This window comes from Hemiscyllium ocellatum, chromosome 4 (genome assembly GCF_020745735.1).
Source record: "Hemiscyllium ocellatum isolate sHemOce1 chromosome 4, sHemOce1.pat.X.cur, whole genome shotgun sequence".
NCBI classification, from domain to species: domain Eukaryota; kingdom Metazoa; phylum Chordata; class Chondrichthyes; order Orectolobiformes; family Hemiscylliidae; genus Hemiscyllium; species Hemiscyllium ocellatum.
The window spans coordinates 88,009,606-88,081,694 of record NC_083404.1 but is presented as its reverse complement, the minus strand read 5'-3'; the positions used below and the strand labels follow the sequence as shown (position 1 = coordinate 88,081,694).

Below are 72,089 nucleotides of genomic sequence, written 5' to 3'. Positions count from 1 at the left end.
TTTAAGCAGATTGTCCATATCTCCCAATACCTCATCATGTAATAAATGATAAATAGTGCTGACCGAAGGTACCCCTATTGGCCATAGCACTCTACGTTCTCTGTCTGATTTATAAAGACTATCTAATAGCATAGTCTTCTCTTGAATTTGGAAGTATCGAAAGAGGTCTCCATTAGGTAATCCGAATTTCTGACATAGCTGTTCAAAAGACATCAGGACCCTTTCCTTAAATAGGTTCCCTAAACAGGAGATACCCCTGGATCTACAGAGTTTGAAAGTGGCATCTGTAAATCCCAGTTGAAATCCCCATGCTCCCACTATCAGAGCATAGGGAGATGTTTTATGTGAGTTGCCCTCATTTTGCCACGTTATATTCCAAGCTTTAATTGTATTTAGTATTATTGGATTTTTACAGTGGTCTGTAATGATTTTCCTCTTGTCTGAAAATAAAAGGTTAATAGGTGGGCATTTTACTTGAGAAGCCTCGATGTCCTGCCAGATTGATTGTGGGTCTGACAAGACCCAATCAGCTATGTAACTTAATAGGGAACTTAACTGATATTTCCTAAAATCTGGGAAATCCAGTCCTCCCCTTGCCTGTGGAAGCTGTAGCTTCTTCAGCTTAATGATTCCAGATAAAGGAACCCAATCAGCCATATAATTTACGTAGTGTCAGCCTTGGCAGCATCACCGGGAGCATTCTCATAGGGTATAGGAGATGGGGCAGCACATTCATTTTAATTTGTGCTATTCTGCCTAACCAGGAAATTGGAAGGTCTCCCCGTCACTGGAGGTCCTGCCTTATCCTTTCCAGTAAATGCACAAAGTTAGCCTTGTATAACTGACCAAATACTGGGGTAATAAAAATGCCTAAATATAAAAAACCCTCCAGAGACCACCGAAAGGGAAAGTGGGATCCATCCGATAGGTGAGATATACTAGCCAGGCCACCCATTGGCATAGCCTCCGATTTTGAGAAATCAATTTTATAGCCTGAAAATACATTAAATATATTAATAACTTGGATTAAGCGAGGCACGGACATCAGGGGATTACTGAGAAATGGAAGAACATAATCTGCGTAAAGGGTAATGTTATGTTTACCTGTACCAATCCTCAGGGCTGTTATATTAAGGTCAGCCCATATAGCTTCTGCTAGTGGCTTAATTATTAGCGTAAATAGCAATGATGAAAGAGGACATCCCTGACGGCAGCCCCTATCCACACTGAAGCTATCCGAGCCTATTCCATTGGTAATCACAACTGCTTTGGGATCACTATACAGTGTTGAGACCCTTTTGGTAAACACCTTTCCACCGCCAAACCTTTCTAATGTGTAAAGCAAATATGACCATTCAACCCTTTCGAATGCCTTTTCTGCGTCTAATGAGACTACTACTCCTGGTATCTTTCCCTGATGGCAGGCTTGAATCACATTCAAAACCCTTCTAACATTATTAGATGATCTATGGCCCTCAATAAACCCCGTCTGATCCTCCTTTATAATATGTGGCAATACCCTTTCTAGCCTCAATGCTAACGTCTTAGAGAGGATTTTAAAAATCTACATTTAGCAACGATATTGCTCTGTATGATGCACAATCTTCTGGGTCATTTCCTTTTTTAAGGATAAGAGAGATATTCGCCTCTGTCAGCGAAGGTGGGAGACAGCCCTGACTGTATGAATAGTTATACATGTCCATAAGTGGACCAGCCAATATTTCTGTAAAGTCTTTATAGAATTCAGCTTGAAAGCCTTCTGGGCCCGGTGCCTTACCACCCTGAAGTTGCCTGATTGCGTCAAGTATTTCTTGGATTGTTAGGGGAACATTCAGGACCGATACCTGTTCCGGAGTTAGGTCCGGAAAGGTCAGGTTTTTAAAAAATGACTGCATCCTCCTAGCTCTATCTTCACAATCCTGCGATTTATATAAATCAGAATAATTTTTTCCAAAGATTGCGTTAATCCTTTTTTGATCATGAGTCAAAATACCCGTACTTTCCTTGATAGACGTGATAGTTTGAGGGTCCTTCTTTTCCTTTGCGAGAAATGCTAATTATCTACCAGGTTTATCGCTAAATTCATATAACCTTTGTTTTGCAAGTAATATTTCCCTCTTAGCCGTTTGGGTAAGCGTAGTGTTTAAGGCTGTCCTAAGGGCTGTAATCCTTTGCAATTTGATAATAGAAGGTCTATCAGCATATGCTGTTTCAGCCGCTTTTAAGCAAGTTTCGAGCAGACGCTGTTGTTCTCCCTTTAATTTTTTTCTGGGTCGCTGAGTATGAAATGATCAAACCTCGCGCGTAAGCTTTGATGGTCTCCCACATCATTGATGGGTTGCTAGCCGTAGCTGAATTAATTTCTAAAAAAGTTTTAAATTCTTGAGAGAAGTACTTTACAAATTTACTATCTTTCATCAAGAAATGGTCCATACGCCAATGCCGGGGGGATGTCTCATTGTTCCTCGCCTTGATTTCCATATGAACAGCTGCATGATCGGAAATTGCTATATACCTATTTTACAGGATCGAAATGCCCTTCCTGAAGAAGGACTCATGCCCGAAATGTCGACTCACCTGCTCCTTGGATGCTGCCTGACCTGCTGTGCTTTTCCAGCAACACATTTTCATCTCTGATCTCCAGCATCTGCAGTCCTCACTTTCTCCTATTTTACAGGATCATATGGAATTTTAAAAAATCGAGGGGGCAAAAAACATATTGATTCTGGTGTGACATTTATGTGGATTGAAGTAAAAAGAAAAATCTCTGCCCTGTGGATGAAGACATCTCCATACATCTACTAGTCCTAATTCTTTGTTCAAATGCTCCAATTGTCTGGGTCTGGGAGGTACTCCTGCTCTCTTGGGAATCCTATCTATTTCCGGATTCATAATACAGTTAAAGTCTCCCCCTATAATTGAGCACAGAGAGCCATCAATTTTGAGAAGGCTTCCGTTATAAATTTGAAAGAATGTGCCAGGGGGCAATACAAATTTAAAATCCCATATTCCTCTCCATTTATTATAAGGGTTTTAGTCACAATATATCATCCAGATTTGTCTTTTATCTGATTTAGGATTTTGAAAGGGAGATTCTTCCAAATAAGAATAACAACTCCCCTGCTTTTTGAGCTAAAAGAAGAAAAACAGGCCTGATCAAATCCACCCTATCGTAATTTCAAGTGTTCTTTATCCAATAAGTGTGTCTCCTGGAGGAGAGCTGTATCAACCCTTTCCTTCTTGAGGTTTGACAATATTTTTTTCCTTTTGACTGGTGAATTACTCCCCTTGACATTGCAGGTACACCACTTAACTGACTGATCAAGATTAATCGTCCAGGCAAATCCGAGACCCCTCGGGAGGGGAATCCCTATCCAGAACATCCTGAGCATAGAGCATATAAAATTCACAAAAATAACAGCTCTCTAATACACTCACAACAGTATAATAAAAAACGATTTCTAAATAAAAAAAAATAAAACAAATTTAAATAGAGATTCCCCCCCTTGTTCCCTGGGGTATCACTTCCTTTCCTAAAGTCCATCGTATCGTCTCCCAACCAATGCCCCACCCTTGACTCAGGAGCTCCTCAATAGGATAAAGAAAATTCAAATATACTATAGAGCTAGAATTAACAGTGAGCACCCTACCCCCCAATCCCCCCACTTCCCACACCCACACCAACACCTGGATATGTTTGTTAATGTTAAAACCATGTATAAACATATATAACTATAAAAATACAGCCTCAACAAGTAATAATTAAATATAATAACACAAAATAACAAGGGAAAACAACCCCGCTCCTAGAGACAGAGATAAAATAGGGTAAGGTAACCACCTCCCCCCACCAACATTAACTAGACTCCCCGGCCTATATATATACATATATATATAATAAAAAAAAGGGGAGAAAATCGTTAAGTAGAGAACAAATAAGTAAATCCTCCTCCCCAACCCCCAAGATAATATTAAACAGTAAGGTAAAAAAAAGGGGATTAATATATAAAAAAGGGGGAATGTAAACCGGGGTGGGGGAAAGCAAACCAGTATCAATTAACTCTTACAATTTATCTAAGAGAGTCCAAAAATTCCTTTGCCTTTTCCGGTGATCCGAAGTTATACACAGATCCTTCATGGTTAAAGCGTAGCGTCGCTGGGTAGCGCAGGGAGTACTGAATATTTAAGTCCCTTAAACACTTCTTCGCCTCATCAAACGCCTTCCTCTTTTGGACCAGAGCTGGGGAAAAGTCCTGGAATAGCCTCTCCTTGTAGCTCTGCACCTGGAACAAGGCAGGGCGGGGGCGCTGGTTTGAGCCGGGCCCGCGTATTGCTACCCAGTAGGCCCATTCCACCCTTACCTGGCCTGATCCAGCCTCCAGATTTAAAAGCTGTGGAAGCCACTGCTCGTAGAACACTGTAAGCTGGCCTTCCTCTTCCCGTTCGGGAAGGCCCAGCAAACGGATATTTTTTCGACGACCTCGATTCTCGCTGTTTGAGAGTCCGGACCCGATCCATGGCTGATTCTGCTGTAGTCTCGGAGGTTGCAGCCTTTAGCTCCACCCCCTCCGACTCGGCGCTCGATTTCCTTGATGTCTCGGTCGTGCTTTTGCAGCACGCCCGAGAGTGAGTCCCAACGGCTTCGGGATTCTTCAATAAAAGCGTCGATCTTCGCATTGAGTTTGGAGATTATTTCCACAAGGCTCGCCACCATAGGTAAGTCTCCCGGGGCAGCTGCGGATGCCTCTGCTGCATCTGGAGAGGGTGGGAGAGGGGTTCCTGCTTGCTGAGAGCTATGGGCTCCCTTCCCTTTAGTCATTTTTACTGGAGATTAAATTGTTTAAATTCAATACTAAACAACTAATTACATTAAGTAAAATCTATTTTAAATGATTTGGTGAGTGTGGTGGGGGCGGGTGATCCACTTTTCCCAAGTCTTGGGAGGAGCACTGTAGACTCAGACTTGCTGGCTTGCCGCCATCTTGGATCTTCTCCAACCTCCAGTTTCTATTGTCTCCAGTTTTGCTGGAGCTCCATGATGCCACACTCAGTCAGATGTGGTTTTGAAGTAAAGGACTGTCACTCTCACCTCATGTCTGGAATTCTGATCTGTTCTTCCATGTTTGAAGGAGGTTGTAATGAGGTCAGGAGCTGAGCAGCCCTGGCAGAATGCAAACTCGCCGTCAGTAAGCAAGTTTTAGTTGGAAAGTGCTGCTTGATAGCACCCTTGACGACCTCTTTCATCAATTTATTGATAATTAACAGTAGACAGATTTGGCAGTAATTTTTCAGGTAGAATTGTCATGCTTTTTGTGTACAGGAAACACCTGAGTAATTTGTCACATTGTCAAGTGAATACCAAAGCTATCACTGGACTGGAGCAGGCTTTGTTGACAGCATGGTTAACTCAGGAGTACAAGTATTCAGTACTATTGCCAGAATGTTATCAGAATGTTGCACGTCGATTTTCCTGGTCCGCGGATGCTGCCTGACCTGCTATGCTTTTCCAGCACTACTCTAATCTTGGCCCAGAATGTTATCAGGGCCCATTTCCTTTGCAGTAACCAATGCTTTCAGCTGCTTCTGAATGACAATGAAGTGAATTGACTTGGGTGAGGACTAATCTTTGATGCTGTGAACCACAGGAAGAGGTTGAGTTGGATTTTCTAATTGCACTTCTGGCTGAAGATGGTTGCAACCAAATCAAAACTGTCTTTTGCAATGTTGGGCTCCCTCATCATTGAGGATGGGAATATTTGTGAAGACCCCTCCTCTACTTAATTGTGCAATACCATTCTTGACTGGTTTTTGTGAACTGCATAGTCATTGGATGTGGGATTTTCTTCAGGATCCAGGGCAATGAGCCATTGTATTTGTTGCTGGTTTGCAAACTTAAGGCAACGGAAGAGTCTCATCAGACCTAAATTTGAGCAAGAGAACACACAGGCCCAAATTAAGCAACAGACTTGGACATAGTCCTTAGATGTTTCACCCAAGTAAGCACACTTGGGCTACTGTGTCAACAAGACTTGGTTATACCCATTGGAAGATAAAGTGAGGGTGATCAAAGGTGTCCTGGCTCCCATGTCTTTGCTGGAGCTTAGGTCTCTCCTTGGGCTAGTAAATTATTACAGAAAGTTTATACATGACTTGACCTCCATTTTGGTACCTTTCATCAACTCCTAAAGGAGGGTCCACCTTGGAAAAAGTCATGTAGTCAAGCCATAAGGCTTTCAGGGAAGTGAAGAAGTAGCTATCATCCTCTAAGCTGCTGGCGCACCATGGTCCTAAGTGAGACCTGGTATTGATATGCAATCAAAGTAGTATGAGCTCATAGGCAGCCAGATGGAAAGGAACACCCAATAGCTTATGCATCCAGGACTTTGGCTAATGCTAATAAATACACAAGATAGAGAAGGAAGGATTGGCGGTCATATTTAGAGTCAGGAAGTTTCACCTAAACCTTTATGGACCTAAATTGGTAATAATAATGAAGCACAAACCTTTGCTGGGTCTACATAAAGAGGACAAGGCAGAGCCGCCCATAGCTTCAGGCAGAATTCAGTGGTGGGTTTTGGATATGGGATTGCTTAGCTCTGAATACTTCATGTTCCTTTTACCCTGTGCTGTAGTTACACCAGGTTGGCACCTCATATTTAGGTACGTCTGGTGCTTCTCCTGGCATGCCCTCTTGCACTCTCCATTGAACCAGGATTGATCTCTTGGCTCACTGGTCGTGGTAGAAAGGGGGATATGCCAGGGTCTGAGGTTATAGATTGTAGAAGAATAAAATTTTGCTGCCCCTAATGGTCTTCAGCACCTCATGGTTAGCCAGATTTGAGTTTCTAATCTGTTATAAATTAATCCCATTAAGGCCAGTGCCACTGCCACACTGGTATCCTCAGTATGAAAATACACTTTTCTGCTATTCACTGCTATAAATCCTGTCAGTACAAATGCTTCTGCAACTGACAGATTGGTGAATATTCAGTCAATAATGCCAGAAGGAAAATCCAGTAAAACTTGTGAATGACACACATTGGTCCGACCTGTCTTGTATAATTCAGAACAATTCTCCAGTATGACCAGTATATTCATTTCCAAGTACTACTTTTTTTAAAGCTGTGTCCTTTCTCTCTGTTCCCTTTTGCTTTCTCTTTCACAACTTCTTTCCAAACTTGCATGCCATGTAACATGTGCAACAACGCATCATTTCATCATTGTCTCATGGTTTGTGAGGACCTCTGGTGAAATGTAGTGTTATTGCAGCTTAAATGTAATGTAGAGTACATAAGTGGTTAAAAAAAAGATGCCCAGATTATTTCGAAAACATTCTATATCTCTTAAAACAATAGCTGTTAAGTCTCATTACTATAATTTTTTTTCTGCTAATGTAACACTTTCCAAAGTAACTGGAATAATATGAACTACAATATTTGTCAAGTCTTCCCCAGTAATGGGTTCTCATAATATTTGAGTGTGTTTTGATTTTTTAAGGTAGGTATTCAGAACAGCAAAATGTTAACTCTGGGCTACATATAGTATTAGGACTATAAATGTATAAAAATTACTCTAAATGCTATCACAGATCATTCCAGTACAGCTTACAGTACAGTAGTACAGATTATAGAGAGGATCAAAGAACTTTAAATGCAGTAAAGTATGCTATTACATATATTTGTCAAGATAAGAATTCTAAAAGTATCTGACTAAAGTATGTTAGTAATGTGGTTGATACTGTAATTACCTCACAAAAATGTGACCGTGTTCAGAAGAATGGAGATAAATAGATGGAATTTTCATGGAGACACTCATTATCGCTTGATAGAATTTTGACTGATGATCAGGGAATCCTCTTTGAAATTCCAAGCTGAAAAAGAAAGAAATCTGTACGCACTGGAGACCTGAAACCAAAACAAAATGCTAGAAACGTAAAGCAAATCATTCAAAATCTGAAATCAAGTCAACATTTTGATTAGGGACTGGAATTTTGAGCTGCTGGGTGGTGCACCTCCTGGAAAGTACTTTGATGTATCTCTCAATCTTGTAGCTCTGTAAGCTGGATCTGCAGTCCTTCAAATTGCTGACACTTCCTACACATGGGTTTGCTCACACTAACGTCATCCGCTAAGTCAGAATTGCAACCTCAGCTCAGGGAGAGCACCAGACTATCTGTGATCAAGACAAACCAATTTTGATTTCAGAAAATGCAGCCCTAATTCTCCACTTCACCTATAGTTCCACATTTTGCCATCCCTCTAATATATACTGCCAGTGGCTGTGATGATAACCATGGCTATGAATCTTTGCATCAAGCTCCATGCAGGCTTGAGCTGGAAATAATTGCTACATTGTCCAGTTTGCTGTCTAATACTGAGTCACTGAAGATTTGCACCCTAAGATACATACCAGATAAATGATTTAGAATCCCTGCAGAATCCCTACAAAGTGGAAGCTGGCCATTCAGCCCATGGATACACACCAACCATCCAAAAAGCATCTAACCCAAATGCACCCCCTACCCTATTCCTATACCCCATGACCAACGCACCTAATCTTCACATAGAGTCATAGTAATCTACACCACAGAAACAGACCATTTGGTCCAAATTGTTCATGCTGACCAGATATCCTAAATTAATCTACACCCATTTGCAGGCACTTGACTCATATCCTTCTAAACCCTTCCCATTCATATTCCCATCCAGATGCATTTTAAATGTTGTAGTTGTACCAACCTCCACCACTTCCTCTGGCAGCTTTTTCCATACACACAACACCCTCTGTGTGAAAATGTTGCCCCTTAGATCCCTTTCAAATTTTTCCCCTCTCACTCTAAACCTATGCCCTCTAGTGCTGGACTCCCCCCACCCCAGAGAAAAGAGCTTGTCGATTTGCCTTATCTATGCCCATCATTCTTTTATAAACCTCTATAAGGTCACACCTCATCTTTGAATAGTTGAGGAAACTGGATGCTCAGAAGAAACCCATGCAGACGTGGGGAGAATGTACAAACTCCATATAGACAGTTACCCCAGGGTAGAGTTGAACCCAGGTGCCGAGCAGTGTGAGCAACATATGGCTCTCCAAGATATCTTCTCCTAGTGCAGCTGTGATATTCTCCCTAACTAGCAATGCAACTCCCCCCACCCCTTTTACATACATCTTTATCGTGCCTGAGACATTTAAACCTCGAAAGTTGAGCAGTCAGTCCTGTTCTTCTCTGAACCATGTTTCTGAAATGGCAACCACATTGTTGTGTCATGTATTTATCCAGGCTCCACACTCATCTGCTTTAACTCTGGTACGCCTTGTATTAAAAAAAGTACACTTCAGACCGCTAGTCTCTCCACGTTCATTAGCCTGGCCCTGACTGTTCTTCCTATTAGATCTACTAAACAAATTATTTGGCAAAAGTGAGACTCAATCCAAGTAAACAAAATGGGTGTAATTACATAGGAGTTAATAGCTAGTTACATTACATCTGAGTTATGTGGGAGCCCTTTGTAGGATCTCGGGATCTGTTAGCTACACAGACTTTGTACTTAACTGGACTGAACTGGGATATTGGTTATCTTCTCCTAGGAACAGTCCTTTATATTCTGTTGAGAGAGTTTATCTCATGATGTCAGTTAACATTTTCAGAAATGAATTACGTTATAAAACTTTAAAAAGACAGCACTGACCAGGTTGTCCAGAGTTGATTCATTTAGCTGCAATTCACCAACAATCTCATACTTCCTGGTGCTCTGTTTCTGACCATCACAGTATCCGCTTGACCATAATGTTAAAGTTCAAACAGCTGAGGATCTAAGATGGCGGCGATCTGAGAAGGTCACACTGCAGAGCTTCGCATCGTACCACAAGCAGGATGTTCCTTTAAACTGCACAACCCAGGTCATCGTGATTTCTTGGGACTCCAGAAAGATTGTGGAGTCCCAAGAAACTTCTAAAAATTAACTTATCTGTGTTTTCAGCTGTCCAGAGATGCCTAAAAAGCGAGGAGGAGCATCCGAGGCCGGGTCTGAACTTCAGCCTGCAGCAGCCTCAGAGCCAATTACTCTCCAGGACCTGGTGAACCAGCTCTTGAAATCTCGCAAGATGTTGGGGAAACAGATTGAAGAGAAGCTGGCTCCAGTCTCTCTCATGCTGCAGAAGCATGAGCAGCAGCTGGGAGACCTGGAGAAGAGGACGGATGAGGTGGAGCACAGAGTCACAGTGGTGGAAGCTGATGCCAGTTCATTCAAGGATAGGGTCCAAGCTCTGGAGACACAGGTCTGTAATTTGCGTGACCAAGTGGATGGTTTTGAGAACAGGGGCAGGAGAAAAAACATTCAGATCATCGGTCTGCCTGAGGGTAAGGAAGGTGAGCGGCCTGCGGAATTTGTTGAGGATTAGCTTCTGAAATTCCTTGACTTGGAGGCTGGCATGAGAGGATTGAAGATAGAGAGGGCTCATCGGGTCACAGCGCGGAGATCAGGTCTGGGTCAATGTCCTCATCCTCTCAAGGTGCGATTCCATCATTACCAGGATAAGGAGAGAGTTATGGAGGCTTCCAGAGTCTAGGGGAAGGATCCAAAGGCCCGAATTTACAAGGGCTTTATGATCATGCTTTTTCAGGACTTCTCAGGGCGGTGATCCAGAAACGAAAATTGTATGATGGTGTCAAGAGAAGACTGAGGGAGCTTGGGATTCAGTACTCCCTGAGATATCCGGCAGTGCTTTGGATCACCTTAGATGGATCCATATATCTCTTTGACACATCGGAGAAGGCAAGAGATTTTGTGGACACACTAACCTAATTTGAACAATTTTAGTATGTATAAATAGTGTTGTTTGGGTGTGTGCTTATCATTCTGTAAAAGAAATAGAGGAAATCCGGTTGGAGCTTTATTTTTTTTTTGTCTTCTATTGATAATAATGTGGTTTAAACTATGTCTGGCGGTGGTTGAGATGTACATTTTCAATTTCTAAGTTACAATTTACCGAAGGATAGGTGGGGAATTTATTTCTCCCTTTTTATATATGAAGGAATGTTTTTTATTCATATTGATATTCTATGGGGTGTTTATTCTTTTCAGCTTGTGTTTGTGATGCGGCTTTAGCTGGGAGAAGTGAAGGTGGTTGGGATGGTTTGATACCTACCTATGGGCAGTTAGGGATGGGCAGTTGCCCCCTCTAGGCAGGGTGTGAGTTCCCCTACTCAGCGCTGTTGATGCTTTATAAGTTGCTTTGTTTTTTGGTTTTTTGTTGTTTTTTTATTCTCAATAGTTTTGCGGGTTTGTTAAATGTAGTGGTTTTAGTTTATGTAGTTTTTATATTTGGTGGATCATGTGACACTAAGGCTCAGCAGTTTGTGGTTCGGGTTCCTCCTTTCTGGAATTTAAACATTATTGCAGAAGATTATGGCTAATGATTTGATTAACTGGTGTACCTGGAATATCAAGAGAAGTCACTCACCAATTAAGAGGAAGAAGGTACTCTTGAGTCTTAGAAAGGAGAAGGTGGATATTGATTTGTTACAGGAGACACATTTGGATGACAAGGAGCATCTGAAATAACAGCAGAATGGCTTTGACCGAGTTTATTTTTTATCATTTAATACCAGAAGTAGGGGAATGGGTGTCGTGGTTGGGAAAATCTCCCATTTAAATTGTTGGAATGTGTTAAGGACACACATGGAAGGTTTGTAATTCTTAAAGCCTTGATAAATGAGGAATAATATAGTGTTTTAAATGTTATTGTATCCTAGCTCATCCCCTTAAATTTTTGGTAGATGATTTTTCTAAACTGATAAGTACCCCTACGGTAACCCTGGATCTGGTGGCATCTTGTACAATTGGTAATATTACCATCTCTGATCATACTCTAGTGTACCTTATGATTAAAATTAAGGACGTTACAGTGGGTTCGAGGTACTGGTGAATGGATCCCTTTATCCTCATGGATAGTAAGTTTGTGGGGTATTTCTCTAGGGAATTTCAAGTATTCCTAGACATCAACATAGGCTCGGTTGATAGTTGATAGCTCATCCGTTCTCTGAGAAACTGCCAAAGCCTATGCTGGGGCTTAGTTACTTCATATTCCACCAGTAGGAAGCAGCAGAAGGGTGAGCAGAAACGTTTCCTTGAAGCACGGTTGAAGGCAGCCGAGAAGGCTTGCTTTGACAGACTCTTGTTGGTCAAACTACAGAGGGTTACGGCGCTGCAGTCTGCACTAAATATCGTGCTCACGCAGATGACCAAGAAGGAGCTGGCTTTTGCGAGGCAAAGATTACACAAGCATGGTGACAAGCCAGGCAAATACTTCGTGTATCTTGTCAGAAAGAGGAGTGTGCTTCGTACGGACCCATCTCGCTCTTAAATGTTGACTTTAAAATCCTCGCTAAGACTCTTGTGTTAAGGCTGGAGACTGTGCTACCTTCTAGTATTAAAGAGGATCAACGGGCTTTATAAAGGGTCGCAGATCCTCCAATAATGTTAGGAGGCTGCTTATTGTAATTCAAGCATGCCAGCAGCAGTCAATACAGGGATTGGTGATTTCTTCAGATGCAGAAAAGGCATCTATAATTCCCTGGCTTGTCTTTACCACCCTTCTTAAACAGTGGCACCACGTTAGGCAACCTCCAGTCTTCCGGCACCTCACCTGTGACTATCAATGATACAAATATCTCAGCAAGAGGCCCAGCAATCACTTCTCTAGCTTCCCACAGAGTTCTTGGGTACACCTGATCAGGTCCTGGGGATTTATCCATCTTTAACCATTTCAAGACATCCACCACTTCCTTCTCTGTAATCTGGACATTTTGCAAGATGTCACCATCTATTTTCCTACAATCCACATCTTCCATATCCTTTTCCACAGTAAATACTGATGCAAAATATTCATTTAGTATCTCCTCCATTTTCTGTGGCTCCACACAAAGGCCGCACTGCTGATCTTTGAGAGGACCTATTCTCTCCCTAGTTACCCTTTTGTCCTTAATATATTTGTAAAAAAACCCTTTGGATTCTCCTTAATTCTATTTGCCAAAGCTATCTCATGTCCCCTTTTTGCCCTCCTGATTTCCCTTTTAAGTATACTCCCACTTTCTTTATCCTCTTCTTAGGATTCACTCGATCTATCCTGTCTATACCTGACATATGCTTCCTTCTTTTTCTTAACCAAACCCTTAATTTCTTTAGTCATCCAGCATTCTCAATACCTACCAGCCTTCCCTTTCACCCTGACAGGAATATACTTTCTCTGGATTCTTGTTATCTCATTTCTGAAGGCTTCCCATTTTCCAGCCGTCCCTTTACCTGCGAACATCTGCCTCCAATCAGCTTTCGAAAGTTCTTGCCTAATACCCGTCAAAATTGGCCTTTCTCCAATTTAGAACTTCAACTTTTAGATCTGGTCTATCCTTTTCCATCACTATTTTAAAACGAATAGAATTATGGTCGCTGGCAAGCAATTTTAATATTTTTAGGGGCAACCAGCAGGGCTGTCCCCTTTCACCATTGCTTCTTACGTTGGTGATTGAATCATTGGCAGAGGCCCTTCATGGGGATCCCAATATATCAGCTCCAGAAATGGGGTCAAAATTACATAAGATTTCGTTGTATGCAGACGATGTCCTAATTTTTTTGACAAATCCAATGCCTCGTCTGATACAATACATTCGCATGTTTAGCATTTTTTTGGGGTGTAAGATTAATTTTGCTAAATCAGAGGCTATGCCTATGGGTGGTCTTACGAAAGAGTTAGCTCTTGAGGGCAACTATAGATTCCCATTTAGGTGGTCAGACGGGGGATTTTGTGTATTTGGGCATATTCATTACTCCAGTTCTGGTTTGGCTGTTTAAAGCCAATTTTACTCAATTATTTGGAAAATTAAACAAGAACTTCCAATCTCGTGGTTGGGTTGGATAGCACTTATTATGATGAATATTCTCCCTCGTTTGCTATACCCTATACGGATGCTTCCCCTGATTTTCAATAATCAAACACTCAGGAGACTGAACGGCTGGTTCAGCTCCTTTATTTGGCATCATAAGCGGCCCCTCATTAAATTAGCCAAATTACAGTTGCCTCACAGATTGGGGGGAGTGGACCTTCCAGACATTAAAAATTACCAATTAAGCTCGCTTTTGACCTACGTGAGTGATTGGGTTTGTGAAGATCCTCTTTCAATGTGGCTAGCTATCGAAGTCTCCCAGGCAAGGTGCCTCCTTAGCAGTTTGCTGTTTCTGGACAAGATGAGGACAGTTAGGGAATATTGCCATTCCCCAATAGTCATCAATACTGTTAAAGCATGGAGGGCAATTCGGCAGAGGGAAGGCAATATTGACAAAATATCTTTGTTTACACCTTTAGTGGGTATGCTGGGTTTTCAACCGGGTATGATAGATTCAGGATTTAAACATTGGGCAGCTAGGGGTATGTTTTGCATGGACAATTTATTTGAGGGAGACGTGATGATGTCCTTTGATCAGTTAGTACAGAAGTATGACTTATCTAATAGAGACTTCTTTCGTTTTTTCAAGTTAGGGATTTTATTCAAAAAAAGACCACGCTTTTGAGTGATCCCTGCAAATCTGACACAGAGAGGTGGGTGCTAAGTGCTAAGAGGACACTCTCTGTCAGTACTTTATATCACCAATTGGGGGGTGCCACTCAGATGAGTTTGATCGACTTTGCAGAATGTGGGAGAGAGAGCTGGGTGTTGAAGTTTCCTCAGAGGCGTGGGAGGATATTTGGGAGAATGCAAGGAAGATCTCAATTTGCAATAGGAGCCATGCTTTACAGTTGAAGATTCTCCACAGGGTCCACTTGGCTCCAGACCGTTTGTCAAAATTTAAACCAGGGGTATCTTCAGCAAGTCCCAAGTGCAAGGTCTGCACGGGCACTTTTACCCTTTATCTTTGGTCTTGTGACAGGCTGCAAACATATTGGAGCGCTGTGATGGGCACAGTGGAGAGGATTTTAGGTGTAGGGGTGGAGAAGGACCCGATTTCTCTCCTTTTGGGCCTACCCTCTGTATTTCCTGCAGACACGCATTAGAAAAAAATGTTTAAATATTCTCACGTTCTGTGCAAGAAAGAATATCTTGCTAGGTTGGATATCCAAAAAAACCCCAGGCCTGATGGGTTGGCGGAAGATTGGAGCATATTCCCCTGGATTTTCTCACAAACACGGTACACCACAAAACTGAGAATTTTTACAAGACATGGCAGCCCTTTTTGGAATACCTTGACACAGATTTATCTGCCACACTAACATGGGCTTTTATATAGCCGTAATGATTGTGTTTTATGAGTCCAATATCCAGGAAGGAGGAACTGTGAATGTATGAGCACTTTGTTTGGCTGAGCTGAGTTATTACAATTTTTGTGTTTGTTCTTGGTTATTTAGTTAAATAGCCAGTTTGTTTTTTTTAATTCTATATTTTTCTGTATATGTTTATACATTTGTACATGAGGGTGGGTTGGGTTTTTTTTATTATTTGGGTTTTTTTGTGCTGTTTTGAATTGCATTGTTTTGTACTTGTTGTAATATTTAAAAATCTATTTTTTCAATAGAAATATATTATATAAAGAAAGTTCAAACAGCTATAAAAATAAAGATTTGACACCAAATAAAATTATTAAACCTTGCCACACTACATTCTATTGCCAACTAATCACCTTAATGCATTTTCTAACGCTTTTTTGTTTCAATGTGTCCCTGCCTGTCTAGTACCTTCAGTGCATCTGATGGATGACTGCTGACCTTCAATTGGTGGAGACAGCAGATGGTCTTGCAGGATTGCCTCGAGCAGTGCTGGGAAGTGTGGCACAGTGCGAGATTGGCTGCAGCAAAGCTGAGAGTATGAATGATGAAAATTGTGAATGAGTTGTGATAGACAGAGATTTTGGTTGGTGAATAATGGATATGTGCGACACTGAACAATGTGTGAGATGCATAGTTGGCAGGGTATGCCATTTCAAGATACATTCACCAACCTTGAACACTTAGAATCATAGAGTCATAAAGATGTACAGCACGGAAACAGAACGTTTGGTCTAACTCGTCCATGCTGACCAGATATCCCAACCCAATCTAGTCCCACCTGCCAGCACCCAACCCATATCCCTCCAAACCTTTCCTATTAATATACCCATCCAGATGCCTTTTAAATGTTGCAATTGTGCTAACCTCCACCACTTCCTCTGGCAGCTTATTCCATACATGCCCCACTCTCTACATGAAAAAGTTGCCCCTTAGGTCTCTTTTATATCTTTCCCCTCTCACCCTAAACATTTGCCCTCTAGTTCTGGACTCCCCCACCTCAGGGAGAAGACATTGTCTATTTACCCTATCCATGTTCTTCATGATTTTATAAGGTCACCCCTCAGCCTCTGACGCTCCAGGGAAAACAGTCCTAGCCTATTCAATCTCGCCCTATAGCTCAAATCCTTCAAGCCTGGCAACATCCTTGTAAATCTTTTCTGAACGCTTTCAAGTTTCACAACATCCTTCCGATAGGAAGGAGACCAGAATTGCACGCAATATTTCAAAATTGGCCTAACCAATGTTCTGTACAGCCACAACATGAGCTCCCAACTCCTGTACTCAATACTCTGACCAAAAAGTGAAAACATACCAAATGCCTTCTTCACTACCCTATCTTCCCGCAACTCTACTTTCAAGGAGCTATGAATATGCACGCTAAGGTCTCTTTGTTCAGCAACATTCCCAAGGAACTTACCATTAAGTGTATAAGTCTTGCTAAGATTTACTTTCCCAAAATGCAATACCTCGCATTTAAGTAAATTAAACTCCATCTGCCACTCCTCAGTCCATTGGCGCATCCGATCAAGATCCCGTTGTAATCTGAGGTAACCTTCTTTGCTGTCCTGCTTTATGAAGATTTTCTGCTGCACTACCTCCACATCCTCAGATGGAAACCCCTGGTATTGAACAGCAGGGCTATTTGGACCAACTGCCTTTGTACCTTTGTTTGGAAAGTCTCCAAGATAAATTTCTTCTTTGCTTTCACCTCCTGCACCACAGCTTGTGTGCTGCTTGGATCAGAAGTAGGACATGGGATAATCTTTGATTATGATGCCTGCCACCATTTTGTGTTCTTCTCAATTTCCAATACAAACGTTTTCCATTGTCAACGAAATTTTTCAAGTTACTCAGCACCAGTTGGAAAGTGAACAGTATGGTGCAGACAAATCCCTGGCAAGATAAAAGTTTTTTTTTGTGTCTTGCAGTCATCTGGTTTTTGCTCTTTACCTCAATCCCAATCGTTAGATACAGCTAGCTGAAGCTTTGTTATCTGCCATGGACCTTTACTTTGAGACTCAGCCATGTTTATTGCCTAGTCCATTGAATTCAAGAGTTTTGGACAAATGGATCACACTGGATTCATTATAACACAAGGGAGTTATTTCCGGGGCCATCATTCATGAAATGTAGATTAGTGAAAATAGTTTTTCTTATATACTTTATAAAAGGCTGTTCACAATCTTGAGTAGCTCTGGTAGAACTCCTCATAACTTACTATGTTATTTTAATTACTATGTAATTTCGATTTAATTACCAAAGCTGCTTATGCTTGGAATTAATACTACAGATGTTTTTAATACTGTTTGGAAAGGGAGCTATAGGTCTGAGATTTGGACAAAGGATTATGGTTGATTTCATGAAACAGTATCTGGATTTGTATCATGAAACTTTCAATAACATGTAATGCATTTTAATACAATATTGGAATAATCCTTATTTGGCATACTTTGTAGAAATTCACCCTGTGGCCACTTAATCGAGCCATTAATATCTTGTTTCCATTCAAACAAGCGTCTCCCCACTAGACAATGCTGGCCCGAGGAACTGAATCTGATGAGGCATACTGTACAACTAACATTAACAAAAGTGGGAATTAATTTATTTTGTGGAGAAGTGGAAAGTGAGGTCTGCAGATGTTGGAGATCAGAGCTGAAAATGTATTGCTGGAAAAACGCAGCAGGTCAGGCAGCATCCAAGGAACAGGAAATTCGACATTACGGGCATAAGCCCTTCATGATGAAGGGCTTATGCCCGAAACGTCGAATTTCCTGTTCCTTGGATGCTGCCTGACCTGCTGCGCTTTTCCAGCAACACATTTTCAGCTTTGTGGAGAAGTGATACTGTTAGCTGAATTCATCAGCAATGTTTAATATGTAGGAAGTGAACTATTTCCCCTTGATTATTTTTTAATCTCAATTTCTATCCTCCCATTTCATTCTCAATGCACTCATTCGTTGCTGATGTGTAGTTTTGCTAGAGTGATCTTTCATCATGTGTGAACATTAAGCAATAAATGAGGGGGTTGGAGACGCAAACTGGTCAAATGAATGTGTCCATGGCTATGGCTGACATCCTCGGCCATGCGCATTCCAATAAGGGTTGCAAAACAGCAATCATTAGTGAGCAGTAGACACGTTCTCTCCTTTAAGCCATTCTAACGAACCTAGTCTACAGTAGTGACCAAAACTTGACATCATGACAGTCTGTGTATGCTAGTGACCTGGTGGATTAACTCATCTGAGCTGGTGAGAAGATGATACTGTTGGAGATTATGTTATCTAAGTATTTTAACTCATAAAGAGTGTGAACGTACAAAATAATCAGAACATCTGGGTCAACAAGTTTTATCCAGATATAGTAAATTCAACACGCACCATCACTTCCACATGATATATTCCTGCAACAATCATTTCATCTCCCAACAAGGAAATTGTTTTGAGAAAGAAACTACTGACCCATAATTTATAATAACAATATACACGCTGTCATTGAACTATCTGCCAATACTGCTATAGCATTAGTCATTCTCCCTTGGCATTGCCGTTGGTCAGTCAAAGTAGTGTAGTATACATATTGAAATGTGTACAAAGAACACAAAATAATTAAGCTAATCTGTGTGGACCCAATTCGATAAACATTTTAGTCATGTAGTCTATTCTTTTTTTCACTATTTGTTCTCAGAACATGTGGCCCACCCGCAAGTTCACTAAGTAGTAGTGGGTTTTCTTTTGAAGTGCTGCAGACTTTGAATGGATATTGTTCCTAAAATGGTGTTTAGGCCAAAAATGGAATTTAATTTAGTAACATTGTAAGACTATTAAGGGATGCCAAAGTCCGAAGTATAAGAACTTGAGAAGGCCATTTGAGGCCTCAATCACTGTTCCTCATTTAATTAGATTATGTGTGTGTGAGTGTGTATGTGTGTATAAAAGAGAGCGTGAGACGAAGGTTTTTGCAAGGTGTTCCCAAGACAACACTGTTTTTGTTTTAATGAAGGAAGTTGATGGCCTGGGTGATGCTGTATAAGTAAATGTGATGAGCTGCTGCAGTACTTCCTGTAGTTCAGGCTCACTCAGTGCAAACTGGTATGAAGGGGTTCAATATCCTTGTCCCTTGGTATATGGGAAGAAGGGCAGGTTCCTGACATAAGACATGTAGAGGAGGAAGTCTTTACAATTCAAATTCAAATATGACTGCAGAAACCTGTTCACAGATTTGTATGCAAGAAAATTTAATTTTGTCAGAACTTCACTGTTATTTCTTTGGCCTGGATCGCACAGGAATGGCATGTTCATCACGGGCCGGTGTTATCATTAGTCATTATACTGATCCAAGATTGGTCTGCACAAGGACTACGCAGTGATTACACTCTCCAAGACAGATATATATGTGACAAGTAGATTGGCAAGGATGGGGTCAAGTGGGATGAGGTCAAGTAAGAGGATTGACCTGTTAGCCTTGGGCTCTGGATTGCTTTTTCAATGACTCCCAAGTCCCCAATACCACCAGAACCACTCAATTTCCATTTTAACAAGTGTTCCACAGACCACCCAGTGTCTCACATAAACTTATCAGTACTCGCTTGTTCATATACACTAATCTTCAACATGTAAAACCAAACAATACTACCATGGCACTATTAATCTGCCATTGTAGGAAGTCCTGTATTTGCACTCTAAATGTTTTATGTTAGTATGTGTTAACATTATGCTTCTTAAACAAGCTGTTTAATTATTACACACACATAGAGGGCAAAATTGTGCCCAACACTAATCACTCCAATCCTCCTCCATTCCAAGCACACTGCTCATTTTTTGCTCACTTTGTCAATATTTAGTCATGCTGCTCCATTCCATCTTATAATAAATAGGAATATAGGCACAGGAATAAGTCATTTTGATCCTGTTCTGTCATTCAATGACAAAGCTGAAACTGTGCTGAAGAGCTTTTAGCAAAATCAGTTGGGACAAAGGAAGAAAAGGGAATGTAGTGAAAATTCATCAGCTCACTTTCCTTGACAAGATTAGGAAAATTTGGCAGTTCCTACAATGAAATTCTCCAATTTCCACATGTGCATAAATGATTAGAATTTAGATTGCATCATTATCCTTACATGCATCACAGCTTCAACATAGTTTAAGATGTGAAAGTCAAAACTCATTGATATGATTGATGTGAAATTGGGTTACTACCCATTCATTTGACTTCTAGGTTTCACTCTCACACACACCCTACTGCCACTAGGTTCATCTGGGTAATGCTGTGTTAATTATGACAAAGGATCACTGAAACTGGTGCCAGTGTCAGGAGTCAGAGCAGGCACAAAAATCCAGAAGTTGCTGTCACTGATGCTATGCTCTCTCTGAGGGTATGTTTTTGAGGTCAACCTTTAAAGTGTCATTACCAGAACTTGCTTTTTCTCATTCTTATAAATTTGAAGATGTGTACTGTACCTTTAAAGGCAACAGAATGCTTTTCTGAACTGAGAGATTACAAGCACCTGTGTATACAACTGCATAGCAGTTGCAGAGTGTAATGGAAAATTAACATTTATTGTGAAATCTATAAAAGCATGGTTGAAACAAAGAAGTAAGGGCCTGACTTTGCAAAGCATTGCAGACAGACAGAAAAATTGTAAAGTTAAACCAACAGTAAGGGATTACAAGGGCAGTAAAATATCATATCAACAGTCAAGGAATGAGAAAAACAACTCTATATGTGGAAAGGAACTCGAATGTTCCAGGCTCCTGGCCTTGAGATGTTGATAAGGAGAAGTGAAGTATAGTATAAAGGGAATATGTGAAAGCTGTCAGGTGTCCCTTACATGAGGCGTCTTGCCAATGTATCTGGTTGACTCTGCAGAGTCCAAAAATAAACTTTTCTTTGCTCTTGCTAGCATTTGAGTCAAGTCAATTTTATTTCAATGACAGTAAACTTGGGGGCTTGCCCGGGACCCCATGACTAGGGAAGATTCTGAAGATTCCCAGGAGGCGTTGGCACCAGCGCCTAGATGGACTTTCACTTCATCTCGAAAGCTAAATTGGCCCCTTTGCACGAGAGGGCTAGGAATCAGTGAATCGCCCCAGCACAGGTTCCAAATCGAATAGGATCAGGGTAAGAGTCGTGGCTTAAGTAATCCTACATAGATACTCGTTTTAAGATATAAATGAATCAGGAAGACAGTCCAGTGAACTCTTGCGCGGTATTCGAGTAAAACTCAAGGGAAGGGATTGTTGTCTTTAGAGTGTTTAAGAGCAGCAAGTTTAAGGGAGATTTTAGACTTGAAGCCACCACTGGCTGAGTTGGACTCACCAAAGACATACCAGGTATGTGGTTTCTTGGTTTACGAAACCAAGGCATTGAGGCGGATACGCCCAATGAGAGGGGACCTCCAGAGGTAAAAGCAAGTCATATTGGGGGAAAAAAAACCGATAACGGTACTGCGAGAGAGAGAGAGAGAGAGAGAGAGAGAGAGAGAGCGCTGAACACTTTCCCAATAACGCTGAAAATGGGCTCCGGCAAGAGCAAACAAAAAGAGGGTCCACAGACGACTTGGAATGGTCAACCAAAAATATAATATGTGCTAAATAATTACAGCCCAGAGTCTGTCAAGCAGTTAGAATTGTGGATCAAGGAATGTGATTTTCTGGAGGGAGAAAGTTTTAGTAAAAGACAGTTGGAAATACTGAGGTCACAGTTGGAGGAGAGAGAGAAGGAGAAACGGAAGGGAAAAATAGAACCTGTGAATTGGACTGCTTATAACATGTGGAAGGCTGAGGCTGATATCAGGGAAAAGAACTCTCATGTAAAAGATAGATCAAATATACATACAAATACCAGCGCACATGCAGATGTGTGCGGAAAACAACCTAATGAAGCTGTGCAGTGTCTTAAGTCTGTTTCAGACCCTGACCTTGATGGCTGCCCTCCGAGACCTACAGCACCCCCCCCCCCACGAGATCTGCCTGGCGAAGATTCCGTGTCAGCAGGCACCACCTCAGGGTCTGCTGAATCACTGGTTCCATCTCGTAACCACAACAGATCAAAGCAAGAAGCCCAAAAGAAAGATGGCCACTCCAAGATGGAAAGGCATCCAGGGCCTGTCTGTGATCACTCCACGATGGACGATGAGTCAGACAGCGAGAGTACTGATGTACGATCACCCAACCAGATGGTTCTGCAGGCACCAATGGTTGAAGTTGAAGGTCCAGAAGGGTACCCAATGTTGGTCCTCCGGCCATGGACCATGAAGGATTTGGAAAGTGCCTATGGGCAGTTGCCTGACCCACACGAGGTTGGAGGTAAAAAGTTCGCCAAAGAAGTGACAAAGTTGTGTACTGAGTTCCATCCCACGTCACATGAGATGAGATGTCTCCTGGGATAAAAACTGGGTGCCGATGTCACCAAAATCAGGTATAACTGGCCAGCCACAAACATCCATGCCAGAGCAGCAGACCTGCAATCGGAGGAGAACAGAGACTTTGATGCTTTTGTTGCAGCACTGGCAACTGCCTGTAGGGAGACATTCCCAGTACAAATGGACATGACCAAAATTGTAATGTGTAAACAACAAGGTGAGATAGCGTCCCAGCACCTTACGCGCCTCACTGAAATCCATAACACCCATTGTGAACTGATAACACCTGAGGACATAACGATGGCAGAGATCACACTGTCTGAGGCATACCTGAGGAACAGCTTTATCAATGGAATGAAGACAAAATAGTAAAAAAGGTGAAAGACACAGGTATTACTTGGGACACGGGAAAGCTGAATTTGATAGAACAACTTGTGATACATGCAGAAAAATTGCTGAATCAAAAGAAGGATAAGCAGAAACTAAAGATGGAACAGCAAGCGCATAAAGCTCAGCTTACTCTGATGCCCAGCCATCGGAGGTAAGTGCTGCAGGAAAAGACAGGCAGAGGTGGAGGTCATGGAAGAGGAAGAGGAAGAAGTCACGGAAGAGGGACTGGCAGAGAAAGATCTGGCAGGTGCTTTGTTTGCGGAGCAATGGACCACTGGGTGAGACAGTGCCCGTACAGACAGCCTCAGTCAGTCCTGGAAGCTGGACAGCAGGGTGACTGACAGGGGAAGGCTAAGGTAGAGGTGGGCATCGCACAAGGGACAGGTAAGCCTCTTTCCTTTCTGCTTGACAACGAAAGTTCACTTATTTTAATCTCCTCTACTAACCTTACGGGCACTGAGACATGTCTCACCTCTATATTGAGTGCTGAGATTGCGAAGCGTGGACTATATGTTCAGTATAACAATGATGTGTTTAAGTCAATGCCTACCTCTATGTTATATGAGGAAGGTACTCCAGTTACCTTTTTGGTAGATACAGGGGCAACATATTCAGTCCTTAAATCAAGCCAGTTCAGAGAGTCAACGCAAATAAAGATGAGAGGAAGGTTCCTGAACTCAATGGGTTCATTAGGAGTCAGGAGTGATACAAGAGAGGTTTACTGCACCCCTATTGTGCGAAAACAGTAATGTGGAAACATTCCAATTCTCATTTCTGTTATTGGAATTCTGTCTTTTAAATCTGATGGCTCGGGATCTCATAGTGAGTCTGGGTTGGATTTGTTCAGTATCCTGATGAGCTTGTGGGCAATACAAAAAGATTCACCAGTGCAGGCTGTAAAATCCAACTCACAACCCCTGACGTATGTCTATGAATAGCGATTAAGCTAGAGAGCGATAAGTTCAGTAAGTGATTCACTCGCCCTGGAAGCAAGTAACCATGTTAATCCCATTCACACCGATTTTCCTGCTGGGGACATGCTGCACTGCACACCACACATACACCGCGATGGCCCTGACGGGGATGAGAAAGATTGGTTCAGGAGATTGGTTAAACCAGATCAGTTGTTATTATGCAAATTTTACTGGAATGATCACAGATGTGCAGTCAGTGTGAATTTATCTAAAGTATCTGTGATGGCAAGTAGACCCTATCTTATTGATGTGGAAGGCTCTTTTCCTCATGTGTCATTGGCAAAGGCGTCCAGCGACAGGTAACAGGGTTTGGGACCATGGGTACTGAAGGCACAAAAAAATGAAAGATTGGGTCTTAGGGACGATGTGGGTATCTGGTTCAATGAAGATAAGCGGACAAATAGGAAGAAACAAAATTGGCTAACTCAGGCAGATAGGGCAGTCCAGGTAACCCCGCTAGTCCTGAAGAGCGTAGGAGGGTAGCTTGGCATTTTCCTAAGGTAGAAGTCTCAGACCCAAGATTAAAAATGGTCCCTACTGAGTTGTGGGCAAAAGGCAAACATAATGTAGGGCTCATACGAGACTGTGAACCCAGAAGAATAACCCCAAAGTCTGAGTATCGTCCTTGCAGAGCACAATACCATTAAAACCCAAGGCTATAGAAGGAATTACTCCAGTCTTTGAATCACTCCTAAAGGCTAGAGTGATAATCTCCTGTAAAAACTCACAGGAGAGAACCCCAATTTTTCAGGTCAAAAAGGCAAACATTCTAGGTCAACTGGAGGAATGGAGGTTTGTTCAAGACCTGCAGGCAGTCAATTATGCTGTTGTTCCACGCACCCCAAACGTTCCCAACCTCTATACTGTATTGGCTCAACTTCCAATGGTAAATCGGTCTCTTTTGTGGATTTAGCAAATGCCTTCTTTAGTTTACCGGTACACACAGATGGTCAATTCTGGTTCGCTTTTTCATTTAAAGGGAATTTGTATGCTTTCATGCGACTTTGTCAAGGTTATTGTGAGTCCCCCACCATATATAATGAGGGTCTACACAGGAGTCTGGAGATTCTTGTTTTAACCCCAGAATCAGCACTTCTGCAGTATGTAGATGATTGCTTAATAGCAGCACCAACAGAGGAACAATATGAGAGATACCCTTGCATTGCTCTACCATCTAGCTAGGGAAGGGCACAAAGCTAGTCTCGCAAAACTACAATTTGTGCAACAACAGGTGAAGTTCTTAGGTCACTTGATATCTGAACAAGGGAAGGCCATTGGTCAAGACAGAGTTCAAGCAATCCAGCAAATTCAAAAGAAACAATTGCTATCCTTTTTGGGCATGTGCTCTTACTGTAGAATGTCCATCCCACATTATGCAACCCTTGAGGCACCCCTAAGTGACATAGCCCATGGCAAAGGGTTGCAGAACCAGAATCCGTCGCAGTGGACCCCAGAGGCTGAGGGTGCTTATGTTAAATTGAAAAAAAAGCCCTCATACTACAAATACACTGGGGATTCCAAATCTAAAGAAAAACCTTTTGTACAAAACGTAGATGAGAAGCTTGCATGCATGACATTATCTTGCTGCAAATAAAAAAAGCCCTTGTTATACTTGTTTGAATGAGACAAAATACATTTTCAAAATCTAGTTAAGTTTTGTGTTTACTGCTAAATACTTTCACGGTTCTTGAAAACTCATTTTATGTTTATGAAATGTTAAATTTTTCTATTATGTGATGGAGATGCAGTTTTTTTAAAAAAAAAAGTTGTGGTTTATAGGATTGTGAACTATCATTTGCCTAAAAAAACTGAGGAAATACCTGGATCAGATTCTTAAGAGATCACAAGACAAATTCAAATTATTGAAAATAATTTGTCTTGGTTTGTAGCTGTCAGGAGTTACTTTTTGTTTTGGATATTGTTTGGAGACACATTGGTGTGCAACTTGCTAGGAGAAGTTACCTAGGTCATCCTTTGTTGTTCTGAGGACGCCCATGTAAAGGTTCAGAATGATGATAAACAGCAATTCACCTGAAATGCCACTGAAAGAGCTATTGATATTTCCTAAATGAACTGCTTCTGAAAATGTGCCAGTGACAATTACCTGAATTTAGCGATACCACTTCACATGTGCAATGCCAACTGAAAACCATTTTGAATATTTCACACTTTTTTGGTCACTTCAAAAACCAATATTTAATGGGCAGGTTTTTTCTTTAAAACCAAAGTTACTTCTGCAGAGAAAATACAATATTTTCTGTCGCTACATGGTGTGTGCATAGGTTATTTAGAAAGTCACATATTTACACTTCCATACCTCAGTCTGTTAATTAATTTTGAATCCTTTTCATTTTAGTCTGTTTCATAAAAGTTATTTATTTGAGAAATGTGTTTGATGGGTCATTTTAGTTTAGACCTACTACAGAAAGATTTTAATTGGCCATATTTAATTTATGTTGTGACCACTGGAGTGGTGGGATTCAAGAACAAGACTGCTTCAACTGCAGTTATAACAATTAGGAAACGTTTCAAAATGCTTAAGATGTAGCTCACAATCTGAAAATTAAAACTGGAAGTGAAGGTCACTAGGTTTTTTAATTTCTTACTTTGCATCTGAGAGGATAAATCAATCAAATTGGATACTCATTTTTTTTTTAGGTATCAGCCAATTGATACCAATAGAACCCTTAGATGAGGCACCAGATTTCAAACCATGTTAGGAAAGGAGAAAACAATACCACAGAGATCACTTGATTTTTGAGTTGCTTTCTTAGACATCAATGAGGACTGATAATGCTTCATTGAGACAAAAATCAATCCAATATGGTACCAAAAGTTCTGGAATTGGAATAGTTTTACCTTTGTTAAAGTTTACCGTCGAAATTATGAGTTACTGGTTGAAAACCACTGAATAATATTCCAGTGCCTTGAAACAGCAATTTCGAAGATGGTTGAATATTTGCATGACTCAGTAGCTTTGGAATCTATCAAGAAAATTCCAGAGAAAATCACCTCGAACGAATGGAAATACGATCATTTCCCAACACGTTCAATAAACACCCAAACAGCTGGTACAATCTCCTAGTTGGAGGCTCTGCATTAATTATAATCACAAAATAACAAACTGGTTGAGAGGTTAATTCACTCAGTGATAATCTATACATTTAACCTACGTACCTAGTAGCAATAGTAATTTTTGTATAACTGGTAAACCAGTGGGCAGCACGGTGGCACAGCAGTTAGCACTGCTGCCTCACAGTGCCTGAGACCCGGGTTCAATTCCCGACTCAGGTGACTGACTGTGTGGAGTTTGCACGTTCTCCCCGTGTCTGCATGGGTTTCCTCCCACAGTCCAAAGATGTGCGGGTCAGGTGAATTGGCCTTGCTAAATTGCCCGTAGCGTTAGGTAAGGGGTACATGTAGGGGTATGGATGGGTTGCGCTTCGGCGGGTCGGTGTGGACTTGTTGGGCCGAAGGGCCTGTTTCCACACTGTAAGTAATCTAATCTAAGATCACATGACAAGTCAAACTCTCCTTTGCATTTAAGCAATTGTCTTTGTTCAGAAGCCAGCAATACCACAAAAACAAAAATCTCAAGTGAGCTACTTTCTCTTCCCATTCCACCTGCACATTTCAGCCCATCTGCTGAATGACTATCCACAGGCAGTGACTTTGGCAGCATCTATCTCCACTATACCAGGTATGACTACCGAGCTCAGCTTGGAATTAGATATCAGACTATGAAACCCTTAAATCTTTAACTTCTATCAAGCTCTATAAAAACTTTTTTATCTAATCATTTCATTTTGTAACTTATGAGAGAATATGTCAGAATGAGAGAGAACCTGAGAGCAACGGAAGTCAAGAGTTTTCAATTATTTTATTAGACTAAGTACAACTAATACTGTTCCTTTTTTCTTTTAAAATGTAAAACATAATTTTTGTGCACCTTTTAATAGAATGAAAACAAGTATATACATTAACAAAAAACAGGAGCCATTCCATCACTCTTCACCTAAATGTAACATTAGAAAATATATAACAATTTCTGAGTAATCAGGTTTGTGAAAGGAAAAAGCAAGCACTTTCACATCAGGACAAATGTAAAAAACCTTGTTATTGCAGATTGCATACCTTTCACAATATTGTCCTTTGCAATGCTATCCATTTCACTGCGAAAGCCACATCAGTTGCCTGAATAGCCTACAAAGACCCTCCTGGGGTTTAAAGCTTAGCATTATGATTTTGTCAAAAGGATTTTAGAATGCATATAATACCATATAACTTCATCTCAATTCAGGCTGATACATAACTTTAATTGGAGAGACATATCTGTTATCAAAATAATTTCAAGAAGGCTGCAGCTCCCACAAAACCATTATAGAACGTCATGCTCTTTTTCCCCTCAGTCTTCAGCTTTCATTTATCAGATCGGGTAGATAAATAGGGAAGTTAAACAGCCATTTCCATTTTGATTGTAGGGTGTGGATTATAACCTTCTAACTTGAAATCTTCTGCTTTGAAGTCATTGATACTTTCCACATTGCGTAATATCTTCAATTTTGGAAAAGGTCTAGGTTCACGCTGGAGCTATATCAAAGTTGTACAGGTATGTTGAGGTACATTAGCAAAACCAATATAGTGCTTTAAAATGTAAAAATTTTACATTACAAATTTGAGTATACATCAGCACAATTCTGTGCAAATGGAAGCAAAACTCTCACTGTATTGAAATGGATTTTAAAAATAAAAGCAAAGTATTACAGATGCTGGGGATCAGAAATAAAAGCAGTGAAACATTGAAGGCAATTATGGAGAGAAAAACAGTTAAATTTCTGAAGAAGTTAGAGTGGATTTGAAATGCTGTTTCTTCCTCTATAGATATTGCCATACTTACGTTTCTCAAGCATTTTGATTTTAAATAATAGAGTAAATTGTTACTTTCCCATTTTTCTTTCATAAAGAAACCTCCACAATTTGGATGTGAAGATATTATGTTACAAATGCCTGAACAGAATTGTTACAGGACAGGAGGAGCCTGATCATTTCCTCATGCCCCTGCAAGTTCTGTGAAGAGCAATTCATCTAATGAATTTTTCCACCTATTTTTCGAATAAACACAAAGTTAACCTGTATTCCGAAGTGCTCGTAATGTCTATTAAGAGCCCATTTTAACTCACCAGAACAGTTAGGGATGGCAACCAATGCTGACTTTGTCAGCAATGTTAACATTACCTTATATCAGTAATATTTAAACATCCCATAGCTTTTGATTAAATATGTAAATATGTAAACAAATTTTCATGGTACTTGGTAAAATTATTTTATATACTCATGTCCAAACTCTCAATTGTCTCCAGTGACAGAAGATTCAGTGAAACCCCTGTCCCTCACACCACTAGCACAGGGTAATCAGCCGTTTTTCCCACTCTCAAGGTGCTTGTAGGACCTTGGAAATGGGCACATATTTATGCTTACTTCAGTATATTTACCTGAATTTTCAATGCCTCAATATGGTTGTTATAAACATGAGCATCGCCCAATGTATGTATAAAATCACCAGGCTGAAAGGAGAACAAATAGTCATTAGGAGGCTGACTAGCATTCATCACTGCAGCTTATCTAGTCAAAGGAACACTGACATTTGTCAAACTTTACAAGAAGTATCTAAATTATTTATGGAATAGAAAAAAAACAGTGGTTGACAATGGTCAGCGTAACCACTACATTCTTCTTCTAAGTGATCAGGAAACTGCATTAAGAGCTAATGATGAAGCCTAATTAGAAAGCAAATTATAGCAGCTAATGGAGCATATACACAAAATTAAACATGAAATTCCAGAGGTTGCTAAAAGCCTGCTTTTCTATATGCTGCAGAGTTGCAGTGCTTGCTGATACACAGGGCATTGAAATGACTGTTACTGTTGAAGTTGCTGTACTTACACCCCTAGCTTCCCATTTAAAACCTATGTTTAATTGGTATTTTCAGGAGTAAAGGACTGTTAAATAACATAATCAATATATAATGAACAAACCCCAGGTCCTGAAAAATGATGTCTTTTCCTTTCAGAAGAAAGTGTTGGGGATTTTAAGAATTTTTTTGCCAAACTTTTGCCCTTTTTCCTTTTATTTCTCCCCAATCCTAAATGTATTTCCCAATCCTTATTTTATTTTCAAATCTAATTTATATTTACGGATTTATTCTCCTCTAGACTCTGTCTCACTGAGATTTTTTCAATCTTGCCCAACTCTCAGCTGTCACACATCCCTGTCATAAGCACTGCACTGGAAAAGACTGCAGATTAGAGGAAGTCTCCACTAACAAGTCTTTAAACATCAATAGGTCACTCTGCCCTTAAATGCAAAATCCAAACTACATCAACATCTACTGTTTCCCATTGTAATCCATATCAAGTTTTCCACTGCATTAATTCCATCAGGACTTTTGCTCACATTACTACTTGACTTGCGTGGTAGGACATTTTTGAAAGTCAGAAGGAATGGTAAAAAAAGACTTGAGAATATTATCATTCAAGAGTATTTCACAGTCTCAGATGTTGACTTTTGGATGAGAAATTAAGTGTACAGTTAGCCTTACTGTACATAAAAAGTTCCCAGAACTCTACTCAAAGAAAAAAAAGGGTTTCTCAAAGTATAATGGATTTCATAAACTTCTTCAATCAACAGCATCAGGCAAACTGATTAATTGGTCACTTATTTAATTTGCTATTTGCACTGCATAAATGATATAAATTTGCCTACATAACAATGATTACACTTCAGAAGATGCAAATGCTTCAAGTTCAAAGTACCTTTAGTCCTGTGATATGTGCAATCATGTATGTCAGCAACGAGTAGCTGGCTATATTGAATGGGACACCAAGGCCCATATCTCCTGATCGCTGATACAGCTGACAGGATAGCTCTCCATTACACACATAGAACTGACATAGAGCATGGCAGGGAGGCAAAGCCATATGAGGAACATCTGCAGAATTAATCAGAAAATAACAAGTTAATTAAAGCAAAACAACAATGGGATTTGCTGTGTAGTAAAGTAGAAAATATATTCACTGAAATTAATTTTTGGCAGCAGATACCAGCTTGAAGTCTTCAAATAAACTCAATTTAGCTATACTGTTTGGTTTTCAGCTTATTTGACTAAATTACATGTTAGCTTCACTAGCTGAGTCAAATTATAAGGATAAACTTCCATTAGTTTACCATTATAATAATGGCATATAGTAACAAAACTATAAAAATCAACCTAAAGGGATCTCAGTAGCTATGGATCACATTAATGCATCTATTATTTCCAACAGGAGCCATATCCTTTCACACCTTAGAATTTCCTTCAGTCATTATAAGCCAATTTCAAGTGATTTACAAGGATACTGCCAGTATTGGAGGGTTTCAGCTATATGGAGAGGCCATTTTCGCTGGAGTTTTGGAGGCTCTATAAATCTTATAGGAGGTTTCTAAAATCATGAAGGGCATGAATAGGGTGAATAGGGTCAAGGTCTTTTTCCGGGATATGGGGAGTCCAAAACCAGAAGACATGGGTTTAAGGTGAGAGGGGAAAGATTTAAAAGGGACCTAAGGGGCATCTTTTTTTAAGCGGAGAGTAGTGCATGTATGGAATGAGCTACCAGAGGAAGTGGAGGAGACTGGTACAATTACAACATTTAAAAGGCATCTGGATGGGTATTGGATAGGAAGACATTAGAGGGTAAAGGAGTCAAACGGGAGACTAATTTAGGATATCTGGTCGGCATGGACAGGTTGGGCCGTTTCCATCTGGAGTGCTCTATATGCTGCAACTGCCTTTGCTTTAGTGAGTCAGCACTAGCTCCCATATTCTATATTTTTAGGCTGGGAGCTTATAAGTTTGACAGGAGCTTGAAGCGAGGCAGCTGCATGAAGGAAAAACATTGCAATCTATCCTTACCAGACAGCTAAATATATGAACCTCACTACACTGCAGTCAACAGTAAGAATCTTGACCAACTTCCCTGTCCTTAATGACAAGGACACCAAGTTCAATAATAATACTTGCAGGACTAGTAAGGAAATTAATATTTCATTACTAATTTAGCTTACTTATAATCAAAAATAATCACTGATTTAATATATTAATAATTTGATCAATTGCAACCACTGTAGACATTTAGTATTTTAGTGTTATATGACATTGTTTAACCTGACTTAAAGAAATGCACTACGAGATTTTGGACAGAATAAGTGTAATGTGTTGGAGACCCTTTATTAGTTCAAATCCATTTCACAGAGCCAGCTTATGAGAAGTAGTTAACATCCTCCTACCCTGTTAAATCCTTACCGAGCAACAAATAAAGCAGAAGGAGTTGCGAGTTACCTGGGGAGAAAATCTTGATAACAGCTGGTTCTGCACACAGTCTTTGTTTTAATTTGTAGTAGAAGAGAAACAATTAAATTTGACTAAACAATTTTTGTAATTAAAATGTACTTTATAGCAGTGTGTCTGAGTTTAACAGAGTACAATTCTGACAATTTTAGTACTCTGGACCATGTATGTGTTGACTGAATATATGAGTATCTCATTACTGCACCTTTTTAAAGCACACTTTATAACAATACTTTGTGATCTTCTGCATTAGTTTTATGATTTAGTTATAAGCAACCTTTTCCACTATGTGTTATCTTTTAAACATCTAATTCCAGGCAAAATGAACAATCATTGATAAATTGATGTAAGTGCTTATTAAATATGACAATTAAGTGAAAATTGGGTTCTGACAGCTGACATCTCACTTTCCTAAACAATTAGGTAAAGAAAATATTAAACTGGCCCTTTATCTTAGCAGAGTTATAAAGGAAACAACAACAAACCATAATGAAGCAGATGGATGAATAATTGACAACTGGAAGGACCAGTCAGGAGACAGTGGAAGGTGACATCAATCACCCTTAAAAGGCAATTAGAGAATGGTCAGGCATCCCTTAAAGCAATTAGCAATTATCTAGGCCAATCAGAATATAATGATGTAATCGATCATGCTGTTTGTTGCAGTTTGGAAAGAGTTAATCAACAAGGGCAGTTCAATGAAGAAAATGTACACTAGTTGGAATCTAAAGTTATTCCACTGTACAATTGAAAACAGAAGTTCCAGGGGTTTGGAGACAGACCCTGTATGTGTTGACCAAGTACTCGAAACTGAACTGGAAAATAAGGGCCATCGTACATAAGTAAAGTTGGGGTGGCATGGTGGCTCAGTAGTTAGCAGTGCTGCCTCACAGCACCAGGGACCCAGGTTCGATTCCAGCCTTGGACAATTGCCTATGTGGAGTTTGCACATTCTCCCAGTGCCTGAGTAGGTTTCCTTTGACTGCTCCGGTTTCCGTCCAAAGATGTGCAAGTCAAGTGAATTGGCCATTCTAAATTGCCCATAGTCTTAGGTGCATTAGTCAGAGAGAAATGGGTCTGGGTGGGTTACTCTTCAGAGGGTCGGTGTGGACTTGTTGGGGCCAAAGGGCCTGTTCCACACGAGCCATTCTAATCAACCACATTGCTGGTGTCTGGAATCATATGTAGGCCAGAACAGGAAACAATGACAGATTTCCTTTAGCAAACCAGAATTTTATTTGTTCCAATCAATGTTATATGGTTGCCATTGAACTAGCTTTTAATCACAGACTTTCTGAAGTCAAATTTCATCTGTTATAGTGATATTCAAACCCAAGCCCCCAGAACATTAGCCTAGGTTTCTGGATTAATAATCCAGTAACATTATTACTGTGCCACCACCATTTCTTTAATTTCTCAGCTGGTTTCTTTTTTACCTTTAGGGTTCCAAGCACACATGATGATTCTGCGATCATCAGGGTTGTTTCTAATGGTGTCAATTACATTCTGGAGTTGATCAACTCCTTGACCAGAGTAATCTGCAATTGTAAAGTAAGCAAACAATGAGAAAAGTGCCCCAAAGTACTCCATTCACCACATTTAAATTAGTTTCATTTGACTATTTCTTCCAATGGAAATAGCAATATCCTAGTAACTTAAAATACCATATATATTCTTTTATAGGTCGAATTTTGAAGGCTTTTTTAAAAGGTGAAATTAGGGGGTTGATTAGTACATGGGCACAAGTTTTGAGGGGCTGAAATTCATGCTGTAGAGTGAAATACTGTTTTATTAGCAAAAATTGATTTGATCCAGTGTAAAGAAATTAAAATGGATTACAGTAAAGGTAATTACGAGATAAAAGCAAGCAGCCAGTACAAAATGTTAAAATGTCGATTTAACAAATTGAAATCCTGCAAAATCACACTGTTCCACATCATCACAGCCTGGTATAATGGCACACTTAAAAATTATTAAAATTTATTAAATTCCAAATGTGTAAGTGTCCTGAACTTTCCTGCCAAATTCTTCCGTTTCCCTCCCATTTACTCTTTTATGTTATGAACTTTAGCAACATTAACACATTTGTCAAAGAATTAAAGATATACAGGTATGTAGCTAATTTATCTCACTTGTATTCAGATATAATGGCACAATTAAAATGATTAGCTTTTTAACAATATTAACTTTTGGATATATAGTGCACAGAGTACGATAAGCACCGATAGACGTAGTACTGGTCTGAATGAATGAACCAATCAATCAATCAAAATGTGCAGTAGTAAACTAAGTGCGGTAAGTAGAGATATGAATGAATGAATAGAAATGCGATATAGTAAACAAAAAGCGATAAGTAGAGTTACTGGTCTGAATGAATAAATGAAATTTAATGCATTATAGTAGGTTCGAATTATACTTGAGATATATGGGAAATACAAAGATTTTTTGGCCAAAATAAGGGGTTGACTTGTACGTGAACATGACCTATACACGAGTATGTACAGTAAACAGATTTGGTACAACACGTTAATCTTTCCTAACCTGCATGCATGTCCTTGTATTCAGCCCCAAAGTGCCTCCACTGGAAGCCATAAACAGGCCCCAAATCACCCTCCTCTCGGTTTGAAAATCCATGCTTGTCCAGAAAGTCTCGCGATCCATTGGCATCCCAAATTCTAACCCCCTTTTCTGACAACTCCTTAGAATTGGTAGATCCCTGAAATAAAATTGAAGATATAAATTGCCAACATTACTCCAGAAAGTAATAATGGAAAGTAAGTAAACCTCAGAAGTACTGAACAGACTATTTGTCTTCACTCTAAAACAACATCCGAGAAATACTTGTAAATCAAGCAGCCAAATGGAGGGTGAAAACTAATCACAAAGGAACAGGTACTGAGAACTTAAAACTGATGGAGAACAAGTTCCCAAGACCTTGCTGTAGAATTTTAAAACAGATTATACTGGAGGAAGTAAACACATTGGTTGTAATTTTGAGACGCTGCAGGACTAACGAAGCTGGAAACCCTTAGCACACTTTCTCTGAAACATTTCTTCACTGGATATATGACAACCTAGGCCGGTATTTATTGCTCATCACTAATTGACCAGAGGTCACTTCTTAATCACTGCAGTCCAGTTAGCATCACAAGATCCTCCTTTGCCATTGACGGTTGGCCAGATACACTAGACACAACACCTTTTGCCATACAAAGCCCAGGCACAATAATGAGGCTTTGCACCATGAATCATCCAGCAATGTTGTCCATGCAAAAAGCAGAAACTGCTATAAAATTTCAACTGGTCTGGCAGCATCTGGAACTTCTGAAGGGTCACTGCACACAAAGGATTAACTTTTATTTCTTTCCACAGATGTTGCCGGTCCTGCTGAGTTTTTCCAGCAATGTCTGTTTTTGTTTCTGATGCCTCCAGTATCTGCAATTTTTTTTAGATTAGATTAGACTTACAATTTTCTTTCTTTAATGTTGTCAATGCACTTGAGGATGTTGTAGCCATGCCAAACTCACCAGTCATTTTGATGCTGTGCAGATAGGAATGTCCATTGAAACCTCCTGACAACCCTAACCCTGCTCATTCTGTAAATATTCATACAAGATTTTGGGTCTTTTTTCGTACAATTACAGCATTTAAAAGGCATCTGGATGGGTATATGAATTGGAAGGGTTTAGAGGGATATAGGCCAAGTGCTGGTAAATGGGAGTAGGTTAATTTAGGATATCTGGTCGGCACGGACAAATTGGACCAAAGAGTCTGTTTCCATGCCGTACATCTCTATGAACAATTTAGAAAAGCACTTGCCAGATGTTTAATTATGCTGTTTTGGGCACAACTAACTCTGTTTTTACAAGACATTTTGTGAACTTTGATTTTACCAACAATACGACTGACTGTTTCCACTCATTTTGACTGCTGCGGCTGCCTCTTATGTATACTTCTCATCTTCCTAGCATCAAGACATTTAAAGAGTCCAATTTAATTGCTGGGCTAGTAATTTTCCTTGATCTCTTTGTTACAGGAGATGCAGGAATGCACTTGACCATGGTTGGGGAATCATTTGTTCAGAAGAACTAAGGACATCTGTTCTTAGTTTCAATGGGTCAATGTAAATAAGGTGATAACGTTTGTTCACTTGTGGAAAGTATGGCAGTATTTCCTTCTCACCCCATGTTGGATAACTGAATTGCTGGTTTATACTGAAGACTCTTAACAAAACTCATACTCAATAGGAAAATAACTTGTAATTTAATAAGCTGAAGGGAATATGCACTTAACAGAAGAATCTTGATTACATTCTCATGTATACCACACTGAGCACATTTGAATTCATGAAGCTCGGCTCCCTAATCTTGACTGTTCTGGAATGTGAATGTCTCATTACCCCTATAAGCTTGGAAAGAAACAAATCCTGAAACTGACATAGTAAGAAAGTTACAAGATGTTCATGTGTGAGAAAGAGAAAGAAAACAGTCCTCTGAAAATTACATTCACTGACCTAAGGGCTCGAGGGGCTCAGTGAGGGAGAGACAGGATGGAAACTGATGTAAAAGATTAATTCTTTGTGGTCTGATTTGAGTGTACACTTGCTTGTCATAGATTGAATGTTTGTGTTGTTCCCTGGAGCTCGAGATCCAGGAATGTTATGAATTTAATCTGCATTTTTGGAATTTATGATATTAAAAGAAAAAGTCATTTTGAAGTATGACAGTGGGCATGTTAGCTGAGCGAGGTTACCTCATGACCTTTTCCACATAATTTAAACTAGTCTCTTGTTATGATGTACTGTTAAACTGAAAGCTGATCTAGCCAAAGCAATTGACCATTTGGCCTGGCTTGGTCAGGGTTCCCACTTTGATGTGCATTTAGCTTAATTAGTTAAGCATACTCAGACCTGTCAATGAATTTCTCTTCCTCTGTAAACCTTTGCCAATTTATTGCTGCTTATCTGATTAAGGACATGTGGTGTTTTTGTAATTTTAATACCAATTTCTGTATAAAGACCGCTTACTTGCAGGAATAAAGGGAGTAGCCTGAGACAGCTCTTGGGGGTTAAAGCTGGTGCCGCGACTCTGCTAATGGTTTTAAAACCTTAGCTCAAGCCTGGCTTGTAGGTATCTATGTTCGCGTGTAACATTTATGCCATTGGTAAATAAGGATAACAATTTAAACTGAACTGTAAGAGTTTTATAATCTCGACTACCACGGAGTACAATCTCTAGGACAAAGAGAGAGGGGCTTACAGGTCAAGTCCATCAGGGATTCCCTGAGCTGACTCAAATAGGGACTTTAACATCAATAAGGCAGCTCATTTCCACCACTTGCTGTGTTGCTGACTAAAGTTTAAAAAAGCCCGAGTTGCACAGATTCCGATGTCTCCTCTTCCACTCTGTCAACCACTTTTGAAATTTCATTTCTTTAACTTTTCAAAGTGCTGATCAGGTTCTAGCACAAGGTGACTGATGCAGGATGATCCACAACGTAAAAGAGAAAGATCAATGTGAAGAAACGCGTCCTTTAAAAAAAAATTAAGTAAAATAATACGATACAGGGCAATGTTAAATAAGAAGTAACTGTCTTAGAAATTACTTCTTTTGCATTACAAATAATAAAAATATTCAAGGTTAGAAGAGTACCTTGACTGTCTTGTCCCCACACATGGAGATCAGTTTGCTGGCTCCACTACAAGACAACAGATGTCTTCTACTATCTCACTATTCCATGGATTTTAAATTTTAAAGATATACAGCATGGCAACAGACCCTTCGGTCCAACTCACCCATGCCGACAAGTTCCATTTGCCAGCATTTCACCCATATCTCTCTAAACCCTTCCTATTCATATATCCATCCAGATGCCTTTGAAATGCTGTAATTATATTACCCCCATTTAGCTGAATTAAACTCCATCTGCCACTTCTCAGCCCATTGGCCCATCTGATCAAGATCCCGTTGTAATTGGAAGTAACCTTCTTCGCTGTCCACTACACCTCCAATTTTAGTGTCATCTGCAAACTTACTAACTGTGTCTTATGCTCACATTCAAATCATTTACATAAAATGATGAAAAGTAGTGGACCCAACACCTATCCTTGTGGCACTCCACTGGTCACAGGCCTCCAGTCTGAAAAACAACCCTCCACCACCCTCTGTCTTTACCTTTGAGCCTGTTCTGTATCCAAATGGCTAGTTCTCCCTGTATTCCATGAGATCTAATCTCGCTAACCAATCTTCCATTCGGAATCTTGTCGAACGCCTGACTTAAGTCCATATAGATCACATCCACCACCATGCTCTCATCAAGCCTCTTTGTTACTTCTTCAAAAAAAAAACTCAATCAAGTTTGTGAGACATGATTTCCCACGCACAAAGCCATGCTGACTATCCTGAATTAGTCCTTGCCTTTTCAAATACAGGTACATCCTGGCCCTCAGGATTCCCTCAACAATTTGCCCCACCACCAACGTCAGGCTCATTGGTCTGTAGTTCCCTGGCTTGTCCTTACCATCTTTCTTTAACAGTGGCACCACATTTGCCAACATCCAGTCTTTCGGCACCTCACCTGTAACTATTGATGATATAAATATCTCGGCAAGAGGCCCAGCAATCACTTCCCTAGCTTCCCAGAGTTCTAGGGTACACCTGATCAGGTCCTGGCAATTTACCCACTTCTATGCGTTTCAAGACATCGAGCACTTCCTCCTCTGTAATATGGACATTTTTCAAGATGTCACCATCTATTTCTCTACATTCTATATCTTCCATGTCCTTTTCCACAGTAAATACTGATGCAAAATACTCCTTTAATATCTACCCCATCTCCTGTAGCTCCACACAAAGGCACCTTGCTGATCTTTGAGTGGCCCTATTCTCTCCCTAGATACCCTTTTGTCCTTAATGTAATTGTAAAAACCCTTTGGATTCTCCTCAACTATATTTACCAAAGCTACATCATGTCTCCTTTTTGCCCTCCTGATTTCCCTCTTACGTCTACTCCTACTGCCTTTTTTAAGGACTTGATCTATCCTGTCTATACCTGTCATATGCTTCCTTTTTCCTAATCAAACCCTCAATTTCTTTAGGCATCCAGCATTCCCTTTCACCCCAAACAGGAATATACTGTCTAACAACTTTCCTATAGCAGGGAGACTGGAAATGAATGTAGTATTTCAATAGTGGTGTAACTGTAGAACAGTAGAGTCATAGAGATGTTCAGCACGGAAACAGACCCTTCGGTCCAACTCGACCAAACCAACCAGATATCCATACCTAGCCTAGTTCATTTTCCACCACTTGGCCCACATCCCTCTTAAACCCTTCCCATTCATATACTCATCCAGATGCCTTTTAAATGCTGTAATTGTACCAGCCTCCACCACGTCCTCTGGCAGCTCATTCCATACCCGTACCCACCATGTGTGAAGAAGTTGCCCCTTAGGTCCCTTGAATATCTTTCCCCTCTCACCCTAAACCTATGCCCTCTAGTTCTGACTCTCCCACCCCAGGGAAAAGACCTTGACTATTTACCCTACCCATGCTCATGACTTTTATAAACCTCTTTAAGGTCACCCCTCAGTCTTCAACGCACCAGTGAAATCAGCCCCAGCCTATTCAGCCTCTCCCTATAGCTCAAATCCTCCAACGCTGGCAACATCCTTGTAAATCTTTTCCGAACCCTTTCAAGTTTCACAACATCCTTCCGATAGGAAGGAGACCAGAATTGCATACAATAATCCAAAAGTGGCCTAACCAACATCCTGTACAGTTACATGATCTTCCAACTCCTATACTCAAAGTACTGACCGATAAAGGCAAGCATCGCAAATGGCTTCTTTACTGTCCTATCTACCTGCAACTTTTCTACTCTACAAAGAGACTCCAAGGTCTCTTTGTTCAGTAACTCTCTCCAGGACCCTACCATTAAATGAATAAGTCCTGCCCTGATTTGTCTTTCCAAAATGCAACACTTCATATATATATATCTAAATTAAATTCCATCTGATCAAAATACCACTGTACTCTGAGGTAACTTTCTTTGCTGTCCACTACACCTCCAATTCAGGTGTCATCTGCAAATTTACTAACACCTCATATGTTCACCATCCAACCCATTTATACAAATGACAAAAAGCAGTGGATCCAGCACCAATCTTTGTGGCGCATCGCTGATCACAGGGCTAAAAAAAAAAAACCCTCCACCACTACCCTCTATCTTCTACCTTCAAGCCATTTCTAAATTCAAAATGTCTAGTTCTCCTAGTATTCCATGTGATCTAATCTTGCTAACCAGTCTACCATGAGGAACCTTGTCGAATGCCTTACTGAAGTCCATATAGATTGCGACCAATGCACTTCTCTCATCAATCCTCTTGGGTACTTCTTCAAATTCAATCAAGTTAGTGAGGCACAATTTCACATAGAGCCACATTGACTACACCTAATCTGTCCTTGCCTTTCCAAATACATGTAAATCCTGTCCCTCAGGATTCCTTCCAACAACTTGCCCACCACATATATAAAGCTCACAGGGTCTATAGGCTTTTCCTTACCATCTTTCTTAAGTAGTGGTACTACGTTAGCCAACCTCCAGTCTTCCGGCACCTCACCAATAGCTATTGATGATTGAAATATCTCAGCAAGGGGCTCAGCAATCACTTCCCTAGCTCCACAGAGTTCTGTGCTACACCTGATCAGGTCCTGCGGATTTATCCACCTTTGTACAATTTAAGAGGTACAGTGACGCATCATCTTTAATAATGAACATTTTTCAAGATGTAACTATTTATTTCTCCATGTTGCCTATCTTCCATGTCCTTCTCCAGAGTAAACAATGATGAAAAATACTTGTTTAATATCTCCTCCCTCTCCTGCAGTCCCACACAGGTGGTTTTGCTGACCTTTAAGGGGCACTATTATCTCTCTAGTTACCCTGTTGTCTTTAATGTATTTGTAGAATCCCTTTGGATTCTCTTTAACCTTATTTGCCAAAGCTTTCTCAAGTCATCTTTTTGCCCTCCTGATTTGATCTTTGAACTATACACTTACTGACTTTATTCGCTCCTGGAGATCCACTTGATAACTGACATGTTTCCTTCGTTTGTCTTAACCAAAACCGCAACTTCTCTAGTCATCCGGCATTCCCTACACCGACCAGAGCTTGCCCTTCACATTAACTGGAACATACTGTCTCCAGACACTCATTATCTCATTTTTGAAGGCTTCCCATTTTTCCAACTATCCCTGTACCTGTGAACATCCATACCCAATCTTTTGAAAGTTCTTGCCTAATACGGTACAAATTGGCCTCTCTCTAATTTAGAACTTTACGTTTTAGATCTGGTCTATCCTTTTCCATCACTATTTTAAAACTAATAGAATTATAATCACTGGCCCCAAAGTGCTCCCCAATTGATTTCTCAGCCCTGCCTTATTTCCGAAGAGTAGGTCAAGTTTTGCACCTGCTCTAGTAGTTACATCCACATACTAAATCAGAAACTTTTGTACACAGTTAAATTTCTCTCCATCTAAAACTTAACACTATGGCATTCCCAGTTTGTTTGGAAAGGTAAAATCTCCTACTACAACCACCTTATTATTCTTACAGAAACTGAGATCTCCTTTGGTTTCTCAATTTTGCGCTATTAATCAGGACATGCCTAATTTTTATCTTGCATATTATCATAACAAGCAATCGCTGTGCTTTCGGCTGTGGCTCGTTTCACCTTCCCAACCTTTCTACTCTTCTACCACTGTCTCAGATTTGACTCCTTCTCAGGAGAAGCAACACTAACTACCCCATCCTACTCATTTTCTATTCCATTCATTCCTTCTTTGTGAACTTCTGTCAATGAATCAGTTTACACTGTCACTTTCCACATTTTTGCCATCCATGAGTTACAATGACTTCATAACCTTGACAAATCTGGCCAAGAGGTGATGGCACCTTCCCTTTTGTCTATACCTTCGCGCATTTACCTTGTCCAAATTGTCAGTTAACACTTTGCCGCACTTTATTCCTCTAGCAACTTATCAGAGTCTTACCTTATTCCACACATGTCTTGGCCTCTTTTAAAAATCTAAATCTACCATTTCAACCAAGTTGCATGCAAGTTTCTCACCTTGGTAAATATATTGATTTCTCCCCTTGTATTTTATACCAAATCATTTCTGGTTCTCATTGATTTCAACTTTCATTGCAAGTCATCTTATTTTCTACTCAGAAAAATTGAGGACAATGAATTCTCCCTACACGTAAATGCGCCAATTCATGTTCACGGATGTTTGTATGCAATCCCTTTTAATTTGTAAATAATTCAATTTAAAATAATCGATGCTGCAATCTTACACTAACCTTTTATATTATTAGCAAATATTAATCAGTGATGTCAAAAGTGGAATATTATACAAGTCGAGGCTTAATCGGCTTTAATTTTGGGAAGAAGTCTTAGATTGCAGTTAGATGCATGTGGAATAACTAAGTGAAAGCAGAGAAGTGCAATACCATTGGCACATGCTAGAGAGGGAACTAGGAAGCTTGACAGCAAAGACTGGGGTAACTGGAGCAATAGATGTATTAGGAGTGCTAGAGGAATGTGATGGGGATTAAGAGTCTATTTTTCATCAAATCCCTAAGGAAGTCAAGAGAAGTAAAATAAAGTTGTAAACATTCTATAACAAGCTTGCCTATATGGTCACATGTGGCATACAGCAAAATTTTTAAAAAGTGCAAGGAGTCTAGGAAACAAATTACACAAGGAGCTTGACAATTTACACACCTCAGTTAAGATGGGAGACTGAAGTGCGTAATGAGGCTTGTGAAGAGAAAAGAATTGGAACAGCAGAGTTACAAACAGAAAATACAAGGATTGAGGAAGAGGGAGAAGATCCAGGGAAATAACCTAGCATTCTTGTTGGAAGGAAGTCTGGAGTTTTCCTACGGGAGGGAAAGATTAGTACTACTGAAGATGACCAAATTCTGCAAGACATCAGGGACAAACACTCCTCCACTCTAAAACCACTGCCTCGCTCCTCAATTCCACAGGTCAGCTTCACAATTAATAAAGCATTCTCATCTGTTAAGTCATAGATTTTCCTTCTTTATCTAATGAAAAAGTGTACTGGATATAAACTGCTACGTCTGAAACTTTCTAAAAATTGTTTATAAATGGTAAACTACCTATATTAGGTAATTGTGATCATGAAGGAGTTGTGAGGGACTTGAGTAGTAAAGAGTTACTATGAAAACCATTTCATTCAGATGTGATTGGTAGCCTGGAGTTCATTATTGAAATGTTGTGCAACACGTAACATAGCATGTGTAAACAAAGGTTTTTATTGTTAGAATGTGGGAACAGATAAAGACCTTTTTCTCTTGCTGGTTGTGTTACCTAATCACAGACCTCTCTCTCTCTCTCTCTCTCTGTGTCAGAGAAATCAAAACTGTGTCAAACACAGTTAGCTCAGCAAAAAGTCCACTTTGCTGTGGTTTATGCATAAAATAGCAGCTCCCTGCTAGATTTTTTTTATACTTTGAAATGGATGCAATCCCAAAATGTGAATTATGTTTCCACATTAAGTATCAGGTTAACTCAGGTGAAGAAAATACTTCAATCTATATTTCTTTGTAAAAGGTAAATTGCCTTTACTTGACTGTCTTGAATATTACAGCTCTCATTCTTTCAAATGTGTGTTGTGGACCACAACAAAACCCCTCAAAACATTCATTTAGGCTAGGCCCTAACTTTTCCTACTTTAAAAAGGTAAGTGGAAGGTATTATGCTCCAGATGCAATTTAATTGGTCAAGCTACTCAACACTGAGCAAAACATACTATTTTTTACACTAATTAAAGTACAGACAAAATTTTTAAAAAATGGTTTAATTGTAATTCTATAGAAATGCTTAGCTGTTCCATTATAGTAACCATCCCATAAACACCCTTGGCAAAGGCAAACTCAGTAAGATAGATTGTCTCATATACAATTCTAGCATCAGGAAGAGAATCCCAGCTTTTAGTTGTAAGAGAGGAATAACAGCTTCAAGACCCTAGCAACTACTGCTGAAGCTTGACCCCACCCATTCAGGCTGTGTCTATTGTTCCAATGTTTAAAAAAAGGCCTCACAAGCTGTTTACTTTATTGGCTTTGGAGCAAACTGGTTGGCCACCTGTCTCAACCCCTCTTGACATGCAAAACAAAAAGGACAAAATATACCTCAAAGCCATAATGTCTTCATACCTTCCCCGCCCCCCCCCCACCTTCCCACTCTTCTCTTCCCCCCCCCCCCCGCCAAAAGAAAAATGATCAATACACAAAGATGGCTTCATTTCTAAAACTTTTAGTTTTATGCTATTAGTACACAAAAATACATATATATTATGATTCTAAGCATGCAAACATTCATTCCAACAGTCTACTTTACCCCTGTCACCAAATATCTCAGTTTTCCTTCAAAGATGTGAAGGGTTGGCAATTATGTTCTCTCTTTCTGCCATGTGTATAATTTTCAAATTGAATGGATGCATTATTAAACTCCATCTAAACAATCTGGAATTTCTATCCTTAATTTTTACAATAACTAAGAGGTTTTGATCAGTATATACAATTGTCTCAGATATATTACTCACAGTATGTAAAATTGCTCAAATGCTGCAACACCAACATAAAGTTCAGGGTCTCCTTTTCAAGTGTGGAATATTTTTATCAATGAGTATTCAATTTTCTGGAAAAAATACCCAATAAGTCTTTCTATGTTCTCAGCGTCTTCCTGCAAAAGTACAGAACCAATACCCACATCTCTCCATCGACAGCCACCTTGAATATTTAGGGATGGCCAACACTAGGGCAGTGGTTAACAGCTTTCAGGCTGTCAAATGCCTTTTAACATTCATTCGTCCACTGAAATTTTCTGCACTTCAAGTCAGTCAGTGGAGCAACCACATTGCTAAAACTCAGTACAAACTTCTGACAAATCCACTCAGTCCCAGAAATCATAGCACTTTCCTCTTTGTCGATAGTATGGGAAATTCCCCAATAACTTTTGTTTTCACATCCCGTGAGGCCACCTGTGAGGTCACCTAACACGGCCCAGGAAGGTGACTTGGGCTTTTGCAAACTCAGTCTTAGCCAGGTTTATCACCAAGCCTATTCCTGGAAGTCAAATCGAACAATTCCGATAGATGCTCCAAATGTCCCATCCACGTGTGACAAAAAATCACCAGGTTGTTGATGTACATCACACAATTAGATAACTTTATTGGTTAGTCTTTAACAGATGGCTGGTGCATTTTTTCATACCAAATGGCATGACTTTAAACTGGTACAGTCCATTCGGTGTTACTCTTTCAGACAAAGGAACCTGCCACTATCCGAGTAGGTCCAACTTAGAAATATATGTTGCTTGTCCCACCTTCTCAAAACAGTCTTCCAAACTTGGAATAGGATATGAATCATACTTTATAACTGCACTGACATTGCAATAGTCTACACACAAACATTGGATACCATCTGACTTTGGTACTATTACTAAGGGTGAGCTCCATTCACTGCAACTCACTTTAATCATATTGTCTTTATAGCATGCACTCAAATCTCTTCGAGCTTATGCCAACTTTAGAGGGTTAAGTTAATAAGGATGTTGCTTAATTGGAACAGCATTTCCTCTATCTATATTATTTGTAATTAGACAAACAATTCCGAGCTTATTCCCACATCTCCCCATGTGGATTGTAATAACTTTTTCAGGTCATTTTGAAGTTCCTCTGGAAAGTAACATATTAATCTACCCCAAATTTTAAGAACTTCCTCATTGTCCAATGTAATTTGAGGAATATTCAATTCAGAATTACCTGAACTCTATTGTAACCAGTAACACATTCTCCTTTTGTTTTCCTTCCCTATCAAAATACTTTTTAAGTATATCGACAAGACGCGCAGATTTCTTCCTATCAAATAATTCATCTCAATTTCATAAAGTCCACTAAAACTTGCCCTCACCTACCACTAGAAGTAACACTAAAACTTTATTCCCATGAGAAAAATTGTGAATACTTGACTTCTTGTCTGTTTCCTGTTTCACATACAGGCATAGAGATATACAGGAGAGAAAGAAGCCCTTCGGTCCAATTCTTCTGTGCCAACCAGATATCCAAAATTAATCTAGTCCCATTTGTCCACACTTGACCCATGTGCCTCTAACCCATCCTATTCATGTACATATACAGATGCTTTTTAAATGTTGTAATTGTACCAGTCCCCACCACTGCTCTGGCAGCTCAATTCATACGTGCACCACACTGTGTGGAAAAAGTTGTCCCTTAGATCCCTCTTAAATCTTTCCCCTCTCATACTAAGCCCTCTAGTTCTGGACTCTCACAATCCAGGGAAAAAGATCATTGCGATTTACGATATGCAAGATTTTATAAACCTCTATTAGGCCATCCCTCAGCTAATCCAGGAAAAACAGGCCCAATCCATTCAAACTTTCCCTATCGCTCAAATCCTAAAACCTTGACAACACCCTTGTAAATCTTTTTTTGAACCCTTTCAAGTTTCACAACATCCCTGCCGTAGGAGAGACACCAGAATTGCATACAATGTTCCAAAAGTGACCTAACCAATGTCCTATACAGCTGCGACACGACCTCCCACCTCCTATACTCAATGCTCTGTCCAATAAAAGGAAAGCATGTCATATTCCTTCTTCACTATCCTATCTACCTGTAATTCTACTTTCAAGGAACTATGAACCTGCACTCAGAGGTTTATTTGTTCAGCAACACTCTACAGGACTTTACCATTAAATATACAAGTCGCGCTCTGATTTGTCTTTCTAAAATGCAGCACCTCACATTCCTCTACATTAAACTCCACCTACCACTCCTTGCCCACTGGCTCATCCAATCAAAATCTTATTGTATTCTGAGGTAACCTTCTTCACTATCCACTCCCAATTTCGGGTGTTGTCTGCAAACTTACTAACTATATCCCCTATGTATATATCCAAGTCATTTATATAAACGAGGAGAAGCAGTGGATCTAGCACCCATCTTTGTGCCACACCACTAGTCACAGGCCTCCAGTCTGAAAAACAATCCTCCATCACCACCTTGTCTTTTACCTGAGTCAGTTCTACATCCAAATGGCTGTTCTCCCTATATTCCATATGATCTAACCTTGTTGAAGTTCATACCGATGATGTCCATCGCTCGACCCTGAATCCTCTTGTTACAGCTTCAAAAAAAAAACTCAATCAAATTAGTGAGTCACAATTTCCCACACACAAAGCCATGCTAACTATCCCTCATCAGTCCTTGCCTATCTCAATACATGTAAATCTTGTCCCTCAGGATTCCCTCAAACAATTTGCGCAGCACCAATATCAGGCTCACTGGTTTATAGTTCACTGGCTTTTCCTTACCACCTTTCTTACATAGTTGCACCATATTAGCCAACCTTCAGTCTTCCGACACCTCACCTGTGACTATCAATGATCCAAATATCTGAGCAAGTGGCCAAGCAATCACTTCCCAAGCTTCCTACAGAATTCTAGGATAGACCTGATTAGGTCCTGGGTATTTATCCACCTTTATGTGCTTCAAGATAGTCAGCACCACTTCCTCTGTAACATGGATATTTTCCAAGATGCCACCAACTATTTCCACACATTCTGTGTCTTCCAAATCTTTCTCCACAGTAAACAATGATGCAAAATACTCCTCTAGTATCTCCCCCATCTCTTGTAGTTCTTTGAGGAGTCCTATTCTCTCCCTACTTACCCTTTTGCCCTGATGAATTTATAAAATCCCTTTGGATTCCCCTTAAATCTATTTGCCAAAACCTATGTCCCCTTTTTGCCCTCCTGATTTCCCTCTTAAGTTCAGTCCTTTGTGTTCATAGTCTAAGGATTCACTTGATCTGTTGTCTATACCCTTCAAATGCTTCCTTCGCTTTTCTTGACCAAAACCTCAATTTCTCCAGTCAACCAGCATTCCCTACACCTACCAGCCTTGCCTTTCACCCTAAAAGAAACATACATGCTGTTCTACTTTCAAATAGTGTTTAGCCAACAACCCCCTCTATTTATTCATTCCCTAAAATTTAAACAGTCCAAATATGCGATCTCTGACTCACCAATTTCTCCTTAATTAATTAGTGGTTCTCAATTAATGCCCAAAAACTAATTCAAATGGACTGAAGTTAGTTGATTCATTACATGCATCCCTAATTGTAAAAAATACAAACAGAATTCCTTTATCCCAATTGCCTGGATAGTCTTGACTTAAAGCCCTCAACATGGTCTTCAAAGTTTGATGCCACTGTTCTAATACTCACTGCAATTCTGGATGGTATGCAGTGGATTTGAATTGTTTTATTACTAAGTCATCCAAAAATTCCTTGAGTAACTTTATTGTAAAATTTGACCCTTCAGATTGAATTTCTGTGGGTAGTCTGTCTCTAGGTTTCAAAAAAAAAAATGAGTAGCTCTTCAACAATCCTTTTAGTGTGATACTGGGTAATGGAATGGCTACTGGAAATCTAGTAGACACATACATTACGGTCAACAAATACAGATTTCCACTGGTTGTTTTAGGCACAGGTCCTATGTAATTAATTAAGACTCCTATAAAATGTTCCTCAAAAATGCAGGAATGGACATTAAGAATGCTGGTTTTATCACTGCCTGATGTTTTCCAATTATCTGGCAGGTACATATCCAATAAAATTCAACCACAACACTGTGCAGCTAAGGCCAATAAAAATGCTTTTGTATTTTGGTTTGACTTATCTTTCCTCCTAAATGATGTCCTATTCGTAATTCATGTGTTACCCGCAACACCTCCATCCTATAACCCACTGGTGATACAACTTGATAAACTACTTGTCCCATTTCTCATCCGCCCGAGTGCGTGATGGTTTCCATTTCCTCATCAAGACTTCATTTTTAAGATAGTAACATTCTGGGATTTACTCAGATTCTTCTTCAGGTGTAAGATTTTTGATACGACTGCTTTAGTTTTTCATTTTTCTATTGTAATTCAGCTAATTTTTCTGGAACTAAAAATTTCCATTTTTTTCCTCAGCCTATTTTCATTTTTTTCTCAACCATTTGATCAAACATAGTCTCCGATAATTGAACTTCAACTTCCTCATCTTTATTGTTTTATTTCTCCTCCTGCTTCAACTTGTGTCTTTGTGACCTTGTTACCACACAGTCAGGAAATATTCTAGGATATACTTCAATTGGTTGATTTTCAACTGACTTTTCAACCACAGTAGTCATCACTTCCAACTGTGATCCAGCTTTATTACCACCAAGAATAAACAATACGTCTGGAACCAAGAATTTCTCTTTAATTCCTACCACCACTTCACCTGACTCTCCAAGCTCACTTTATACAATGGAACACTGCTATTCTCGTCATGAACTTCCCATATTACCACTTTTTCTGCCAATACTCCTTTTGTATAAAATACCTCATCACCACCCACCAAAGTTTGATTTGTTTCCAAATCTTTTAAAATCTTAACTTCAGTACTTGCTCCTCCTTGCACACATAGGTAAAGCAGACCCATGCAAGTGAGCGCTTTAGAGAGATCTGGCACTTTCTTAACCAACCCCTAGCCAGGCTATACATTCTGGTGCAGCTTTTTATCTTTCACTATGCTTTCCTTTACCACTTCAATAAAACTCACTGGCTTACCTTATTATCTACCTTCCTGTTGTTATTTCAAACCATCAACACTGACAACCATCAAGTGTCATAGAGTTGTACAGCACAGAAACAAACCCTTCGATCCAACTTGTCTATGCCGACCAGATGTCCCAACCTAATCTAGTCCCAGTTGCCAGCACCCAGCCCATATCCCTCCAAACCCTTCCTATTCATATACTGATCCAGATGCCTTTTTAAATGTTGCAATTGTACTAGCCTCCACCACTTCCTCTGGCAGTTCATTCCATACATGTACCACTCACTGCTTGAAAAAGCTGCCCGAGGTCTGTTATATCACCCTAAACTTATGCCCTCGAGTTCTGGACTCTCCCACCCCAGGGAAAGACCTTGTCTATTTATCCTATTCATGCCCCTCATGATTTTATAAACCACTAAGGTCACCCCTCAGCCTCCGACACTCCAGGGAAAACAGCCAAAGCCTGTTCAAACTCTCCCTATATCTCAAACCCTGGCAACAACTTTGTAAATCTTTTCTGAACCCTTTCTAGCTTCACAACATTCTTCTGATAGGAAGGAAACCATAAGTGCATGCAATATTCCACAAGTAGCTTAACCAATGCCCTGTAAGCTGCAACATGACCTCCCAACTCCGATACTCAATACTCTGACCAATAAAGAAAGCATACTAGATGTCTTCTTCACTATCCTACCTATTCGTGACTCTACTTTCAAGGAGCTATGAACTCCATGAGAAATTTCTTTGTTCAGTACACTCCCTAGGACCTTACCATTAAATATCTAAGTCCTGCTAAGATTTGCTTTTCCAAAAAGCAGCACCTTGCATTATTTAAACTCCATCTACCACTCCTCAGTCCATTGGCCCATCTCATCAAGACCCTGTTGTAATCGGAGGTAATCTTCTTCGTAGTCCACTACACCTCCAATTTTGGTGTAATCTGGAAACTTATTAACTATGCCTCTTATGCTCACATCCAAATCATTTACATAAATGACAAAAAAATAGTGGACTCAGCACAGATCCTTATGGCACTCCACTGGTCAGGCTTCCAGTCTGAAAAACAATCCTTCACCACCATCCTCAATCTTCCACCTTTGAGCCAGTTCTATATCCAAATGGCATGTTCTCCCTGTATTCTGTGAGATCTAACCTTGCTAACCAGTCTCCCATGGGGAACCTTGTCGATTGCTTTACTGGAGTCCATATAGGTCACATGTACCCTCTGCCCTCATCAATCCTCTTTGTTACTTCTTCAAAAAAAAAACTCAATCAAGTTTGAGAGACATGAATTCCCACGTACAAAGCCATGTTGACTATCGCTAATCAGTCCTTGCCTTTCCAAATACATGAACATCCTGTCCCTCAGGAGTCCCACCAACAACTTGCTCACCACCAACCTCAAGCTCACCAGTCTATACTTCCCTGGCTTATCCTTACCACCTTTCTTAAATACTGGCAGCACGTTAGCCAACCTCCAGTCTTCCGGTACCTTATCTATGACCATTGATGATACAAATATCTCAGCAAGGGCCCCAGCAATCAATTCCCTTGCTTCTAATAGAGTTCTGGGGATTTATCCACTTTTATACGTTTCAAGACATTTAGCACTATCTCTTCTGTAATACGGACATTTTTCAAGATGGCACCATCTATTTCCCTACATTCTGTATCTTCCATGTCCTTCTCCATAATAAACTCTGATGCAAAATACTCTCCCCCTTCTCCACACAAAGGCCGCCTTGCTGATCTTTGAGGGGCCCTTCTCTCCCTAGTTAACCTTTTGTCGGTAATATTTAGAAATACCCTTTGGATTCTCCTTAACCCTATTTGCCAAAGCTATCGCGTGCCCCCTTCTTGTCCTTCTGATTTCTCTCAAGTATATTCCTACTGCCTTGATACGCTTCCAAGGATTCACTCAATCTATCCTGTCTATACCTGACACATGCTTCCTTCTTTTTATTAACCAAACCCTCAATTTCTTTAGTCATCCAGTATTCCCCACAACTACCAGCCTTTTCTTTCACCCCAGCAGGAATATACTTTCTCTGGACTCTCATTATCTTATTTCTAAAGGCTTCCCATTTTCCACCCATCCCCTCTCCTGCAAACTCCTGTCCCCAATCAGCTTTTGAAAGTTCCTGCCTGATACCATCAAAAATAACCTTCCTCCAATTTAGAACTTCAACTTTTAGATTTGATCTATTCTTTACCGTCACTATTTTAAAACCAATAGAATTATGGTCACTGACCCCAAAGTGCTCTCCCACTGACACTTCAGTCACCTGCTCTGCCTTAATTCGCAAGAGGTCGTCAAGTTTTGCACCTTTTCTAATAAATACATCCACATACTGAATCAGAAAATTTCCTTGAACACACTTGACAAATGCCTATCTAAACCCTTAACACTATGGCAGTCCCAGTCTATAGTCGGAAAGTTAAAATCCCCTATTACAACCAGCCTATTCTTACAGAGAACTGAAATTTGTTTCTCAATTTTTCACTGATTATTAGGGGGCCTATAATACAATCCCAAATAAGGTGATTATCCCTTTCTTATTTCTCAGTTCCACCCAAATAACTTCTCTGGATGTAGTTTCGGGAATATCCTCTCTCAGTTCAGCTGCAATGGCTTAACAAAAACGCCACTCCCCCTCCTTTCTTGCCTTCTTTTCTATCCTTCCTGTAGCATTTGTATCCTGGAACATTAAGCTGCCAGTCCTGCCCATCCCTGAGCTACGTTTCTGTAAGTGCTGTGATATGCCAGTCCCATGTTCCTAACCACACCCTGAGTTCATCTGTCTTCCCTGTTAGGCCTCTTGCATTGAAATAAACGCAGTTTAATTTATCAGTCCTACCTTGTTCTCTGCTTTGTCCCTGACTGTTTGACTCGCTTTTTTTCTCAATTGTACCAGTCTCAGATTGATCTCTTTCCTCATTATCTCAGTCCCACCCCCCCATCTTACTAGTTTAAATCCTCCCAAGCAGTTCTAGCAAATCTCCCTGCCAATTTAGGTGCAATCCATCCTTCTTGTACAGGTCACTTCTACCCCAAAGAGATTCCAATGATCCAAAAGCGTGAATCCTTCTCCCATACACCAGCTCCTCAGCCATGCGTTCATCTGCTCTATCCTCCATTTCTTATCCTCACTTGCTTGTAGCACCAGGAGTAATCCAGATATTACTACTCTTGAGGACCTCCTTTTTAAATTCCTGCCTAACTCTCTATATCCTCCCTTCAGAATCTCATCCTTTTCCTTTCCTATGTTGTTGGTTCCAATGTGTACAATGACCTCCTGCTGGGCCCCCTCCCCCTGGAGAACATTCTGCACCCTCTCTGAGACATCCTTGATCCTAACACCAGAGAAGCAACACCATTCTGCTGCTGGCCCCAAAAACATCTGTTTGTGCCTCAGACTAGAGAGTCCCCTAACACAACTGATCTGTTGAAACCTGACGTGTCATCCAGTTTTACTCCCCTCAGTCGAAGCAAAACACTCAGACACACTGCGTAGTTTTACGTCCTCCATCTTTATTCAGGGCCCTGGAAGGATAGAGAATGATTGCCCTTGTGCACAGGGACATGTGTTCACAGTCTTCTCTGGAACAGCAATTTCTCAATGAACTATATAGTCATTTAACAGGGAGGACTGTTACAGCAAATGTCAACAGTAAAGATTAAGCCATCTGCTGTTACACAATAAGTAACTGACTTCACATAATGAATACTTTTCACCTTGTTAACTGATGTTACACACTGAATGCTATCTCATCTTGTTAAATGGCTCTACCTAATGAATGCTTTTCCACCTTGTTAACCCATTACCCTTACCTCCAGCACCCCATTGTAAACTAAGTTTTGATCTGATCTGAGTCATGCTCAGCTGAACCTCTTGTTTTACAAAACTCAGAACTTAACTCTATCCCTGCCTGCTTATACCCAATGGAGGAGAAAGTGAGGTCTGCAGATGCTGGAGATCAGAGCTGAAAATGTGTTGCTGGAAAAGCGTAACAGGTCAGGCAGCATCCAAGGAACAGGAAATTCGACGTTTCGGGCATAAGCCCTTCATCCTGATGAAGGGCTTATGCCCGAAACGTCGAATATCCTGTTCCTTGGATGCTGCCTGACCTGTTGCGCTTTTCCAGCAACACATTTTCAGCTGCTTATACCCCATACACATTCTCAAACATACCCCTCAGTGCATTAGAGCTAGTCTTTGCACTAGAAACGTGGCTGTTCATGCTACATTCTCCTGAGAATCCATCACCCCCTACATTTTACAAAACAGCATACTTGCTTGAAATGGGGATAGCCACAGAAGATTCCTGCACTACTGGCCTTCCTCTCTTACCTCTCCTGGAGTTAACCCATCTATGTGATTATATCTGTGACTTATCTCCCTTCCTATAACTGCCACCATACCGCGTTGCCCTTGTAAATCCCTCATTGCCTCTCCAACCGATCCATTCGATCTGATAATGCTCTGTAACACAAACTCTCCCTAAACTCCCACATCTGACAAGAGCATATCATTCTACTAAGAGTAATTTTGGCTTTTTCCAATCTACAGACCCAGAAAATAGCACCATCCTATTCCTGTACAAAACAGTGCTCCTGGGCTAACTTAATACTTATGGCTTATATTTTTCAGTTTAATCAAACCTTCTTGTAGTCAACTTTATCACAGTTGAAACATTTTTTTTACTTCTCTTTCTCTCTCATGGGTCTCCTTTTTATTCTATGGTAAACTTTTTACTATCTTCAATGAAATCTCCTTGTCCCTTACCACCTGAGGATTTCTCTTTCTCTCCAATTCCTATACCTGACAGATTGAAATTGATGTCAGAAGCCAAATTTTGACTTATGAACCAACTCAATCACCTGCCATTTCCACTGCTAATCTTGTAATCTTAACTCTACTCTTCTATAGGAGTTCTCACTAGTTCAAGAAGCAAATGTTTGAACTCCTCCAAAATAATCATCTCTGAGAATGTCAAATGTTTGATCTATTTTCAATGTCTTTATCCAACTATCAAAATTATTTTGTTTGATCCTTTCACACTATGTATGTTTGACCAGTTCCCTCCTTAGATTCTTTAAACTGTAAGCTTCTGGTACTAACTCATATACATTTAAGATGGCTTTTTCTCCTCATCATACTCCCAGTACCTTCTCTGATGGTGAGGTATTTGAATCACTATTTCTACCTACCAAATTTGTTTGGATCAACAATATTTACATCGTCAATGGCCATCTTGTTTGTTTAGTCACTTTTTCAAATGAATGAAAAAGGCTTCTACATTTTCTTGAACTTAGACAATGCTTGGACATATTTAAATAGAACCCCAACAGGCCTTTGGCTACTGTCCTCATCGGTAATCCTACCTTTCACCTCTATCCCTGCCACTTTAAGTCGATTTTGAGCTTTCAGTTCCAACCTCTGAAGTTCAAATTCTCTTTATCCCTTTCTTCTGCTTGGGCCATCTTTTCGTCTTTTTCCTCCGCTTTTATCCATCATTCAAACATTTCCCTTTCTTTCTATTCTGCCAAGTCTATTCTTTCCTTTGTTTTTCCCTTGACATTGCCTCTAATTTAAGGTGCTACATTTGCAATTACATCATAGCAATTTCCAACTATTCTGATTGCATTTACGCTTGCTAGGAATACAGAGCTATAGCTGCAATTATTTCCCCTTTCCTCACAGACACAGGCAACTCCAACTTCAATTTGTTTGGCAATTCCAAAGGTTTTGCCTTTCTCACTTTCTGTAAAACACCTGAAGTGACTTCTTCCACCCTCAGGAAACTCTTAGCGACTGAAACAGCCATTATGATACAAGGGACAACCTGTTTAAAACAACCAAATGAAACACCCAAAATAAAAAAAAGCACCAACACTCTCACCACTCACTGTGTTTGAGTCCAGTAATCCTAAACCCAACCTGGAATTAGAGATTTTGATCGCGACAAACAGCCCCAATTTGTTACGGTCCAGACCAAACCCTCTTCAAAATATATTAAGATAGTCGAGACCCTAACTTTTACTTATTTTAAAAAGTTAAGAGTAACATTTTGCATTCCATATGCAATTCAATTGGCCAAAATATTCAACATTAAGCAAAACACACCATTTCTATACAACAGTTAAAATACAGACAAAATAAAAATCAAAGGACTGGCTTAACTATAACTATCAAAATGCTTAACATACTACTGCATTAACTACTAATTAACTATTCCAATACAGTAACATCCCATTAACATATCCATGGCGAAGGCAAATTCAGAAACAGATTATTTCACATGCAATTCTAGCAGCGGGACAACAACGCCAGCTTTTATTGTAAAAGAGAAAGGAAAAAGCTGCCACATCCAGCTTCAAGATCCTTGTGCCAACTTCTAATGAAAAACTAAAACCCAAAAAACCCTCTATTTCTGTGACAGCTTGACCCCACACATCTGGTCGATTTCTATTGTTCCAACATTTTGAAAAAAAGGCCTCACAAGCTGTGTCGTGGCTTTGCAGCAGGTTGATTGCCACCTTTGTCTCAACCTTTCTTCATTTAGAGAAAAAGGATAAAAATACACCCTTTAGAGCCATAATATCGTCACATTTGTCAGACTTCCAGGGAAGATTGTTAAATGAGTTTCTATTTACACTCGTAGAAGTGATCGTTGATAACGAATGGTCTTTTATGATCCTTCTGGAGAGGAGTAGTCACTTTGTGGAATCAATTATGATTATTCAGCTCGACAAAGTAAGGAGGGGACTTCTAAGGCCATGGTTAAAAACACCTTTGTTTCCATTGTAACCATACGTCTGTGGCATGACTGACTTTGCATTAACCCACAACTCTCTCTCGACCCCATTTCCTCTTTTCCCTGCTCTTGGAGGGGAAAAGACGACAATTACAACTGCATTCAAAATTCCTAATAGTCTTCCATTTGGCCTTCATCCAGAAAGCTCTGAGCTATTGATTAATTAACAAAATAATTTTTAATCCGCATCTATGATGTCTTAGACTCAAATAAAACCATTATACACTTCATCCAGAGACTCACTGATGTTATCTAGTATGGTGACGAAACATCTGAAAACAAACTTTCCAGGTCAGCAAGCAAACCTACATCATTATGCACTCTGACACACATCTCTGTTCCCTGAATCCAAAAGTCCAAGACTTGAACACTTATGGCAAACAACTGAATAAACAATTTATTGCCCAACTGATTGGACTATTTGGAATATCATGAGATCTTACCCTCATGTGTTAAAACTCCTAAATTGCAAGGAAAGTGTAGCCTCTAGCTTATTTTCCCTACTGCAAACTGGCTTATTTTTTAACTATTCTCCATCTTATGATCATCTCCCAAAATTTGCAAAGATTTCATGAACTTAACAACATGGAGACCACTGGAGCTACCCCTACCACTTCCTTCCCTAGCATCCTTCGCCCTAAATCTCACCCAATGTTTCCATTGATCAGCAATGTATGCAGGCTGGTAAGCACCATGCAGGCTCTATTATGTACCATTCCTGCCTGCAACACATCAATTTAAAGACTTCAATATCTGCTATATCAAACTCACGCCAATTCTCTAATTTTCTCTTCCACTGAGCTTTTGAGGTATACGTTTTGTCGCAATTCAGTCTCCCTCAAGTTTAAAATTAATTCACCATGGAAAGCTCTTGAAGCCCCTGTCTCTTCTCCTTTAAGATCCCATAATAAAATATTATTTGACAAAACTTTGGAATCGTAGTCCTCAAACTTCATGGCTTTCTGACATATTTCCTTTGTAAAAGCAAGCTTGAGATTTCAATTTACTTTAAAATGGTTCTTATATAAAATGTTGCTGGTTCTATTCATTGCTTGCATTTTTAGAAAGCATTGTATCGAAAGCAATGAGATATAAATCATGCATTATCATAATTTTGATACCTAAACAAATTGTCACAAGATAACTATGTACTCAACTGCAGCATTTTGGGAACTTTAGTAAACTGTATTCACATTAGAGTTTTGCATACCTTGATAAACCACAACAGCTCTTCAACAATTCCTTTCCAGAACACTCGTTTTGTAGTGAGGAGGGGAAAAGAATCTAAAATACAAACGTTAATAACTTTGTTAATGACATTTAGAATAATTTAACTTCATATCTGATAAATTCCTGTGTTCAGTTGTCACAGCAAAGCTGCTTCCTATACTTCTTCCTGATCACCAGATGGTATCCAGGCTAATTTACTGGTTTAATTAATTCAACTTTCCAAAAAATAGAAGTGAGAAGGAGGAAAACTAAGTGTACTTAGGAACAGGTGCATACCTTTTTTTCTAAGCATTATAACCAAGGAAAATCCAAGTTTTAATCAACAGCATATTTAAGATTGTTTTTTAAATTACTTTTTAATAACTCTCTCTAAATATGGGCATTACCAGCATGGTGAGAATTTGTTGCATATTCCTAATTACCCTGGAGAAAGTGCTGCCACCTTGAGCTGCTGCAGTTTGTTTGATGCAGACACATCCAGTGCTGTCAGGAAGGAATGCCAGCTCAATGAGCATACACTGGAAGTATACAAACTATAACTTCAATTCAATACCAGTGACGCCATTTTCAACTTGAACATATTGGCTAACACCCTTCTTCTAAACCTCATACAAGTGGCCATGTGTTCAGCAGCAGGAATGTACTATTTATTGGATCATAATTAGTTTGTTTAGCAAATGATTGATTTCTAGATTTTACCAAATGTGTCCATAACTGCATGGTGGTTTATACTGCATTCATATTTCCTGAAATCCATGTGAAGTGGTTGTAGCATGTAAAGAAAGCCTTGGTTCTGACCAGTTTTACTTAGACCATTTGCTCCTCTGTTTGCCTCTTTTAGAGGAAACTCGAGTTGGGTCAGACATCCTCAGTGGGGAAATAACAAAGACACCAAATTTAATGGAAATTTAATAGAATAAACAGAAACTTACTGAACCAAAATAACTGTACCGAGTCATAATGCATCAGGTGCTCACGGTCTATAAACATATTGTCTAGCTATCACCATTGTCAACAGCTAACGCAAGAATGCAACTTTTTAAAAAAAAAAGGTTTTGTGATTTACACATGAAAGAAGTGAAACTATCACAGTATTCTAACAGATGAAAGGCTTAACAGACAATCAATTTTTCAATATATAATTTAAGTTACATCACACTGTAAATTTTTGCTATAAATTCTGTGTTACGATTGAGCTTTCCACTACCACTTGGTGAAGGAGCATCGCTCGAAAGCTAGTGTGCTTCCAATTAAACCTGTTGGATGATAACCTGGTGTTGTGTGATTTTTAACACTGTCTATAAAGGCATTATGCCAGTGGACATTGCACAGTCCCTTTCAGGACGTGCAAGCACAGACACAACCAGCACCAACCCCCTCTGCAGCCTGTTGCCCTGACCCACTAATGGCCACTTTTGGGCAATCTTAGGAGCAGGCTCAGAATGAGACTGTCCAAGGGGCACATAGGTGGTAGTGATTTTCTAGAATTCAGATGTGTTTTGCCGCATCCCAAGGATTAGGTGAACGAGATCAATGTCGATTTGGACAGATCGAGTTAAGTTGATCAGAAGACCACCTCACACTAGAGCTGCAATTTTCCATGCAGTTTTGGAGCTTGCACACTGTACTTTACCAACACCATCTTGGCCAACTGCGCCAGCTTTATCCAGCCCATACCTCTGCCATCCAACATATCCCAGATTCTGGATCAGCCCAGCATTCTGAACACCTCCACCAGCACTGATGGAGGAACCTGTTCCAGAGCAGCATCACTGTTATGCCAACTACCACTCGCTCAAGCACTGCACTCTGGTGTGAGTGAGGTGACCATAACCAAACCTTGATCTAGTCCAAACAAGCAATTCCTGGAAGGTCATCTGAGGACATGACCACTCTAAACAGAAACGTCATGGTTTTGTGACACATTCTCTTTGTAAATTGAGGCAACGCAGCTGTCGGTAGTAGCACAACAGGCTTTCTAGTTTTGAGGCATTTATAAATTTATTGATCTTAATTGCTCCTGAGGTCTTTGAACTTTACACAGCACTGTATTTGGGTCCTCATGGCTGCACTTCCGGCACTGATTACCACGCTCCCACATTCCTCCTGAGAGTTTGTCGGGAAGGCCCAGATAGGTTTGTCCACACAGATTATCCCTTATACTATGCATCATCATGACCACTGGGAAAGTGGCAGAAAAAAATGGCTCTGCTCATTGCCATGCTGTTCTATCGCCCAACGATTTTCTTGCTCACTCACACTCCTAAAACAATGTCATGATTGACTGGATTGTGGTTTTTTTTCCTCACTTTCTCATCCCACTTTCCCCAACTTCCAGTTCAATAGGAAATTCTAATTTAACTTCAAAATGATATGTGCTGAGCAATATTCAGTTTCACACAAATAAGTAAAATATGAGATTAGGACAGAACTTTCATTATGGCTCACTGCTTGTACTATTTACCAAAGATTCATGGATTCAAGCTCCACTCAAGTGACTGATCATAACTTGACCAACAATCTAAGTTTCCAAACAGAAGGTAACAGCATCTCAAAGTGCAATCTTTCAGATAAGATATAAAATACAGGTCCCACTTTTGTTCTCCGGGGGATGTGCTATACAGCAACATTTCCTGAATCAAATCCAAGGATAACAGTGCTGAAAATGTGTTGCTGGAAAAGCACAGCAGGTCAGGCATCATCCAAGGAGCAGGAGAGTCGATGTTTTGGGCATGAGCCCTTCTTCAGGACTCATGCCCGAAACGTCGACTCTCCTGCTCCTTGGATGCTGCCTGACCTGCTGCGCTTTTCCAGCAACAAATTTTCAGCTCTGATCTCCAGCATCTGCAGTCCTCACTTTCTCCCAAGGATAACAGTATCAAAGTACAGCATTTACATCCATAAACATAAATACAGATATTGCCATGCTTCGGCTTATAGTGACACTAGTCCGAGTGAGACTGGTGGAACAATTCCGTCTGCCAAGTTGAGAAAGAGTTCATGAAGAGTCTAATGATGACTATGAAACCATTGAAAGCTTCCAACCTTAAATATTGACTTCCCTTCTCTTCTGATGCTGCCTGATCTACCGTGCTTTTCCCAGCTCCACTCTTTATCCACTTTGACTCTCCAGTATCTGCAGTTCTCTCTATCTCCATGAAACCATTCCTCAATTGTCAGAGAAAAAAACATCTGGTTCATTAATGTCCTTTAGACCCACAGCAATGTGGTCGACTCAACTTTTTTTTAAAGAAGCCCTCCAATGTAGAAACAGGCCCTTCAGCCCAACAAGTCCACACCAACCCTCCGAAGATTAACCCGCCCACGCTCAGACTCATTCCCCTACATTTATCCCTGACTAATGCACCTAGCCTACACATCCCTGAACACTGAGCAATTTGGCATGGCCAATTCATCTAACCTGCATATCTTTGGACTGTGGGAGGAAACCGGAAGCACCCGGAGGAAATCCATGCAAACACTGGGAGAATGTCTGTGTGGAAGTTGCACAGTCACCCAAGGCTGGAATCGAACCAGGATCCCTGGCGGTGCCTCTGAGCAACAAATACTGACCTAACTAACAATGTCCACACCACTTGAATGAATATTAAGAAAACCCTCAACATGACACGTATGTGACTGACAATATGAGAACTGCCATTCAGGCTAATACTCAAAACAGCTGTTCCAAGAGTGTCATTTTTTTTCTCTCTCTACATCTCCCTCCAACCTCTTAATCCCCATGTTACAGAATTGTTTTGGTGCAAACCACGTTGATCCATCCTGGGAAAGGGCAGAGAATCTGTCAGGCGAAAGTGGGTACTACAAATGCTGGTTTAGAGTCAAGATTAGTGTAGTGCTGGAAAAGCACAGCAAGTCAGGCAGCATCCGAGCAGGAGAATCAACATTTCGGGCAAAAGCCCCTCAGAGAACCTGTGAGCCAGCTGACCCTGTTGGTCTAGAACTCACAGCCCAAGGGTTTGAAGGCGGTAAATTCAAACCTGGCATCCAAAAGGGAGTTGGATCGTTGTCTGAAAAGGAAACAAATGGCAGAGCACTGGTGCTAAATCAATGATTTGTGGACAGCTGTCATGGACAGGACGAGCCGAATAGTCACTTTCTGGAGGGTAGTCATTCGGTGATTGTAGCAGACCGAACCGTTCAGCCATGGGTTTACACGAATTACAAGTGGGACAAATGGCGCTAATTCAAATAAACTGGTAGCCGAGACATTCAGGCAAACTCTTCGGGAACTTGATGCTAATACAATATTTTATACAATCTTAATTCCACAATACTGTTCAAAAGGCGGTAAACATATCATCACTAAAGCAGCAGTTACACTATTGTGGTACATTTGCTGTTGCATTTCCCGAAATGCGGCGTTAACAAAGTCCACTTTAGAATTTTCTGCCTGAAGCGGTATCGGAGACGGTGAGATGAATCGCCGCTATAGAAATACTGGAGTTTATCTCAAATTGTTTTCTTATTTGGCGCCACGATTCCACTTTTCACTGAGGAGTCGCTCTGCCTAAAAGGAAAGACCGCGGTGGCCAGGCCAGACTAGGCTATCAGCGTCCATCAGACTGTTCACTCACCCCTCAGACTGTACCGAGACTGTAGCCCGAACACGGACAAGGTGCCTGTCCCGGTGCGGTCATTCTTCTGGGAGCCTGTTTCCAGAATATTCCGGATGTCCTGCATGTACTGGTATTCCTCACTCTGTCCTGGCTCCATCACTCTCCGCGCGCCCAACCGCCTCTTCTGCCTTCACCCAGTCACAAACCCGCTCGCGGAAACCTCGGCACGCCCACCCGCCCAACCGCGCGCGCGCTTACCCCCCATTGGTTACCGGCGTCTGCGACGTCGCATCCAATCAGCTGCTGGTTTTCCCACGGACGTGAAGCGAAAGGATGCTGGTCCTCAGTGTTTCGGCATCCATTTACAATTCTGGGTACATTATTTGTCACAAATTCTTTCACTTGCCAAAACGATTCACAATTCTTCATCATAAGACAATTCACCCATTCTAAATACTGGTCTGGCAAATCTTCTCTGAACAGCTTCTAAGTATTTACATTTCTACTGTACACAGTACTGGACTCCAGAAGTGGTTTCACCAAGTGATCAGTATAACTTCTTACTTTTGTATTTAATTTTATTCAATAAATGAGAACATTCTCTTCGCTTTGATAATTATTTGCTGTTCATGCATGCTACCTGATTGTAATTCACACATTGGGACTCCCAGATCTCTCTGCATCTCAGAATGTTACCATTTCTCATGATTTAGATAATATACTTTCTTTTGTTCCTCCTGCCAAAATGAACATTTTCCTATTTCCCTCATTTGACTCAATTTGCCAGATCTTTGCCCAAACACTTAAACTATTTGGGTAGCTTCCTTGTGTCCTCAATTTTCATTTTCTAACCACCTTTGTGCAATCAGCAAATTTGGCAACCATGCCTTTTGACCCTTCACTCAATTATAAAGTGTTACAACATCTGTTATTGCACGGGAAGGTGCCATGCACTGGTTGGGGGAGGTGGTAGTGGTGAGGAAGTGTTAGGAATGATTGAGGAGTCGACCAGGGAACATGCAAGGAATCAGCATTCCCTCTAATTTTCTTTCATGCTGTGTGAGCCTCCAAGGCCCATGTTTGGCAACATTTTCTGAAACTGGAAGTCAATGTTGCAATCAGTGTGCTGGTCCCAACTGTCTTGCACAGGAATGGCTATGCAGATTCAAGGGAACTGTCCCTGCACAATGGAGATAGTAGGGAGATTGTTTGGTATTCGTATACTTCTGGAGGTGGCGAAAACAGCATTGGATGATCCTTTTACTACAGAGAATGGGGGGTAGAAAATGAGGACAAGGAAACTATATCATTTTCTGAGAGTGGAAGGGACATGGGTAGAAATGGAGGAAATGTGTCTGCCAAGTTCAGGGCCCTTTCAACCATGGCAGGGGGAATCCTCAGTTGAAGAAAAGCCAGATCACATCAGAGGCACCAAAATGGAAGGTGCCATTATCAAAACAGTATAACAGAGAGACAGAAACTAGGTTAATACAGTGAAATCCTTACAGGAAGTGTGAGGATGCATAACTTAGGCACATATGACAGTTTGTGGGTTTGTAATGGATATCCCCAGAAATTGAAACAGTGAGGTCAAGGAAGGGAAGGGATTAGTCAGAGAGGGAACATGTGAAGGATGGAAACTGGAAGCAAAATCAATTGATTGAATTTTTCTAATTCCAGTCAAAAGCGTGAAGCACTAGCACCAATGACCTCATTGATATATCGTAGAAAGAGTTGTAGCCCAGGTAACATTGCAACAAGAAATGTTCCACATTCCACACAAGACAGGCATAGCTACATCCTATGTGCATACCCATGGCCACAACTTTGATTTGGAGAAAGTGAGATATATTAAATGAAAGTTATCAAAGTGGGAACAAGATCAATTGGGTGAAGGAGGCTGGTAGTGGACAAGGATTATTCAGGTTTATTTCAAGGAAGAAGCTGAGAGCCTTCAGACCATTCATAGTGAAGAGAGGCAGCTAGGGTCAGAAAACTGGATATTATAGAGCTGATGTAAAATATCAAAACAATTACAAATGTAAGCAAGAAAAGATTGAACTAGGAGAAAAAATATTAGTTGTGATATAATGAAACAGGTTCAGTGGGGCAAGAACAGACTGAAACAATGGGTCTGTCAGAGCAGTCCAGCTTGTGGAGTTTTGGAAGAAGTGAGAAATATGCTGTGCAGGTTTTGAGGAATCTGTGAGGGAAAGATCTCCATACATTAGGGAGCTGACAGTTCTGGAAACAACAGCTTGATATTCATTTGTAGTGTCCTCGTCTTGGGGAAATTAGGAGGAAGTGCCTGAGGGTTCTATAGAGGTATAATCCTTTATCAGCAGGTTTGATAAAATCAGTGCAATGAAGCGCAGCAAGTTCAGGGGGATACTGGTCAGAGTGGGCAAGGGGAACAGTGTGGTGGGTGGGGGAAGTCTTGGGGATTAGTATGTGTATTAGAGAGAGGATCTCTGTCCAAGGAAGTAGGCACAGAGATGAAAGTGACAGAAGACCATGAAACATCATGTTGCGAGGATTCTGGGTAATCCAAGATGGAGGATGGGCTAAATTTCTGGCTGTAACAGTTGCTCCTTTTTTGAAGTATTTTAGGTGTTGGGGGTGATTTCCTCGAAGCAGTAATTACTGTTTCATATGCTGATGCATTGTTTTGGAATTTCACTGTGAGAAACAATGCTTCAATAATTCTAGTCCGAGACAAGATCTGAAGCAATCAGTATTGTTTATTATACGCTTGCAAGCGTGGTGCCTGAAGTAAGGCACACAGAGTTTAGCGAGTACATATCTTATATAGGATTCACTACTCCCAACCCAGTGCCCATTACTATTGTTTATCTTTTGCCTTATCCAGCCTTGCGCGTAACAAAGTACAAGTTTTACTCGGCCATTTCACCACATCCTGCTGTGGCCCATTGTTAGGTATATCCTCCTTCACTATTATCTACTTCCTCCACTAGTGACATTTCCTCCCTTTCCCCAACTATATTGATCCTTATGGCCTTTTAATTGGGGTTTGTTTTTGTGTTTTTGCATAAGTGGGAAACAGATGCTTATAACTACTGATTGTATACGCATATCTGGCTTAACCTACATCCTCACAGCACCTTATCTATTTGTCTATAACATATACCATTGTTTGCAGGCACGTTTCTTTCTTGTATGCACATTTTAGCTAATACAAAAACAATTATATATTTCCTCCACATAGTTTTCATTCTTGTTGACTGAGCTCTTGGTTGAAACAATTATACACTGGTGTGAGTGCATTTACCTTGCATAAGTAATTATGATTGCAGAAGTAACACTACTTTACCTATGTTCCACATCAAGAAAAAGTCAAAACAACAGCAGTTTTTTAAAGGGAGAGGTACAGACAAAGGAAGTACATGGTGAGGTCAGTGCAGGAGAGAGAGAGAAAGAAACTGACACCACAGTGAACCTGCACAGTTACTACCTTTGCAGTTTGAATTTGCTGGTCATCGGAGTGCGTCTGGGAAAAATAACAAACAGTGAAATTCACAACCGATCTTGGAGGAGCTGTTTGGGCCAAGTCCTAGCACAGAAACAGATAAGTGAATAGTTTTAATCTGGAGCAGTGTTTTGTTGAGGAATAAGACAGTGTTAGTTTCTGGTCTGTAGATTGTGAAGGAGCAAAAATGGCCTTTAGTAGAGTGATATGTGCTTCTTGTCAGATGTAGGAGTTGAAGGAGAGTTTACGGGGTACTGTGGATTATATCTGCAATAAATGCTGTTGGTTGCAAATCCTATCAGATCAAAAGGATCGGTTGGAGAGACAGTGAGAGGTAATGAGGAATTTGCAACAGCAACGATATGTGATGGATGGCAGTTATAGGAAGAGGGGAAATGTCACAGATACAGTCACAAAAAATGGTTTAACTCCAGGAAAGGAAAGAGAAGTAGACAGTTAGAGCAGGAGTCTTCTGTGGCTATCCCCATTTCAAACAGGTATGCTGTTTTGGAAAATGTAGGGGATGATGGATTCTCAGGGGAATGTAGCACGAACAGCCAAGTTTCTGGTATTGAAACGGTTCTAATGCAATGAGGGGTACGTCAGGTTCCAAGAGATCAATTGTGTTAGGGGATTCTGTAGTCCGAGGTACAGGCAGATGTTTCTGTGGCCAGCAGCGAAAAATCAGAATGGTGTGTTGCTTTTTTGGTGCCAGGATCAAGGATGTTTCAGAGAGGGTGCAAAATGTTCTCAAGGGGGAGAGGGGCAACAAAAGGTCATTGTCCACATTGGAACCAACGACACAGGAGGGAAAAAGGTTGAGATTCTGAACGGAGATTACAGAGAGTTAGGCAGGAATTTAAAAAGGATATACTCGAGAGTAGAAATATCTGGATTACTCCCGGTGCTACGAGCTAGTGAGGGCAGGAATAGAAGGATAGAGCAGATGAACGCATGGCTGAGGGAGCTGGTGTATGGGAGAAGAATTCACATTTTTGGATCATTGGAATCTCTTTTGGGGTAGAAGTGACCTGTACAAGAAGGACAGATTGCACCTAAATTGGAAGGGGACTAATATACTGGCAGGGAGATTAGCTAGAGCTGCTTGGGAGGATTTAAACTAGTAAGGTGGGGTTGGACCCAGGGGGATAGTGAGGAAAGAGATCAATTTGAGACTAGTACAGTTGAGAACAGAAGCGAGTCAAACAGTCAGGGCAGGCAGGCACAAGGTAGGACTAATAACTGCATTTATTTCAATGCAAGGGGCCAACAGGGAAGGCAGATGAACTCAGGGCATGGTTTGGAACATGGGACTTGGATTCATAGCAATTACAGAAACATGTAATTCAACTTTCCATAGTAAATACTGATGCAAATTACTCGTTTAGTATCTCCCCCATCTACTGCAGCTCCACACAAAGGCCGCCTTGCTGATCTTGGAGGGGCCCTATTCTCTCCCATTTGGCAGGACTAGCAGCTTAATGCTCCAGGATACAAATGCAACAGGAAGGATAGAAAGGGAGGCAAGAGAGGAGGGGGAGTGGCATTATTGATAAGAGATAGCATTACAGCTGAACTGAGGGAGGATATTCCCGGAAATACATCCAGGGAAGTTATTTGGGTGGAAATGAGAAATAAGAAAGGGACAATCACCTTATTGGGATTATTTTATGAACCCCCTAATAGTAAGAGGGAAATTAAGAAACAAATTTGTAAGGTGATCTCAGCTATCTGTAAGAATAATAGGGTAGTTATGGTAGGAGATTTTAACTTTCCAAACATAGACTGGGACTGCCATAGTGTTAAGCGTTTAGATGGAGAAGAATTTGTTAAGTGTGTACAAGAAAATTTTCTGATGCAGTATGTGGATGTACCTACTAGAGAAGGTGTAAAACTTGACCTACTCTTGTGAAATAAGGCAGGGCAGGTGACGGAGGTGTCAGTGGGGGAGCACTTTGGGGCCAGCGACTATAATTCTATTAGATTTAAAATAGTGATGGAAAAGGATAGGCTGGATCTAAAAGTTGAAGTTCTAAATTGCAGAAAGACCAATTTTGCCGGTATTAGGCAAGAACTTTCAAAAGCTGATTGGGGGCGAATGTTCGCAGATAAAGGGACAGTTGGAAAATGGGAAGCCTTCAGAAATGAGATAACGAGAATCCAGAGAAAGTATATTCCAGTTATTGTGAAAGGAAAGGCTGGTAGCATTAGGCAATGCTGGATGACTAAAGAAATTAAGAGTTTGGTTAAGAAAAAGAAGAAAGCATATGTCAGGGATAGACAGGATAGATTGAGTGAATCTTTAGTAGAGTATAAAGGCAGTAGGAGTATACTTAAGAACAAAATCAGGAAGGCAAAAAGGGGACATGAAATAGCTTTGGCAAACAGAGTTAAGGAGATTCTAAAGGGTTTTTACAAATACAATAATGACAAATGGGAGAGAATAGGGCCCCTCCAAGATCAGCAAGGCGGCCTTTGTGTGGAGCTGCAGTAGATGGGGGAGATACTAAATGAGTAATTTGCATCAGTATTTACTGTGGAAAAGGACATGGAAGATAGAATGTAGGGAAATAGATGGTGACGTCTTGAAAAATGTCCATTTTACAGAGGAGGAAGTTCTGGATGTCTTGAAACGCATAAAAGTGGATAAATCCCCAGGACATGACCTGGTGTACCCTAGAACTCTGTGGTAAGCTATGGTAATTGCTGGGCCCCTTGCTGAAATATTTTCATCATCAGTATTCACAGGTGAGGTGCCGGAAGACTGGAGGTTGGCAAAAGTGGTGCCACTGTTTAAGAAGGGTGGTAAGGACAAGCCAGGGAACTATAGACCAGTGAGCCTGATGTCAGTGGTGGGCAAGTTGTTGGAGGGAATCCTGAGGGTCAGGATGTACATGTATTTGGAAAGGCAAGGACTAATTAGGGATAGTCAACATGGCGTTGTGTGTGGGAAATCATGTCTCACAAACTTGATTGAGTTTTTTGAAGAAGTAACAAAGAGGATTGATGAGGGCCGAGCAGTAGATGTGATTTATATGGATTTCAGTAAGGCTTTCAACAAGGTTCCCCATGGGTGACTGGTTAGCAAGGTTAGATCTCACGAATACAGGGAGAACTAGCCATTTCAATACAGAACTGGCTCAAAAGTAGAAGACAGATGGTGGTGGTGGAGGGTTGTTTTTCATACTAGAAGCCTGTGATCAGTGGAGTACCACAAGGATCAGTGCTGGGTCCACTACTTTTTGTCATTTGTATAAATGATTTGGATGTGAGCATAAGAGGTACAGTTAGTGAGTTTGCAGATGACACCAAAATTGGAGATGCAGTGGCTAGCGAAGAAGGTTACCTGAAATTACAACGGGATCTTGGTCAGATGGGCCAATGGGCTGAGAAGTGACAGATGGAGTTTAATTTAGATAAATGCGAGGTGCTGTATTTTGGGAAAGCAAATCTTAGCAGGATTTATACACTTAATGGTAAGGTCCTAGGGAGTGTTACTGAACAAAGAGACCTTGAAGTGCAGGTTCATGCTCCTTGAAAGTGGAGTCGCAGGTAGATAGGATAGTGAAGAAGGCATTTTGTATCCTTTCCTTTATTGGTCAGAGTATTGAGTATAGGAGTTGGGAAGTCATGGTGCAGCTGTACAGGACATTGGCTAGGTCACTGTTGGAATATTGTGTGTAATTCTTGTCTCCTTACTATTGGAAAGATGTTGTGAAACTTGAAAGGATTCAGATAACAACTACAAGGATGTTGCCAGGGTTGGATGATTTGAGCTACAGGGAGAGGCTGAACAGGCTGGGGCTGTTTTCCCTGGACCATCGGAGGCTGACGGGTGACCTTATAGAGGTTTACAAAATTATGAGGGGCATGGATAGGATAAATAGACAAAGTCTTTTCACTGGGGTTGGGGAGTCCAGAACTAGTGGGTATAGGTTTAGGGTGACAGGGGAAAGATATAAAAGAGACCTAAGGGGCAATTTCTTCATGCAGAGGGTAGTACATGTATGGAATGAGCTGCCAGAGGAAGTGGTGGAGGCTGGTACAATTGCAACATTTAAAAGGCATTTGGTTGGGTATATGAGTAGGAAGGGTTTGGAGGGATATGGGCCGGGTGCTGGCAGGTGGGACTAGATTGGGTTGGGATATCTGGTCGGCATGGACGGGTTGGACCGAAGGGTCTGTTTTCATGCTGTACATCTGATGGCTCAATGACTGAAATTCATTGAGTTCGGAGTGTAAAGACATAAAACAAAGTCTTTAGTGAAACACAGGTCATTCAGCATCACAGGGAAGACTAGAAGGCATAGTGAACACAAAGCCAAAGGTGAGATTAGAAAAAGGGTTGGAGTTAGGGAAGGGAAAGTGAGGAAGACCTCAGAGGGGCATTTGTTTCTTACTCACTACTTCCTGTTAGCTAGCTAATCTTCTAGCCATGACAATACGTCAACCCCTGCATCCAAACTTTTATTTTCGGCAATAAAATCTTTGACATGGCCTTTTATCAAATCATTTCTGAAGAAATGTGTACAGTGCACCTACAAGATTACAGCTTATGAAACTTCCTCTAAGAGATCTAATTGATTGGTTATCAATCATTTCCTCTTCACAAGGCCATATTGATGCTGCCTGATTGAACTTATTGAGGTGCTCTGCTATAACCTTCAAACCTCTCCATCTCCATTAACGGTGACTGACTCAACACTGACATCATCAATAAACCCACCAACTCCCACAGCTGCTTGGCCACACCTCCTCCCATCCTGCCTCCTGTAAAAATGTTATCCCTTTGTCCCAATTCTTCTGCCTCCACTGCATCTGCTCCCAGGAGGACCAGTTCCACCACCGAACACACTAGATGGCCTTCTTCTTTAAAGGCCGCAATTTCCCCTCCCACATGGTTGATGGTGCCCTCCAGTGCATCTCATCCACTACCCACACCCCTGCCCTCGAACCCCACCTTTCCAACCGCAACGAGGACAGGACCCCACTGGTCCTCACCTTCCACCCACCAGCGTCCATATACATCACATCATCCCCTACCATTTCTGCCACCTACAAACGGATCCCACCACCAAAGATATATTTCCCTCCCACCCCGATCCGCTTTCGAGTAAAGACCATTCCCTCCGACACTCACTCATCAGGTCCGTGCCCCCCACCAACTCATCCTCCACCCCCCCCGACAAGTACCTTCCCCTGCCACTACAGGAATTGCAAAACCTGAGCCACACCCCTTTCCCCTAACCTCCATGCAAGGCCCCACAGGAGCCTTCCACATCCATCGGAGTTTAACCTGCACTTGCACACATGTCATTTACTGTATATGTTGCTCCCGACATGGTCTCCTCTACATTAGAGAGACAGGATGCTTACTTGTGCTTCAGAGAACATCTCCGGGGCACCTGCACCAACCAACCCCACTGCCCCATGGCCGAACACTTCAACTCATCCTCCCACTCTACCAAGAACATGCAGGTGCTGGGCCTCCTTCACTGCCACTCTCTAACCATCCGACGCCTGGAAGAAGAATGCCTCATTTTCCACCTCGGGATCCTTGGGAGCCCATGGCATCAATGTGGACTTCACCAGTTTCCTCATTTCCCCTCCCCACAAATTGTCCCATTTCCAATCTTCCAACGCAGCATCGCCCTCATGACCTGTCCATCTTCCTTCCCACCTATCTGCTCCACCCTCCTCTCCGACCTCTCACCATTACTCCCACCTCTATCAACCTATTGCGCTCTCAGCTACCTTCCCCCCAGCCCCACCACCCTCCCATTTATCTCACCACCCCCTCGGCTCACAGCCTCATTTCTAGCAATTTCTTCTGGGCTGTTTTCTATCT

General features: G+C 40.7%; 1 protein-coding gene across 1 annotated transcript; it reads right to left on the bottom strand.

Moving 5' to 3' along the window:
• Positions 1-27,900: 27,900 nt before the first annotated feature.
• Positions 27,901-62,954, bottom strand: tyms (thymidylate synthetase). Its single transcript, XM_060824376.1, has 7 exons — positions 62,773-62,954; positions 58,155-58,228; positions 34,964-35,138; positions 33,859-33,960; positions 30,852-31,027; positions 29,532-29,603; positions 27,901-28,629 (listed from the first exon to the last, which is right to left on the bottom strand). The coding sequence occupies exons 1-7, from the start codon at positions 62,909-62,911 to the stop codon at positions 28,492-28,494; spliced, it is 876 nt and encodes a 291-aa protein (XP_060680359.1). The 5' UTR covers positions 62,912-62,954; the 3' UTR covers positions 27,901-28,491.
• Positions 62,955-72,089: the final 9,135 nt, after the last annotated feature.

What these genes read in the sequence shown, in the direction of transcription:
- tyms (XM_060824376.1), bottom strand. Translation starts at nt 62,911, where the DNA reads ATGGAGCCAGGACAGAGTGAGGAATACCAGTACATGCAGGACATCCGG. An exon ending in AGCTGTTGTGGTTTATCAAG is followed by an intron (nt 35,139 to 58,154) that starts GTATGCAAAACT and finishes ATTTTATTTCAG; the next exon opens with GGATCTACCAATTCTAAGGA. An exon ending in CACATATCACAGGACTAAAG is followed by an intron (nt 29,604 to 30,851) that starts GTACTTTGAACT and finishes TTCTCCTTTCAG; the next exon opens with CCTGGTGATTTTATACATAC.